Genomic DNA, 68,704 nt, shown 5'->3' on the forward strand with positions numbered 1-68,704 from the left:
GAGCTCAGAAAAAGTTCATCTCCCAACTGGAACACAATGGTGTCCTGGCACTCACACATGATGAAAAGGAACTAATGCTCTACATGTACTTTTCTAAAATTGTAACGCCCGTAAAATACACCCAGTTAAATCACCCGTTAAAAACACTTTCCAAAATTTTTCCGACCGACGAGCTCCGTCAAATCCTTTCCCTTCCGTCGGACCCGCCGTCCTGGCCCGGCCCGTCAATTCTCCATTTTTCCACTCCCCGTATTTTTCGCCGCGTACCCGTCAAATCCTTCATCGCGCGCAGACGAATCCCGCAATATCCGCCATCTTTTTCCCCTCCCTTCCCTCTCTTTCTCTTCCTTCTTTCTTTTTCCTCCCCTCTCTTTCCCTTCTCTTTTTCCTTCTCTTTCTTCCTCCTCTCCTTTTTTTTTCCTTTCTTCTCTCTCTTCTCTTAATTCCCTGGCACACCCACTTGCACCAGGCGCCAGGCTCTCCTCCCCACGCGGCACGCGCGCCGCCGCCCCGCCGCGCCACGCCGCGCCGCACCCGCACCGCGTCACGTCGCCCGTGCCACGCCCGCTCGCGCCTTGGCGTCTAGCGCTTGGCTCGGTGCGTCGCGTCGTGTCGCCGGTCACCGGTCGCCGCCCCTGTGGCCTCGTCGACCACGCCGCCACGCCGTCCACGAGCTTCACCACCCCGGCACGCCACCGGCCAAAGGTCCGGCCGCCATCATTGCCTCGGCCCTCGCCCGCCCGCGCGCCGCCTATAAAAGGAGGGAGCCGAGACTTCACCTCCACACCCTCACCACGAGCACCTTGCCTTCCTCCACTCCCACCACCAGAGCACCGACGACCACCTTCCTCTCAACCTCCTGTTGTCTTCAGGAAGAAGAAGGGGTAAATCCCTCTCCTCGCGATCCAACCCACTAGTTTCCCTGATTTGCGAACAAGTCCTCCCACCATTCCAAAAATAATTACGGATAGGCCCCTGTTCTCGCGGTTCAGTCCTAAACCCCGTTTTAAAGCCCCTAATACTCCTTTAACCCGTCATTTCATGCGCCAAATTTCCTCCAATCCTCCCCAAATTCGACCACAGCCTCCTCTCATATATTTCCGCCGAGGCATATCAAAATCCCACAAAATTACCCTTCCTACCTATTTTCCGTTCATGTTTCCTGTTCGGAGCTCATCGGGTAAAACCCTTTTTCCTTTTTATTTATTGTGTGCTCGTTTGTGTGTGCCGTAGCTCGCGGAGTACCCGAGGAGGAGCGCGAGGAGGAGTTCGACCGCGAGCCCGAGCCCGAGGACCAGTACCGCGAGCAGGAGCTCCCGGAAGGCTTTGAGAACGGCAAGTCCAATCTCACCCTTTGATGCATATTCAATACCCAGTTTTTCAGACACAACCTATTGGCCTGTTTTATAACATGCATATTGTTTTATCGCAAGACATGGTTGGATAGCCACCCCTTGATTGTTATGACTATTCCTTGTTGTCCCATATTTATCTCTAAATATGAGTTGCTCTGTTTAGATGATAAATACTGCTAGAATGCTTAGGAACTCATTATCCAAATTCAAACATGACTACACCTGTTTACTCGGAAATAAATGTGTGAGTATGTTTAACTGAGGAGTTGGGTTTTCGAGTGTAAAGAAAGGTGGTGGATGAGATGGATGGGTGTTTCTTGTGTGGAACGCCGGGTTGTTGAGCTCGTACCTCAGTGGTTGAGCAGAGTGGGAGATATCCATCTTGTCATAGCTAAGGACCGAGTTGATGTGTCATCCTGCCTAATTCCATCATCGTACAACCACTCGACCGTTGTATGGGCAACGGCTTAGCATAAATCCCACTAGCTAAACTGCTAGGCTTCAGGTGTGCTGGTGAGCAATGGGAGGCCTTGGAAAAGGACTAAGCTCTTGGTGACTTAGGTCCCGGTTACAGCCCCGTGGATGGGTTGCTAACCCCTTGAGCGCTCCTGTGTTGACTAGTCAGTGTTGGCTAAGGTGGGTAACGGCTTTGTTAGGATCCGTACCGACACTAAGGTGATCGCGATACGGTACCCTACTTGTGGGAAAAGTGTACAACCTCTGCAGAGTTAAAACCTATCCGGGTAGCCGTGTCCACGGCATTGGACGAGTTACGGCTCGGTCACACAACTAGCTTTTGGGGGTGACTGGTATTTTACTGCGTGTGTGGGTGTGTGAAGTTTTGGAAGTGTCCGGCAGGTGTGCCGTGTGCTACGGCGGACGGGGAGTCCGGTAGAGATAAAACTTGGATCCTTTGTGTAGGATCAACCCCACTTGATATACGGTTTGCTAAAATGTTTTCATGAAACTTCTTTGAAATGGAACCCTGCATGTGTCTAAAATTCAGCTTTACTGCAAATAAACCATAGCTTATTCCTTGATCATTCATATGCATATTCTTGTTGTATCCCCCTCCGTGGATGGGGTTGGGCTTGCCGAGTACTTTTGTACTCACCCTTGTGTTGTTACTTCAGAGGAGGATCCGGACTTCGTCGCCGAGGACTTCGAGTAGGAGGTTGCGTCTGCACCCAACGCTGCCTGCGGTGTTGGCCCTTTGCAGGATGCTTCCGCTGACGCTTAGCTCCGATTGCAGCCCGGAGTCCGACTGGACTGCAACTTGGATTTGTGTTGTTATCGCTTTAGTCTTGCTTTGGGTGTGGCTTGCCCGCCCGCTCCTTCGGGAGCTGTACGGTTTCTGAACTATCTGTTGAATAAATGTGTTATCAGCCTCCTGGGACTGATAATTTGGATCACATTTAGTCTCTACTTATGTGGGGACGCTTCAAAAATATTGGGTTCTCATGTGCAAAGAACAGACTTCGTCAACTTGCCTGCTCTGGGTTTCCTACCAGCAGACCTTCATCACCTAGCGGTTCCTTTCACTGAATCTTAAATCTGGAGCACAATTAGAATGATGCCTAATGAGAGAGCACCGGGGCCTGATAGGTTCATTTCAGAATTCTATAAGTCAGCTTGGCTGTGGTAAAGTCTGACGTTCTGGCTGCTTTCAAAGCACCAAGATGCTAGGAAACCAAGCGAGTACAGGCCTATAAGCCTCATACACAGCTTTGCTAAGCTGGTTGCTAAACTCCTAGCTAACAGACTAGCCCCTGAACTCAGTAAGCTGGTGGATGTTAACCAAACTGCTTTCATCAAGCAACGGTCTATTCACGATAATTTCAAATTTGTTGAGCAGGCTGCTAGAACTTTGCACAGGAAAAAGAAACCCTCCTTGTTGATCAAACTGGATATTTCAAAGACATTCGACACAGTAAGCTGGCCGTTCTTGCTGCAAGTGTTAGAATCCATGGGATTTGGGTTTAAGTGGAGGAATTGGATATCAGTCCTTATCTCATCAGCCTCAACAAGGGTACAGCTCAATGGAAGCCCAGGACCCATAATTCACAATGTTAGAGGTTTGAGGCAGGGTGACCCACTATCGCCAATGCTCTTTATTCTCACCATGGAAGTCCTGAACCGGCTACTGAAGAAAGCTGCCCACGATGGCGTCCTTGCCCCACCAGCTAACAATGCCATACATTACCAATATTCTATCTATGCTGACGATGTGATTCTCTTCGCAGCACCAAGTGTTCAGGATGTCACCACTATTCAGGAGGTGCTCAGGTTCTTTGGACGAGCGTCTGGACTTCATACTAACCTGGGCAAGAGCTTGATAGCCCCCATCTCATGTTCACAGGAACAGATCGATAGAATTCAGCCTATCCTGTTGATCCCCATCTCAGAATTCCCCATTCTTTATCTGGGGTTGCCTCTATCGGTCACCAAACTGAAGAAAAGACACTTTCAACCTTTGATTGACAAGGTTTCAGCAAGCATGCCCGCTTGGAAGGCGCCTTTAATGAATAAAGTCGGAAGGCTTACTACAATGAAGGCGGTAATGAGCTCGATCACAATCCATACCTTCATCTCTCTAAAAGTTCAAGAATGGGTATTGCAGGAAATCGACAAGAGGCGTCGGGGCTTCCTCTGGGCCGGCAAGCCTACAGCGCATGGTGGCCATTGCCTGGTGGCCTGGCCATATGTCTGCAGACCATTCACTTATGGAGGGCTGGGCATCCCCAACTTGTGCATTTCATCGCTAGCCTTGAGAATGAGGTGGCTATGGTTGAAGAAAATGGATCCCGGTCGCCCATGGAAACATATGCAGCTCGAATTCGAATAGGATAATGATCTGAGAAAACTGTTCCAAGCTTCGATTCAAGTACAAGTAGGGGATGGCAACTTAGTGTTGTTTTGGGTCGATAACTAGATGGCCAGGCCTCGCCGTGTACCTTGGCACCGGAATTGTGCAACTTGATCAGGCCACGAATCAAGAATCGACGGACAAGAATCGACGAACAATAGCGCAGGGGATGCACCAAAAACAATGGATTCATGATATTGTCGGACGCCTAACAGTTACTGCGTTAACTGAATACGTCGCCTTATGGCATTAGTTATAGCAAGTTCAGTTAACGCCCGGGGTGGAAGATTCGGTGATCTAGAAATGGGATATCTCTGGTTCTTACTCCGCTAAATTTGTATGCAAGTTCTTCTATAGCACCTCCGTCAAGTTCACCACAGCAGAACCAATTTGGAAGGCTCGAGCACCATCGAAAGTGAAACTATTCATGTGGTTAGCTATCAAGAATCGGCTCTGGACAGCTTCCAGGAGGCAGAGGCGAACATGCGCATTGTGGCCTGTAAGAGGTGCTCATTCTCTATGCAAGTGTGGCATCAAGTCCGTGAAGTACTAAACCTGCACAACGCCATCCCGACAAATTTATTCCGACTGTTAGACTGGTGGCTCAACAAGAGAAGCGGTGTTCATTCATGGCAAAGGAAAGGCTTCGACTCGGCGTTTATGCTTGTTTCATGGAAAATATGGAAGGAATGCAATGAAAGGGTGTTTGCAAGATCACCACCAAAAGATGCCTCACAGCTGCTGCACGAGATCATTCAAGAAGGGCAACTTTGGTGCGCCTCCGGTGCAAAACACCTAGCCGCTATAAGCTGGCCGGTGCCATCAGGTGTTTTAGATCAGCATTTCTGATCTTGGCCTTTCTGTGACATTTGTGTTGTTGTTGTGGTGGTATAATGTAAGCTAAAACATGCCTAAACCTGTGTGCGCGTGCGCCCGGATAGGCCCGTGATGTATGAAAACTTTTTTCTTCTTAATACAAAGATACGCAACTCTGCATATTCAAAAAAAAATTGCACTGTAATAAAATAAATCTAGTTCCTCGAGCAGTTAGTACGAAATGATTGGTATTCTATGATTCTATCTCATGATATTGACATATAAAAAACGACCATTACTTTATGTTTTCAAAATAAGTCAGTAACTCATGCACTAGTCGATGTCCATCCTTAGAAAACTTGTCAAAAAACTACAGCTAGTCAGTCACTCATCTATTATTCAATATCTATCCTTAGCAGTTGTAAAAAAAACTAAAGCCACCTGAAAAAAAAACTACAGCTAACATATACAAGCCCTTGTTACAACATAGATTTACCCCTATAATGAATGAATTAGTGCGGTGATTCATGACATGTCAGGAGCATCAACTCTCTTTCTAAGATGCGAGACAACTCAACAATTCTTCTCCCAAATATTGATTTTCAATAAAAGTTTTGTGCTCATGGAGGAAAATAGGTATGTAGTTACTTGACAAATGCTCTTTCACTGGGGCTTCCAAATACCACTCGTGGAAACAATGTGTATCTACATCAAAACAACATTACTGACGCTAAACAGATCAGAAAAAGGGCATGCCATCCTGCGATTATATACAACCACTACAGAATTATGGAAGATTAAGATATGACAGTACACATTTAAATATGTAATGCATCTTGGCCTGCTTTGTCTTCAATGTATATGACAACATAAGTTTAATCTTATCACAAGAAACATGTCCTCAGAGCTGACAGCAGAATGGCTACTTGGGATAGAAAATTCAGTTCCATAGATGAAGCTATTAAAAATGGATAGTCACAAGACATACATATTTCTAGAAAGCACAAGACCAGGAGACAAAGGCCAGTCTGAAAGAGCTGGGGAAAAGACTATAATAGAAGGAGATCTTAGCTTCACATGCATATCCACAAATAAGAAAGACACTCCGGTTCAGCTTCCCTTAGTGCACAATATTGGAATCCTCGTTTCAAAAAAAAATATTGGAATCCCAAATATTTCAAATGTTTATTTTTGCAAATCACACCTTTGATCCTGCTATGATGTGCGTACAGACTTAACACAAAAGGGATGGCCAGCATTTTACCACAGTACTGTCGACTCGACGTGCTTTCCATTTTCCTATCCATACTTTTATTTCTTTATTTCTTGTAACAGTTTTTCAATTGCATACAGAAATGTCTTCTATTTATTTTTCCTTCTGGAACAACATGAGTTTAAGGGTATCAGATTCGATTGGTCAAATTATGTCAACTATTGTTTACTTGAAAAAAGAATCACTAATACCAAAGCTAGCAGCAGTAATATTGGACTTGACATCAGTAGGTAATGTAGTTACCTGCCATGCACAGACAAAAAAAGGTGTGATGATCAAGGTAAACATGAGGTGATGAACCAAGAAAAGGGGCATCATGTGACATGTCCAGTTAAACAAGAGGCATAGCAATTGCTGACATGTTGATGCTAGAGCTCTATATAAAGGCAAACAAACTACATACTTTCAGTCACTCAGCAAGAGTTCCAAGCCTCTCAAGCTCTCACATAATCTTGGGAGGCAGCTAGCAAGAGAACAGAAATATGGTTGACACTAGACTACTGGTTTTGTTTGCCCTCTTGCAGATCATGTGCTTCCCCTTTCATGAGGTCTCTGCGGCAACCTGCCATGTCAGTGGCGTCATTCGTGGCAAGGGACGAAACTGCAACAGAGAGAATGGTTTGGATAGCTGCTGTATCGCAGGCAAGCATTACCCGCAGTTCAGATGCTCGCCTCCGGTGTCAGCCAAGACACCAGCTATCCTGACAGTCAATAGATTTGATAATGGAGCAGATCATGTAACCAGGATCACAAGTTGCGACATGCGCTTTCACAGAGACAAAGAACTGGTGGTCATATTGTCCTCTGGTTGGCTGAGACTTGACGGCACGAACCGCTGCAACAAGAAGATCCGTGTCCATGCAAATGGAAGGTCTGTCCTGGCCAAGGTCGTCGATGAATGTGACTCGGTTCACGGCTGCAAGGAGGAGAACGACTTTGAGCCCCCATGCCGCAACAACGTTTTGAACGCTTCACCAGCGGTGTGGAAGGCTCTCAGGCTCAACCAAACCATTGGAGAGTTGAAGGTCACATGGTCTGATGTCTGAGTTAGGCCATGGTGATGCCTGATGAGCATGTCATCACGAATTGCAGTTCGCCTGCTCGTACTGGCAGCTACTCCTTCCGTTCCAAATTGTAGGTCGTTTTGACTTTTCTAGGTTCATAGATATGTCTAGGTGTATAATAATATCTATGAACCTAAAAAGATAAAACGACCTACATTTGTAATGGAGGGAGTACTAAATAAGCCATGTCTTGGTACAGTATATGTCATTGTTGATTGTTCTTAAAATTATGCCTGATGGCCCTTGTCAACTGCTGTAAATTCATAAGCCCATAAGTGGAATATAGTCCTGGCTTATGATCTTGTGTTATAAGAAAAGCCATCTGCTTTAGCATTCTGAACAGCTCAAATAGTTGAACAAAGACACCAGAGCATACAATTATATCATCTCGTAAAATATACTAGTTCAAGTCTTCAAGAACAGTCTAGAACAACCTTCGGTGTGCCTCAGTTAGTACTCTTCTTAAAAAACGTGAAAGTTAAACAAAAGAAACTGCTGATGAGCCGAGGCAATTTTGCAGTGATAGCGATTGTCTTAATTATCATTGTCCCATTCATATCTGAAACTCCTAATTTGTTCTCCTTTTGTCCATATGAAAACAATAATGTACACATCGTTGGTTATACTTATATGTGCTTAGGTATTCATTTCATATGTAACAACTAATAAGAATTCAATCGCATGTCTCCTAGTTGGTCATGTCAGCAGATGAATACATATCCTCAAAGCCCCAAACAATTTTCTCTAAATGTTTCAAATCAAAAGAGCTCTAGAAGATTTGAAGAAATTCAAACAAATATGGTAAGCACAGCACAGATACTACCCCTATCTAATACCTTATTTTCCTTTTGGGTTCATGAGTTTATTCAAGGAAGGTACTGAAGGCTGAAACAATCTCTTCTCTCTAAGCAATCTTCAACACTACTATCGACTTTTATTGCATAAATAGGAAAATTAGGCAACGATGGCCTTATATCACAGGGGGACTCAAGGAAGCGCAGTCACAACTGGGTCACTGGAGCCGACGAACGGCGGCGATTCTGCCCGATCGTCAATCCGGCGAGGTAGCGCCGGGAGCCTGCGGGTTAGGTCTCGCATCTCCGGCTTCCATTCTCCGGCCGCGAGGGAACGAGGGACCGAAACGGCGAAGGCGTAAACGAGCTCGGTTCGTGGGCTCTGTGGGCTGGAATTGGGAAACTGGAGGGGTAACTGGGCTTGGAGGGAAATGGCCGATGCGGTTGCATGGGGGGCCAGCTCGGCTATAACATTGGACGGGCCCAACATCCTACGGGGACTGCCTGACCGCCGGCCTAAAGCTCACGTTTCCTACTCTACAGTCCTGCTCCCCCGCTCCGTGAAGTTCCGAGTCCAAATCTCAACAGACCAGAACAGATCGAGCGAACTAGCTGTTCACTAAAGTAAAGATAGAACTACCAATGAACAAACTACTTCAGGGCAGGCATCGTTCACCGAAGAACATGAGAAGTCTCGCATTTACATAACATGGTTACATGACAAATCGAACCAGCAAACTGTTCACTGAGGAAGAACCAGTGACACAGAGAGCTGTGGGTACTTGGGTTTTACTCTGCTGACCAAGTTCAGGGTACTGGCCAATGTGGCAATTCCTTTCTGCACTAGGGTAATAATATATATGTGTATGATAGGATCAACTGCACTGCAAGTCTGCAACTCCTTGCTGTCAACTTTCAAGTTCCAACATGCTTGATTCGCTATTCGCATGAAGCTGGCTGAAGTTAAAAGACACAACGTCAGGCAGCGCGTTATGCCGACGGTTAGATGAAACTCACGGGCAATGTCGATGCAAAGCAGCATGCCGCCTACTTCCATAATCCATGAGCACCACTGCGATCACATCAATGGCGTAGAAGATTCCTAAGCACCGCGGGCCTGGAGTGAGATCGACCAGAGGGACGCGCAGGTAGCAGGCGTAACCGACCACCACCACCACCGCGATGGGCGCGTCGTCGCCGTCGCCGTCGTCGTAGAAGGTAGAACCAGCCGCGGAACGCGTCCTCGCGGGCCGCGTGGACGCGTTGGAGTCCGCGTAGGAGAGGAAGCACAGCAGCCGGCGTCCAGACGCCTGCGCGGCGGCCGTGGCATCCGCCGGCGACGTCCTGGGCGGCGGCGGACAGGCACCCTAGGCATTCGCCTGGGGAGGGCCCGCGCGGCGCCGAGGCCGAAGCAGACGCCGCGCGCGAAGTCGCGGTCGCGGCCGGTCCCGGCGTACAGCGTGGCGGCGAGTCCCGTGGTAGCGGCGCGCGCGGCGACCGATGGGAGGGCGGCGAGGAGCGACAGCACGTTGGCGCGGAACGCGGTGTCGTCGTTCGGGGAGGGCGCCGCCGTGGCGCCAGGCGGGAGTGCCATGCCAGTGCCACGGTGGTGCTCTGCTTCCCATGGCAGGCGGGACCGCGGGAGCACTCGCTTGTGTGTCATCAGCCAACGCGATGCAGAATTCAGACGAAACTGAAAAATTTCTCATTTGCTTACTGAATCAGGCGCGTAACTATAAGCTAGAATTAACCAATATTTACATCACGATCATCCAGAGATTGCCGCCGGTCCCCTGGACGTGTTGATGACGAGGCTTGGGTTGAAGACGACGGTGGTGGCAGAATGGCAGGCCTGCAGGCTGCAGCGGTGCAGCTGGTGGCTCGCGCTGCCGAGCTTGATGATGGTTGATGGGGACGGGCACGGGAATGGATAGTACTAGCCCGTTCAGTACGATGAAGCAAATATCTAACCGTCAGGTTGGGACCATTTCTACAAAAGATAAGGGTTAAAAAACGGGAGAGAAACCGTTTCACAACACAAAAGGGGAACACTTCCAGTTCCAGGTTCCATCTAAAGCGACTTTGTACTGAGGTCTCAAAAAAAAGAAGAAGAAGAAGCGGACTTTGTACTAGGAAAATACCAGGGTTCGGAACACATACTGTACAAGTTCACACTCGACACAACATCATCTCTAACGTGCAACATAGTGCGAGACACAATAATCCAGGAGGCTCATACTCATGCTCCGCCTTCTGATCAACTTGCAGGATTCTACGTGAATATGGACCAGGTATGTGGCGCAACGCAGAAGTGCCTTGAACCATATAATGAAGGGTCCAGTGAGTCCATTAACTGAAGTCTGCCGCTCATCATCTTCGTCCGTGTATTTCTTCACCTTTTATTACTTCTGGAATTGAACGGAGTAGGAACCTGTGTTTGGATCTTTGACAGCTTTGAAATTGTCAACACTCATTCCGAAGTGACCCAGCACAGAATTCCCCAGATCCTTCAGCTTTCCTGCAACAGATAACATGGGACCATTAGTACCAAGGAACAAGGAAAATGATACATGGAAAGAAACATGTGCGCTACTTGATCACTATCACAACAGTAACATGGGATTATCAACATAAAATGGATAGGTTGGCGTAACCAAAGGAGGACATTTAGATCCATTTTGTTCAGTGGTAACTTTAATGAATAATGTAAAATCTTTGGCATTATCCATGCACATACTGCATCCTGATAAGTTAAGATTTCATCACTGAATGTTCTGGAAAGCAGATAGCACAACAACACTGGTTTGCATGAACTCCTTAAGCGTCACAAGAAAAACCATTTTACATAAAAGATGTCTACCAGCTTTCCACGACGAGATCATAAGAGCCGATAATGCTATTTGAGATACTTGAAAAAAAAGGGCAGCATATTACCTATCATTTCTTCCTTCATCTTTTCCCTTTTCTCAGCTGCCAGGGGCTCTAGTCGGAAAAGTGATATTGTGGCTTGTTGATTTGAAGGATCCAGTTCAATAACCTTTTTCATATCTATCAACATTAATACATTGACAGCAATCAGAACTAGTGAACTTCAGAAATGATGCATTTTTATGTGAAATGGACGCATCAAACACATTATGGAGGAAAAACATCTAACCAGCAATGGCTTCATCATAGTGTTCGAGCTTTTCATGTGCTTCTGCCCTCCGGAGCAAGGCTTTCAGGTATGATGGATTGAGCTCAAGTGCTTTAGTGCATTCTTTAATCGCTTTGTCATGTTTCCCCTAATAACACGAGAGTTAGCATTCGACTATTGGAGTTTGCTTGCAACGGACAAAAATTGAATTTATGAAATAGATGTGCTGGTCTGAGTAAATAACTAAGAGACTAAGGTCATAGTATAATACATTTGAAAACTAGACTAATCAAGGATGACATTTTAGCAAAATTAGAAGCAACGATCAAAGGTTTCAACTACTAAACACCAGATAAACATGCCCTAGTCTAGCAAGTTCAGGGCTTCAGGCAGCATATTCAAAACAGTGTTTGCTAGCAAATTTACACAAGAATGTAAGGACAAGGACAATGCAGATGAAAAAGAGTTAAAAGGAAGCATAGCAATAAGGGGATAACAGTAGTGACAGTAGAGGACTGGGCTTCATTAAAAACACATAACTACACAGCAGTAAGGAGAAATCATGGCACACAAATATGTATACTTTCCTCTGTCTAACAAAGTTATAGTGCAATCAGAAAAATAGCTTACCAATTTCAAGAAGCATACAGCACGATTTGAATGGCATGCGGAGCATATATCCTCAGCAGATTCCAACTCAGCAACAATTTGCAATGCCATTTCATACTGTGATAATGCTTCCTCATATTGTCCAGCACCAAAAAGCTTGTTTCCTTCTGCTTTTGCATCATTTGCTTGGCTTCTAGCTTTCTACAGTAAGTAGAATGAGTACTCATTTACCAGAGTGCAATAAATCTCCCCAGAAAGGATGTTAGAGTGAATTCTGAACCCAACCTAGCAAATATGTTAAACAACATAATGAGCTCCAAGCAATAGCCTCCAAAAGGTTGCAAGATGATAATGTATCGAATTTTTATCTATATCATGTTGCGGCAGTTACTGCCAGCCCAAATATATACCAAAACACATCATCTGGTTGTTTAGTCATTCCCACGTAGTTTTGCTACAAAACTTATGCACAGGTTACAGAGAAAATCTGGTTGATCATTATCTTGCAAAGGGAACAGTTGTATCAAATGTGGACCAGCAAGTGAAATTTCAAGAACATGTCCTTTAAATGTAGCAGTATCCACATCAGATTTGTATATCTCACATGCATATGAATAACTTTCTAGCAGATAGTTTGCCTGTATTGCATTAAGTTCGTACTTATTTATAACCAAACAATTGAGCAGTATCTCCTATAGGAACATGGTACTACCAAATCACAAAACAAACATAGCGACCACTTGCATTCTAAATGAACGTGATAGCAACTTCAGCTATTGTAATATCATATATGAACGAAGGCAGCGATATTTCTTCACAAGGACAACAAAAGGACCTACCAAATTAGAGAATTCTGAATTTCTGATCAATGGAAACCATGAGGATAACACCTAGTCAACCACACTAAGTACAATAAACATAGTAAATATCTTTCGGTTCATAGTAGCAAACAGGGGAAATTGGAATCTAGTGTAACCGACGAAAGTATGTACTACTGGAATACTCCGCTGCTCCACCTCTAAGCACGAATCAAGCAGCCAACCGGAGAGGGAGAATCAATAAGGATTCAGGGCGCTACCTCCCGCAGCTGCTCGTCGGTGAGCGCGTCCTCGAAGGCCTCCTCCTTCTCCTCCTCTTCCGCCTCCTGCTCCTCGGGCGAGGCGGGAGACGAGGGGCGGGCTGCCTCCCGCTCCTCCGCCGCCGTAGACGAGGGGCGCGTTGCCTCCTCGGGCTCCAGCTCGATCACCACCATGCCTTGCCCTCGATGGGAGGATTGGAATCGCGAATTCGCGGGACCTCTCGCCGCTCTCGGACTCGGAGACGAGAGCGTCGCGGAGGACTGGAGGAGAGTGGAGATTGGATCGGTCGAATAACGTTGTCTCGACCGGGCCCAGCAACCCAACACACAGGCCCACGACGAGGGACACATATCCTAGGCCCAACAAGAGATGAAAGCCAGATACTGTCCGGACACGGCCATGCCACGTTTTGCTCGGTGATGCAGGCAGATACTGTCTGGGACTCTGGTTTCATTTGCAATGTCTCATCTGCCATTTTTCTGGTGAAGTTCAGGTCGATCTCAGTTTCGAGTTCGAGAATTTCTGCGACCATTTAGTTATTTTTATTCCATACAAGCCATTGTGGTACATATTTTATCTGATTTTTATCTGACAGCCAATTCATACATATTGCCATTAGCAAACTAATGGAGATTACTTGGCTGTCGATCTGATCTCTTTTTTAAAAAAAATACTGTTAATCTGATATGTGTCCTTCACTACAATCATTTCCATTTAAGTGTCGAATCGATCATGACACATTCATTACCCTATTGAATGGAGATTCTTCTATGCCGTTCACATACAATCAATCAATAAACCATCGAGGGTCCACGAACGATTTGGCTCCTAAAAAGAACACGAGTACTCAAAAAAAAACAATTTAGCTGTTTACTACGTAAGTGTTAACACAGCGGAAGGCAAAATATACATCGAGATCATTGTCGTCCTTCGGTCCTTGTCGCGCTTCCGGTCTGCATTCCCTCCCTCGCCTTGTTGGCTTGTTTATTCAAGCACTGTCTCTGTCGTAGTTGTCTGTAGTTGCCACCGGCATCGTCTTCAGTCTTCAGCCGGCTCAGAGCTTTGCTTGCCTTACTTAATTTCTCTCTTCAGTCAGAGACGGCAATTGATATCCAAATACTGTAATCAAAATGATAATCCCCAAGTGACCAAACTATTGGACAGCAATCCCAGATCCAGTCGGCACGTTTAGAATCGATGGTTGCGTACTTGCATCGTCGGTCGGTTCCAATTGACCAGCGGACTGTCTGGATTATGTTCGCCGTGCCGTTCAACTAAACATTTCTTTTAGTTCCTGACAAGCTAAAATGTCCATCAAGTTAGAGATTTAAAAAAAAGAAGTTGCTCGTCGCGTACTACGGTACTAGCACGATTGAAACTGAAACTGAACGACCAAGCTGCTACTCCTACTGCATACAGATCTTGTGTAGATCGGAGAAGCTTCAGCGAGACTCGATTGACTAAACACACCGGTCACGTCCTTTTCTGCTCCTCGATCGCTTTGTTTACTCCGCAGCCGTGTATTATCGAGTGTCAAGCGTGTATCAGCATCGCTCAACCACCGTTCGAGAGACATGCGATGTTATCTTTCTCCTCCTTTCCTTGGTTCTCCTGTTTTCTTTTTTCCTCTCAATCAGTGTCTCTTTCTTAATGACATGCACCGGCGCGGCACAACCCCCACACGTCGTGGCGTGTGACGAGGAAAACGTGCTTGCACTTCAGCGAAGGGTGGATCATCCGTGCTTGCAGTTGCAGGAAAGACGTCTCCGTTACATCCTACCTCCCGGTTGGTCGTGTACTCAATCTATACCTTTAATATTCCGAACATCGTGGTTGTTTTGTAAACCCGATGTTCTGGGAGTTAAACAGTCATAGTTCTTGATGATTTGAAAAAAAAAATCTCACATTTTTTAATCAACCCGCCATCCTGATAGGAGCATGGACTTCTTGTTGCGGGCCAGTCAAACGGCCCAGCAGTTCCGATCCATCTCCTCTGTTTCCCAACCTCCCTACCGTGCCGCACCGGTGGCGCGACACGGAGCTTCGATCTCACCGTGCACGGGTGCTGTCGCCCACTGCTGCACCCGTGCGCGCCGCCCTAATCTAGCATTGGCTTTCTTGGAAGCAGTCCGCTGTGATCTCACATATAATCCACGCAGCAGCAAAGCATAAGTTGTTGTCGTAGCATTCTACCTAGCACAGACGCGAAGTGCGACATCTCCACCCTGCGGCCCGCTGTCGACGCTGACCACAGGTCATCACCGGTGCCTGGCATCCACCTAACATTACTGGTGCTGCTTGGAGTGCTCGTTGGTACTATGCGGCTCGGAGTATGCTCAAGATGCGGCTCGGAGTATGCTCAAGCTGGTTCGGTAATTACTAGATGAATTTGCATTCAGTGAAAGTTTTAAATTTAGAAGTGGTCCGACGATTCTAATCAAAGGTAAGCATTTATTTAGCTTTGCAGTTTCTTTTCTTTTTGTAGGTTGAAAGTTTTGTGGGCAATACGTTTGTAATAACATGTTAATGCATGAAAGCTTTCAATATATATTTAAACCTGATGTTGCATACATTATAAATTAAATAATGGCAAAACAACCTAGACAGCCTCAAGGCCTGCTCTACAATCTTGCTAGCTGAACCTCCTTAATTTAATCAGAATTGCTAATTTAAATTTTAACTTAGTGATTATACAGCCGGAGAACGAGCAGAGGATTTGCATGGGACTAAATACAAATTTCATGAAGCACTCTAATATTAAAATTGTTGGATGATCGGATCAACATACATTGTGATAATAAATTAATTGCAATTTCAATTATGCACACCAAAGTTACATTTTTTAGTGCCAAGATTTTAGGAAAATATGGCAGATAACTCAGGAATTAAAAAAGTGATGGATCACAACATCCAGTTACATTCAGAACCTTCGTATTCTTGTGATAGCACCTGGTATGAAATCCATAAACTTTTCTCCTTGTGATAGCTTATCTACTTCTTTAATTTTCCTTATGCAGAATTTCGGGAAGGAGAAGAAGAAAAATGATATAGCACCATGAAATATGAATCAGGAATAAGTAGATAATTATTTAAGAGATGGTAAAGATCCATGCATTGCACGGACACTTCTGCTAGTATTATGCTAATGTGGCATACAGATACATTGAGTATTACTATATTGCCCCCCTAAACAAAACACATAGTAGTAAAAAAAAGGAAATTCCTTATTTGACACTGGAAGATGAGTTAATTCCTTTCTTGATCCTGAATTTTTTCCTTCCTAATATGATACCAACTTCTAACTTTCATTCCTTATTTAACATTTCCATCACTCGTTTTAGTTAATTAAGGTGAAACGATCTCCAAATCACCTCAAAAAATTATGAACTTTTTGTAGTGATACAACAAATGAATATGAACTCATATTGGACACATACGCTTTTACGGGTTCAAAATTGAAATTCACCAACTTATGCTACCTTTATAAATTATTTGAATTTTTATGGCACCAAAATAATTTTAAAAATTATAAGAGAATAACTAATATTTCTCACCTAAGATGCTGGGACTTATTAAATTATTTCCAAGAAAAACTTACATAGCCATAAATTTGGGGAAATTTAAAAGAACCTTGTAATTATCTATGTAAGTTATGATAGAATTAATTTTATAAATGACTACAGCTCATGTAAAGAATATTAGTTGTTTTTCCATAATTTTTGGAAAGTATTTTGGTACCATAAAAATTCCAATATACTTCAAAAGTAGTCAGATTTGGTGAATTTTAATTTGAAAATGCCAAAGGTACATGTGCGTTTTTAAGCAAAATGGACTCATCTTCGTTTGTTCTATTATCAAAAAACGTTTCACGAATTTTTGAGGTGATTTGATGGCTGTTTTGTTCGACTTATGTGATAAAAGTGATGAAAATATCAAATAAGGAATAAAATATAAAACTTGGTGTCATCTAAGAGACGGAAAATTTTTCAAGGAAGAAATTTAGTCATCTCCCAGTGTCAAATAAGAAATTTTCTCAAACAAAAACAGCAGGCATAAGTGGCTGCGTAGTATGTCAGGATCTTAACAGATAGTGTTAAGCACTCAACCGGAAGATAAAAAAGATTACTAACTACTACTCCAACATGGTAAGCACTAACAGACTACCAGTCACCTTGAAAGAACTAGCACCGACCGGCGGAGGAACAGCTAAGAGCTACCATTGTCACGGCACGGCAGAAGCCTTCGACAGCGTAACGCGGAGCGGCAGCGTGAAGCCGCCGCATTGCGCGTGAGGCGTGAGCAGGCAGCCCTGCCGACTCGCCGCGTGCCGGTTTCCGTGTGCCTTCCGACACATCCTCCTCGCTCATCCCCTCCCCTCTGACGGCCCATTTCCGTGCGCCCCATGTGCAGCACTGCAGCATCAGGCGTCGAGCCCTCTGTCCAGTCCACACCCGGCCTCTTTGAAAAAGGGCCGCCGCGCCGCACCGCGCTGACGCGTCTCGGCAGCAGCCAGCTGCTCCGCCTCCGCTGTCCGCTCCCTCTTGGCCTCTTCCACGCGCCATCCCAACAACCGGGCGCGCTCCAAACCCAAGCAACCCCGCCGCGAGATTGCAGAAAAATAAGCGAAAAGCGCAGCCCCGGCGCGCACCCTTTCGACGACGCGCAGCGCAGGTGCCGTTGGGGGCAGGTGGAGACTTCACGTCCCCGCCTCCCCTCCCCCTCCCGTCTCCTTACCCCGACACGACACGCGCGCGCACACATAAAACCCCTCTCGCCCGCGGCCTTCACACACAAGCCTCCCCTCTCCCTCGCAAGTCAACCGCCTTTCCACCTCCTCGCCCTCGCCTTCGCCCCGTAGTGGCGTGACGCCTAGTACCGCGCCGCGCCTCGCCGCCTCCTATATAGAAAGAGAGCCGCGCGGGTCTCTGCGGCAAGGAACGGAGGTGGGAGCACACGCACGCGCGCACAGACCAGGCAGCAAGCAAAGGCTGGGCGAGTGGAGGTGGGGCTAGCGTGATCTTGCTTCCCCTTTGCTTCTGCCGCGGACAAGAGGCGGACGGTTTGGAGCTTGGCCATGGCGGATCACCAGAGGATCCACCCGGTCGACCTGGAGTCCGGCAACCGGCCGACGGCGCCGCTGGTGCCGGGGGGCTCCTTCCGGTCCGACAAGGGCGATCCGGCGCCGCGCGCCAACAACCCCCACCACTATCAACAGCAACAGCAGCGGGGCCACGGGCACGGCCCGCTGCCTCCGCCGCCGCGCCGCGTCGCACCACTGGCGCCGCTGCCGCCGCCGCAGAAGCGCCGGGGCCGGGGCTGCTGCTGCCGGTTCCTCTGCTGCGCCGCAGTCACCTTGGTCGTGCTGGCCGTCCTCGCCGCGGCGGCGGCGGGGGCGCTGTACCTTATCTTCAGGCCCAAGGCGCCGCGGTACTCGGTGGACCGCCTGGCCGTCTCCGCGTTCCAGGTGGACCCGTCGACGCTGACGGCGCGGGCGGCGTTCGACGTGAGCGTGACGGCGGCGAACCCGAACTCGCGCATCGGCATCTACTACGAGCGCGGGTCCAGCCTGAGCGTGTGGTACGAGTCGTACCGCCTGGCGCGGGGCGCGCTGCCGGCCTTCTACCAGGGCCACCGGAACACCACGGTGCTGGCGCTGGCCATGGCCGGGGAGGTGCAGCTGGGGAGCGCGGTGGTGTCGGGCCTGCGGGATGCGCAGCAGGCCGGGTCCGTGCCGCTCGTGTTCCGCGCCGACGTGCCCGTGCGCGTCGAGCTCGGCAGCTTCAAGCTCTGGAAGGTCACGTCCAGGGTGCGATGCGACCTCGTCGTCGACAGGCTCATGGACCTCAGCAGCCCCATCAAGATCAAGGCCAGCAACTGCAAGTTCAGCTTGAAGCTGTGATTTGTTCACTGCTACTGCTGCGCTCTAGATTTCTTTGGATCTATCTCCTGTTGGGAGAGAGAAGGATAGAGTTGTTGCGATTGGATTCTTTCGGCGGAGTGCTGGCCGTGTGGTTTTTGCACAGGTGCACAGTGCACTCCCGCCCACAGCGTCGTGTTCATCTTGTGTACAGATTGTAGCGTACTACTGTTAGAGAGGAATAATGATATGCACGACTAGATTTTCTACATTTTGCTTGAGAGTTAATTTCGCCATTTCCCACCTGTTCTGTGAGTCTGAACAACGTAACTGACAACGACCAAATGACTCCACCACTACTCCACAGGAGAGGAGAGACTTACAAGTACTAGTAGCTTGGTAATGTTAGGCCCAGGATCCAGAATTCCAGATGCGTCACTTGCAACAAACTACCTTTGGTCATGCGAGGTCCTGAACCTGACGCATGGTCATTTACAAATTACAAGTGCACCAAAGCTCAACTGCTCCACCTAAAAGCGATGGTGAAGTGAGGAAAGTAAAGTTAATTTCTGCCATTGTATGTGCTGCAAAGTCAACTAAGGTCCCGTTTGGTAGAACTTCGGCTCCTTCCAAAACGGTTTCGGTTCTAGCTTCTTTGGTGGAGTGGTTTCTCTAGTGGAGGTAAAGTCGTTTTGCAAAATGTTTGGTAAAACGGCTTCTCAATGACAATATGAGTAATTTTATGATCACTTTATACTTGAAGAGAGAGGAGAAGCCGGTGAAGCTATTTTTTTAGCTCCTCCTCTCTAGTGTAAGCTGTTTTGCGGCTTCTCCCCAGCTTCGGTGGTGAGCCGTTTTGATATTACCCCTTTGGTAGTCACCCAAAATTAGTAGAAAAACAATTTGAGAAGCCTAACAGGGCTAACACGGTTCACCTGCCTCCGAGTACCCTCCAACATAGCCACAGAACCGGAGGCATTAGCCGGAGCACGTATAATTGATCGAGATTGTACAGATGTACAATGTTTATGGATCCGTCCATTGTCGCTCTCTGAACTTCTGTCGAAGCCACCGGTCAGCATGCAGTTTACCTGCCGCAAATCCAAGTTCGCAGCACAAGACATCGAGAACAACAACTGCCCGCATAAACTAGCCACGATATGTGCCTGCAAAGAGACCTTGCGCAGGTCTATAATCACTAATCAGTGCGTTTTAATCGTTCTGGATCCTGTTACATGAACAGACAGTGCAGGTTTTAGATCCTAACATGATTCAAAACAAAACATTTGGCGCTTTATCAAATTCCTGGGTCACAATTAACCTTCTCTTTTAACTTTTAATCCAAGAAAACTTCTCCTGGTCACTTCTCAATTACTACGCCGTGTTGGAGAGTGTCAATCGGATCAATTTCTTGCGACTTCAGATGGATCGAAAGCCGTCCGTTACGCGAATCGGACGGCTTATATTAGACCTTTTGGGTTAATCTAGCTTGATCCTCCTACAGTCCGACGACAGCCCGGCCCAACTCCTATCCGAGGAGGTCTAAAAAAAAAACTCCTATCCGAGGAAGGCCAGCCAACCCGAAGAAATACTTGCGAAAGACGCCGCGACCGCAACCAGGCCCATAAACGCAGGCTGCAAACGGCGACCCGGATAGGCACTCCACGCAAGAAAAAGAAGAATTCCGCGAGGAAACCAGGCAGCCAGCAGGTGGACGAGAGCGGCGGCGGCGGCGGCGGCCGAGAGGAGGTGATGGCGAGGACCGATAGCTGCCTCGCGCGCGTGGGCGCTGGAGCCGTAATCGGCGGCGCGGTCGGCGGAGCCGTTGGTAACCCCCTGCCTTCCTTAAACCTTAAAAACCCTAGCCCTGTATCAATCCGCGCGAACTGGTCAGTTTTCGCCCATGGTTTTGCGGTTGGTTGAAGTGGAGTAGTGTGAGATTTAAGGGATCTTGGCGCGATAGCTGCTGATCCGTGGTTTGTCTTGTTAGTTGGGGCCTTGGGGGGCTCCGCAGCTTCGGGAGGTGGAAGTAATAGGTTGGTTCAAGTCTAGGGAGACTAGATCGATGCTCTAGTTGGGAGTTTCTTTGCCCAATCGCGTGTGCTGCAAGGGTTGTTGCGTTTGGTGAATTTGTCTGTAAGGGTTGTTAGGAGTTGGGATGAAAAATGTAAGATTTTCAATTTGACTTCTAGTGTCAAAAGCCGTTCAATGCCTCCGTGCCCGTGGAATGTACCAATTTGTATATTTGGATTTTGGTTTTGATAGCTGATTTGGACCTCATAAAGGAAAGATGACAGTGATTTGAGATTGTTTGTATGCCTACTTATTGGTATTTGCTGTTGAAAAGTTATAGTTCCACTTGGTGGTTTTGTGCTTTGCCCATGCAGAGAATACTAACCTCGGTTGAAAAGGGTTGGATGTGGTCGTTGTTGTATTAGGCTAACGCTAGTCTCTGGCAGTCTGACTTGTATAGTCATTGCTTTTGGGTAGGGTATTGTATATAAGGTAGAAAAGATGCTCTACTTTTACCGCGTGTGTTAGACAACCAGTGCTTCTACCATTGGTAGCTAACATGATTGGCTTCTTTGCTTCTTCTAGGCATCAACTCTTGTACAATTGTTGATCTCAAGATGTAGCTCTAACAGAAAGTTGCTTGTAACTAGTTCTCGAGCCTACGTGCTTCCTAGGATACTAACATCACGAAAATAAATGGCATATTGTTTAATTCTTTCTGCTTCCATAGGATATGAGTACCGAGTTAATAATTGGCTTGTTTTTCCTTCTTTCTGTGTAGGTGCTTGCTATGGAACTTTTGAGGCATTCAGATACAAGGTATGCATACATTATTTGCTTTCTTAGCTCAAATTTGCTTTGCGGTAGTGCTTTTATTTGATTTCCCTTTCAATATTTGGTTTTGTGGCATTCTTCATGAATTATTAGATATTCATTCATCAAAACAATAGAAAGGAAATAAATTGATTGCCCTATCTTTCAAGACGCAAAAGGTGCTACTTATCATGGCGCTACTGATGTTTTGACATTAAGCCTTGAAAGTCCATTCAATTAACCTTAGCGTATATTTACTTTATCAAATTCATGGCATAATGTAGCTTTTGTTGATTTAACTGACAAGATAAAGCATATCTAAATGCTACTTTATAGTTATTTCTATGGCTAATCAGTATGCTGTTCTGTTTCACAGATCCCTGGGTTGCTAAAGATCAGATACATTGGACAAACAACTGTTGGCAGCGCAGCAATTTTTGGGCTTTTCTTGGGGGCTGGCAGCTTGATTCACTGTGGAAAATCCTACTAGTTTGTGTCATCTTTTTTGAAAAATACTCGGTTGATGGGCTTCACTGGCTGCCTCAGAGGACCGTCTGTGAAAACATTTGTTCAATGCTTATGTACAATTTAACAGCTAATAGCTCAGGGTTGGAAACAACATCATGTTATTTGATATGCTGGTCCTAGTTTTGGTGTGGAAATAAAATCCATGTTCATCTGTACGATTGAATCACCAATTTCTGGACGCATCTAGTGTCTGATGTTCTAAGAATGCTTTACCTGCTAGAAGTATCAAAACTAGCTCCAAACGTCTCCACTGACCGCTCAATGCTATTGGTGGAATGGTAGGTTTGACGGAACGTAATTAGCTACTCTAAACTGAAGGATGCTTAATAGTCTAGATTGTTTTTTGTAAGCTGAAATTCTCTCTTACGAGTATGACTAGTTAATTTGTGTTTGCGTTCATCCACAAAGTTATGCTGAAGACTTGAAAACTTGTGCCACATGTTATGATCGTCACAACTCACAAGGATACTACGGAGTATAGAATAGTAAGAGTACGATAAATGAACACACCATTCTCACTCCAATAAACTTCAGTGGATCAGAACCATATACAGTTATGTACAAAGCAAGCAGGATTAGAGTAGACATCACTGCAACTGTGCACCACAGTTCCAAGAATAGCATAACTAAAATTAGGGAACTACAACTTCAGATAGATTCATGTTCAGGAGGGGCAGAATTGCAGCTCTTGGATCTGAAACACCCATACCCTAGTTTTTGCCAACCCGTCTGTCACAGTCTCACAGACCAATCAACGCCCTAGGTCTGTGCTCGATGGTTAGCAAAGGCATACCAGATTGTGAAACAGCCCTTACGAACCCCATGTTAGCAGTGAAAGTGGGAGCGCGCCAATGGTCACCTGTACCGAAAACAACTTTGTTCTTCATCGCGCGCTTCCTTGTGGTTGGAAGATCCATCATTCGTGCTGAAGGACTGTCTGGGACAATACTGCAGGCAAAATGCATTGGTCAGTATTCTGTAAGATACTGGTTGCGTGGTTGGAAAAGAATGAAATTAAGGCCATTTGCGAGCACCAATCACACCGGATATGATAAATAGTGACATACAGAAAATATTACAGTTCCTAGTCCAGCACGGGTCTAGTACTATTGGATATGATAGTATTTTTTATGGACATGAAAATAGTAGCTGAATAGGAGAACGAAATATTTGTGCAGATGAAGAGGGCAGGCCAAACAGCTAAGCTAGCAGCCGCTGCCTGTTTCATTCAAGGTTACTAGAAGCTAAAGCAGATTTCAACTATCTACAAATTTAGCAAATCCAGTGTCTCTACCTAATATTAAAGTGTGGTTGTTTCTTCCAACCGTCGTGATTATTTTGCAAAAAAGTTCCTCAACTTTTTCGTAATCAACCCGCAGTTCTTGGAATAGTTTTTGACGATTTTGCAAAAAGGTCCCCAAACTTTACTGCAATTGACCCGAGGTCCAGCCTTTGCTCCTGTTTCTTTTGTCCCACCCACACAGCGCGCTTGCCGACGGCGGCGCGGGAAGCGTGCCACCGCTCCGTCGCTCGTGTGGCCAACCCTCCCCGCGCTCACCATGCACTATTGCCGCTCACCCTTGCGGGCAGCTGCTCCCTCGAGCTGCACGCCCTACCCGCCACCTGGACCTAAGGGGTGAAGGAGAGAGGAGAAAGCGGAAGGAAACAACGAGCCGAGTGCCTCCTTGCAGCCAACCAAGTAGAGCCATGTGCCAGCGAGGGCATGGCGCCAGGGAGGGGGGCATCTAGCAATTGGGGGCTCGATTTTGCACTTGATTGGAATGATTTGGAGTGGATTATAGAAGGGAGGTGGATGGAAACGAGAAGAAGAGGAGGACGCACTCCTGCTCATGGCGGCCAGAGGCGCTGTGGCCTAGCGCTCGAAGCAGAAATGAGGCTAGGCCTGGGGAGGACGAGCACTTGCCTGGGCGACGGCGAGGATGGGGCAAGATGCGGGTGGCGCCGATGGACGAAGAGGCAGTGACTGGCTGGATGACAATGAGTACGGGGAAATCGAATGAATGGATAGAGCGGAGGTTAAGCGGTAATTTTTTTTATTTCCATGTGTGGGTCCCATGTAATAAATAGATGGCATCAAACCACCCACAAATGTCTTCTACTACTATACTTGCAAAGAGATGACTACTAGGGACAGCGCACTAACATATTGTGAAGCGAAGCCAACATATTAGGTACAAGCGAATAATAACATGAGAGCAAGTAAGGACCCGTAGCAACGCACGGGCATTTCTGCTAGTAACTACACAAATGGCATTACCAGTTCTACCAATTTATATTTAAGTCCTACTAGTTACTCCAGATTTTACTGGGCAGCCAGTAAAGGAGTACACGTCCACAAAATACAAGGTGAAACGACAAACCATCAAGTATTTTTACTACTAACAATCTTGTAGTACTACATATCAATCAGTGCATCTGCATATCACTCAATATGATGATCAGATGAACAAATAAAATCATCTGACAGCAACATTTGGGCACCACATGCACAACAAATGAAATCCACATAAAGATAGGAAAAGAGAGAACAAAAATCTGGCTCATAAACTTGATCCTGTGTCAGTTCTCGAAGGAAAACCTAATGATGTATTATGTCTTAAATGTTGTATGCAATATTGTGGTAACAGAAGAATTGCACTTAAAATTCAAGATTAGAGTTACTAGACCATGGCATAAAGTAGTGGATCTTGAACAACCAAACTAGGTATGTAACAGAACTTACGTGAGTTGTTTCAGTAAGTATCTTGCTCTGATTTTCTCCTCAGCCCCACCACACATTGAAACAATTTCTTTGAACTCCGAGTTGACAGTTTCGCATATGATACATTGCTTCCCCTCGACTACTTTCCCCAACTCTAGGAGTATTGGGAACTGCAGTTCGGATTGTGCCTGCAAAGCAAGCATGAAATAATTCAATACAAGACCCAATGCATAGGATGATAGGACTTTTTTTTTGTAAGTACAATTCTCTAATATAGCAATTCACTCTTTCTATTATCATTTATCAATTTGGACTGCAGAAACGTATTTCTGAAGATACAATTAACTAAGTGTGTGTTTGATGTGGGGTTAACAACTTATCAACAACATTTAGAATTGGGGTATGAAACACTAGCTTCCAGTATTGTAAAGCGAATGCTTCCAAATGACCTGATCCATGACGAACTTGTAGTTGCACTTGAACCTTGCCCTGGTCACTGCCTCTGGTGCAGCCATCAGCTTCCCCACCCCGCCGTTGCTGATCCCTGAAACCATAGCAACCAGCGCTGTGGTGTCCAAATTCACCAGCTCCCTCGATTCCCTCCACATCTTTCCTATGAAGGCACCAAATGCACCCTCAAAATCTAAGGGCACCACCTCATCAGTACTTTCCTTAGCCTCCGGTGGAAGAAAAACCTCGCCAGCACCCTCCACAACATCAATCTCGAACGCCCTGAAGCTCCTCATCTCCTCACTCGTGTTGAAGCTGACGGCAACCCACCCTTCCTCATCCTCGTCCTCGGAAACACCGACGAACTCCGCGAGCAAGTCGGTCTCCACGGCCCCTAATCCTTCCGCGAGTCCCAGCGCGATGTCCGCGCCGACGCCGCGGGAGAAGACGAGGAGCAGCTTCTCGGGTCGCGTAGCGGGCGTAGCACCGCGCGCGGCATCCAGCGCCGCCGCGACGCGAGCGCGGAGCCCCCCGCGCGGGGCCCAGGCGAGCCTGGCGGGGTTGCTCGCGGAGACGAGCGTCCACGCGGGCCGGCCGCGGAAGGCGCAGGCGAAGTCGACCCCCGGGAACGGCGAGAGCCGGTACGGGCTCCGCACGGCCGGGTGGGTGAGGAGGAGGTGGAGCGCGGCGAGGTGGGGCAGGTTGGAGGAGAGCGGCGCCGCGGGGTCCGGGCGGGCCGAGGCGAGGAACCCCAGCTCGGCGGTGACGAGGCGGAGGAGGGAGCGGAGCGCGGGCTGGCGTGGCAGGTCGGGCGAAGACGCGAGGCGGCCGCGCAGCGCGCCGCACCGCGCCCGCGCGAGCTCCAGCTCCGAGCCGGCGGCGCACGCTTGCGGTGCATCCATTTTCTCGCTGGTCGCTGCGATCCGGGTTCGGCCGAGGTGAGAGAAACGTGCAAGTGTTTCGTGGGCTGCAATGCGCCGGCCCAGATGCAGCAAAACGTGTGGGCTGAAAGCGGGAGGCACAAAATGGCCGCCAATGCGAGTCCTCGCTGACGCTGCGTATAAAGAGGCCACAAATATAGCCGTTGGGCTCGACTTGCGTTGCGTTCGCTTTCCCCGTCCGTCATTTTTGTTTGAAGCGCACCGTGCGGTGCGGCGTGCCTTGCCTCCTTGGCTTCCGCCGCTTCGCCTCGTCGCTTCCGCTCTCCACAACGGCACACTCCGCCGCCGCCGGGTGACTCCCGCGGTGATTTCTTCCCCCGAAGCGCTGGTATCCTCCGGATCTGGACGCCGAGCGCGCCGCGAGCTCTAACTGTAGGTGAGCCTCTGAGATCTGGTCGTATGCTTGCCTGTGCTTTTGCGAATTATGCTATGCTTTCATTTCGTCTCCCACTCGGATGCGCTGTTGGGTCTCTCCCAGGCGCTTGCCGGCGTGGTGTTAGTTTCGCCTCCGCAGTCGCATGACGTTTGGTTCGAGTGGCGCGGTGATTTGTCTAGTCAGTAGTTTGTTGTGCCCTGTCGTAGTGAAACGTCTAGGGTTTGGCGGAATTCTGAGCAGTTTTCACTCAATTTTTTAGTTACTAGGCTAAACTGTTTTGCAGACGTCTAGGATTTTGAAGATGGAGTTTCATATTTTCATTTAGCACACTTCATAGTAGTAGTAGATTGTAGATATCTCTGACCAGTATATTTTTTTTTCCTGAGGCTTACATTGCGATATTTGGAATTAAGATAGCTCGCATTCTGCAATGCAATATTCTTGTCACTGAATTCTGGTGGATGCAAAGCCCTGGATTTGTCTTCCACAGATTGGTCTATATTTCCATGAGTAGAGAATTTGCGATTTCTATCTTTTGTAGTAAATAGGTTTTACTGGAGTAATAGTGTTTAGATGGTTTTGGAATATCTTAGTGTTACTAGGGGATAGAGGGTATGGGTATGACCATACAAGTGGATGTTTGCTATTCTTGGATAATGTTGTATCATACTACTGTCTGCAGTTCGACCATGTCCTTCTATGCATCTTGCATTTGTGTTCGATTTAGTTTGGAGCATATAACTTACGATCCCATTATTGTAGCGATTGGATCTGAAAATGAGCGAGGGGAATACTACTCAGCTTGACCTTGAGGAAGGATCGCCTCAGATGTCTGCTGATAATGATTCTAGTAGTCCTGCAACAATACACAAGATAAATGCTGACACGCAAGACTCTGGAAGCAAAATTGAATCACCCACTCCAGAGAAGCTTGAATCTAGAAGCAAAGGGGTCGTTGTGAGTTCACTAGCAAGGAATTTGCTTGCAGAGAGGTACAAAGACAGATTTGCAAATCTGCTGGGGGAAGATGAGGATGACACGGATGATGAAGGCTATAATGACAGTGTTTCACCTGATGTTTGCCGATCTCTGATTTCAGGAAGCATTGAACTCCTTGAGAAGTGAGCCATTTTAATTTTTATCTCAGTATATCATGCATCTCATATCTCTAGCATCTGATTTTCCACCTTGTTTTTCTTATTCACAATGGCAGACACAAGGATTTGCTGAATCTTTTCAATAGAATGGAGAGCTCTATAAGGTTGCTACGCTTACGGAAGAAGATGACTACTTTTAATAATATTGCCACCCAGGTGGAAGTACTCACAAAGAGGTAGTAATGACAGTGAAACTATCTGTATGGATTATTACCAGTTTTTATTTGTTTGTTTGTTGCAGTTGGATGATAGTCTTTCTGCATTACAGGACGTTCTCATACAGTCACTTGGCCCAGATGAAGCATTTGTTTCCAGAAGCAATCCAGATAAAGAGGATACTCTTACATGATGAGAAAAGCCTATGCATGTATGCTGATATGGAGATCACACTTGTCATGGATGTTGTGGAATGCACAAGTCCTGATCAGTCTCCATCAATGGCAATCTGCGAGGCTTTTTACTCAAAGCTTTTGAGTTTTTTGGATGCTCATCATAAGGTACTAAACTTAATTTACTAGTCGTTGCTCAGGTAATTGTTAATTAATAGAGTTTCACTGTAGGATATTTCCTTTAATTTGCTCAGAGCACCTCAACTTAATTCTGTCTTTTCATCCCAAGTGAACTTATATGAGCCTTTTTTTAGGTGACACATATGCACTTATGATTACGTTAGTCTTCAGACCATGATAATTCACTGAGCATTCTAGTTGCAATTGTTATACATGCAGGGTACAGAGATTCCCGAGGCAACTCTACCAGGACCCTTTAATTCAAGGTCAAGGGAGAAGTTATATCTTGAGGCGCCTAATGGACATGCTACTGAGCCAGCTTTGCAGGGCACCACTGAGGATGGATTGTTATATGCTTCCCACTTCCCACAATCTTTTCAAAAACTCATGTCACAGAAAATCGTTGCTGATGGAACTGAAAAGACTCAGTTGCTATCTGATCCAGCAGAACTGAGCTCTGTCAGTGCTTATGTTACAGAAGGGATAAACAGAAGCCCTAAAAAGCAAGATACAAATGCTCCAGTTCCAGTGAACTACGAAATTTCTGCTACCCCCAATCGCCATTTGATCTCTTGTTGTCCAGAGAGCACGCCAAAACAAGGGACCTCAGAGTCACCATTTTTGGCTGGAACACCAGCAATGCAGACACCAAAAAGGCCGTTGCTGACTCCACTTGGGAAACTTGAGGCCACATGTGGACACATTTCTGGACCACGTTCAGCCGGTTCAGCCCGCAGATCACTGAAAACATCGTTGAAATTTGAAGGAGGAAGCCTGTCTTATGATGATGGTATGGAACATGAGGCTACAGCTAAAAGGAACATGTTCTCAGAAGATTCATCTAGTTCCAATAAGTCATTAGAGGTACTGATCTGATTTCTACCCATCACATAGAATTGTATTTTTTATATGGATTAGCACATAATAACTACATTCTGGGGATCACAAATGCCATAGTTGATAGCTTAAATTAGATAACAAATGGTTGTTCTTGGATTCTGATTTCTAGAAAAACCTAATGTGCAATGAAACTACTGTGGGCAGCTCTCTCTGCATTTAACTTTGTATTTTTTATCATAGGATTGGTAAACAGCTCTATTGTGGGTTGTGTCAAATAGACTTCTTAACTACCTTCATCTAATACAATAATCAGGAAATAGGTATAAGCGACTGTTCAATAATACCTAGAGTGTTGGCAGTGAATTAGCCATCAAATTACTAATAACCAGCAATGGAATTGTTATACCCTGAGGTGAAGGGATAGGTTAGTCAGACAGAATGACTGTTTCTTTTATTTACAAACTATTAAAAATAATGTACTCTTAAATTTCTAGGTTATAGCGTATGCTGTATAGTCAATAGATGTCTTGTTTCCTGCTCTTTTTATTTCTTTTGTTGAACAGTTGGAAAGACTTGAAGAATTTACCTATCAAATAAAGAAAGCCTTGAAGAATTCGAAGCTAATTCATTTGTTTGATGTGACTTTTTCCTTGCAGGAGAAGGAACCTGTCTCCTTTACTGATAAAGACAAAACCAATCAAGACCCAGTTGAAACCCAGGAAAAGATAGCTTCGCTCCGTACCACATTTGACATAGTCTGTGATATTTCACGATCTACCAAGAATTCCCTAATCACAAAACAAGAACTTTTCCACAATATTCTTGCCAATAATTTGGAGATAGAAGAGACTGGTAATGATTATCAGTGTAATAACTCCAAATTATAGTTAATATTAGCTGAGCTATGCTGACTATGTGTTATCTTATTTTCTCTTAACAGGGGAGATAGAAGAGCAGCTGCATATTTTAGAGGGTCTGGCTCCTGATTGGATATCTAAGAAGGTGATAAATGAAGGAGAAATACTTTACAGGCAAGTTGCATGAGCATCCCCCTTTTTGTTTGCATGTCCTTGAGCTATATTATTTCATATTACTAGCAAGCATCCTCTTTTCTTTTATGAGATTTTGAAGGGAATATTAACATATTACTTTATTTTCTTGGCAGCATTGAACCAATAACAGATCAGAATTCTGTTCGGGCGAGGCTTGTAGAACCCGTATGAGAATAGCTGCCATCGGTTCAAAGCTGAAGAGTGCACCTGATACTACTATGTATGTACCACTAAGAACCCATGAAGCAGCCGCATTAGCTAATTTACCATCATAGTCATAGAATCCTCTGGATTGCCCTTGCTCTTGTCTGATTCGACTTCAAATATTGAGTATAGCAACAGAAGCTGGTGGGGTTCCTCAGTGCAATCTGTGTCCTTGTTGACCTGCTCAATGCTAAAATTGTTATGAAACTTGAATTCAGACCTGGGTGTAATTTGGCGCTCAGATTTCATGCATCCCAATTGCCACGTACTGCTGTGTGAGCTTTCTGTGGTGCTAGAAGTCAACATTAGAATCTGCGCGGAATTCAATTGCCCTTTGGCATCTCTGATATTTGCTCAGGAAAATGCAGAAGTACTAGATTATGTTTGCTGCTCTGTCAGGTTCTTACTGGGCATGCACATGTTAACCTCTGTAATACTGGTGTCAAGCGCATGTGCTCACTATTTTTTTTTATACGAACCAGGAGAGCCTTCAATTATATTAAAAAGAAGAATAAGTTGACTGGTTGGATTGGGATATCAACCCACGCCGTACCACGTCAACGCACTACTCAAACTTTACTCAACCACACAACATCAGCTGGTTGGATTGGGACATCGATATGAGCCCTAGCGAAAACTCTGCTCGATCAGATTGGTACATCACCCGAGCCTCCACGAATTCTGTTCGGTCGGATTGGGATGTCCTCGATCAGATTGGTACATCACCCGAGCCTTCACGAATTCTGTTCGGTCGGATTGGGATGTCCGACATGAGCCACCACAAAACCAACGCCACCTCCTGGGTCTTCTTTTTTTTTTTAAAAAAAAGAAAGGAACGCTAGGACCCTTGTCGTTGGCCCCAGACGGGAGCCAAAGGTCCAAGCCAGAGATGCTTGAAGTCGCCTTCAAGAAGGGCATGATGCTAGTGGCGTCTTCCACGTCGTCCAAAGGAGGGATGGATTTTCACCCGCGTCACCGCGATGTAAATAGACAGCCCGCGCCACCAGCCCCACCACCATGGTACTGCTGGTGAGCCTCCGCGCGGCCGCAACCAACAACACCACCACAGCGACGCTGGCATACGCCTGAGCAAACCGTTGTCGGCCACGCCACCGCAGTGCCGCTGACACACCGCTGCACAGATTGAACAGACGCCGACACCTTGGAACCCGCCCGCCGCACCGGAATGTACGCTGGCACCTTGGAGCTCGCCCACTATTAGGGCAGGGCGCGACGCCACTGGAGGGCCTGGCCGCCGCAGTGCGCCCAGCCTCAGTGCGCCATGAAGCCGCTGGGTGATGCCACCGCCGGACCACACCAAGCGCCGCCCGTAGGCACTGCCGCAGTCAGTCAACGCGCTCCGGCCGCACGCGTCACCGTAGCCGGGCACCGCCGCTGCTGCCGGAAGAGCAGCCGCCGTGCGTCGGCCGCGGATGCCGTCGCAGCGGAGAAAATCGGCCGCCGCCGGCCATGGACACCGCAGTAGCCAAGCCACGTTGCATGCCGGCTGCGGTCGCCGCCCTTGCCGGGCAACGCCGCACGCCGGCGCCAGCTGCTAGTGCTGCCGTAGCCTGGCTCCGCTGCCGCCTCCGCAAGAAACAGCCACCGTCACGTGTCCCCGACGCACCGAGGCCCCAGGGTAGCAGATTCGGTAGCTGGGGGTGCTGGGCGGATTTGGTCGCGGACGGCCGAGCCAACCGCCGCCGTCATGGACGAGGCCAGCCACCAAAGAGAGCGCGAGGGGGAGGAAAGGAGAGGAGGGTGGTGGCCCCGCGGTTGCCTTCCTTGTGGCCGCGCAAGCTTTCGGTGGCCGCTCGGGCGATAGCGAGGAGGGGAGCGGCGCTCAAAGGGGCGGCGGCGCCGGGTGCTGGGGTTCCGCCCGGCGCCTCCCCGAGGAGGAGCGACGCGGGGCGTTCACTATTAGTGCTCACTATATGCTGTATGCACTATTTATTCCATATATGCAGTAATGACGTGGCATACAGTACGCTAATGCAGGCAATGAGCCCAAGACATGTATCCTCTACATACACAGCATGTGCCAAGTGACACCAGATAGAGCAGACACAACCCGATCACAGGCTCTCACTCCTCGGACCATGTGATGTCCACCATGCCGAGGCTCTGGTCGAGCCCCAGGGCGTCCCAGACCGCCGGCGATGCGTCGACGATGTTGTTGTCGCAGGGCGGCTCGAAGTTGTGCTCGTCGTCGCAGCCGTGGACGGAGTCGCACTCGTCCACCACCTTGGCGTACACGGAGTTGCCGTTGGCGGAGATCTTGATGCGGTGCCCGCAGCGCGCCATGTTGCTGAACCACCCCGTGGAGAGCGCCACCACCTTCTCCTCGTCGCTGTGGTACGCGTTGTCGCACTCCGACGGGCCGCCGCCGTCCTTGCCCTTCTCGAAGCTGTTGAGCGTCAGCACGGCCTTGGTGCTCGCCGTCACCGGCGGCGAGCAGCGGTACTGCGGGTACTTCTTGCCGTCCTCGCAGCAGTCCGGGTCGTTGCTCTTCTCGCAGTTGCCGGACCGACCGGGGAGGTAGCCGCTGGCGCGGCACACGCCGAGGCTGGCGCCGGGGCGGAGGGAGAACGCCATGTGGGAGGTGGAGAGAGCAACCAGGACGAAGATCGCCATGGCGGCTGCAGCTCTGGCAGAGACCATCTTTCCTTCCCTGGAAAAGGAAATGCTCAAGCTCACTCTGTTTTTCTTATTTCCTGTGCTCTGCTTTGCTTGATGCTTTGAGGTGATTGAGGTTAGTCGTGCATGGGATTATATAGTGGCCTTTCCGCTTGCTACAGTAGTATGAACTTGCACCAATGCCCATGACGTACCGAATGGTTTGATGGATGTGATTACCGGAGACGGCAATCCGGTCACCAACTAGTTGCTTTTCGCCGCGCCGTATGAAATGGTTTGAACTCGTTCGATGTGAACATGTCGAGAAGATTTGTTCTACACAACAACACGGGATCTACGTAGCTTAATTCATATCGGAAATTGGTAAAACTCTAAACAAAACTGTGAGTTCGGCCGTGACATTTTAGCCAACACGCTAACAAACTGCTCCTTTCCATGCTGCAGAGTGCAGACCAATTTCACTTTGTCATGAACTGAGTATATGCACTCAACTGATTTCCACCATAGGCAGATGCTATGGAGGACAACAAGCTATTCATTTACATAAGCCCATTTTACACTCAGTATAGGCCGGCTCTAGTTTTTAACCCTCAACCCACTACCTTTTCAACATTGGCTCAAATTTAGGGTGTTCGGTGACATGCTATTGACACAGCGACAGGACCAACGGCTAAAAAGTATTTGAATGTTTAAAATTTACTTGGCATAATAAATTTGAAATAAATCTTGCTTTTACCAAGGAGTATTTGCAGATGAAATTAAGTTTTCGTAAGTGAAATAAGGTATAACATTAAAAAACAGATATTGTATAAAACTAAAATAAACCCTTTTTTCATTATGTTGATCAAACGAAACTCTGTACTAATTTATTTAGGTTACTTATTAATCCCATGCACAATTTCTAAACAAAATTGAAGTCATCATAAATTTACAAAATTTGGAAAAGGTGCCTCAATTTGGAAATTTAGTATATTGCTTTAAACAACTAAGAGAAAAATCCAAATGCAGCTTTGTGCTCAGTTGAACTTTCTTGAGGGAAGTCCTAAGTTAAACTGGTATAGTTACGACAAAATTTATTAAAGCACGCACAAATATCTACACAATCAAACTAGTTTCATTAGATATAAAATGAAATAAACCTTGAAAGTTCATTTATTTGATATGATACATGCATGCTATTATATTTTTTTTATAAATTTAGTCCAAGTTAGACAAATTTGAATTAGGTCAAGGCTAAAACAACTTATATTCGAAACGAAGGGAGTATACAATAATTAAAATATCATTTGCCTCTCTTATGGAATGTAGAAGTCTAATTAGCACACAATAAATTGTTTTATTTAGTGTTTTTAAATAGATAATTAATAATTTACTTCGAATATATAAATATTTATGCCATAGATACTCCATAGCACTTAGCATGAAAAACCAAAAGTTTTAAATATTTTTAAAATAGGAAGAATTCATCCAATTATTGTGCGGGTTTGGTTTCGACCATTGAATACCAAAACCAGAAATCTTTTACCATTTAACTATCAAAACCGTTTATGTTCACCATCTGGTGGTTTTGATGGGCGGTTTTGCTGATGTGGCTGACGCATAGCAGTGAGCCCCACATGTCAACTTTTTTCCTCTTCTCTCTCCTCTTTCTCCCTTCCTTCCCCTTTATCCTCTCTCCTGCCCGCCGTCACCACTAGAGCGCTTGCTCGCGAGCTGTGCGGCCACGAACATCGTCACGCCCGACGTTCATCATCTTTCCCACCACCACCAGCCTCCTCCGCGCCCTCGCACAACATGGCGCGGCCCTCAGCGCAGCCCACCGCGGCCTCGAGGACCCGGAGCGCCTTCGCCGCTGGCGTCCACGGCAAAGAAACGAAACAAGCCGAGCCCCTTCCATCCGCCGCTCAAATCCACCGCCGTCTCCTCCTTTTTCTTGAATCGACTCGGCCGAAACCTCCTCCACCCCCCAAGCTTGTTCCTCGACCACTTCACACCAAGCACCAGCAGCCCCGTTGCCGAGAATCATGAGTTTTCCACCTGCCATTGCTGCCGCCGCTCCGAGCTCGTGCGCCGGCCAAATTCGCCGCATCCCGTCCCCGGAAGCTTGTCCACCTAATCGATGGATTCCCATCCTCCCGAGCCACCACCGCCAGGAGCTCCACCCACACGTCATGATGAGGCTGCGGAGGGTGAGGTTGGGGATGAGGTCGGTGGAGCAGAGTGGAAGCATTGTGGTTGGGCTCGAGCTACTCCCCACCATCGCCCAGCGCCACGCCGCCGTGCTGCTCCGATGGCCTGTGCCGCTAGGCCCTGCGGACCTACGCTGTTGCCAGCCACACTGCACCCCACCCAGGTGCGCGCGCCCCTGGCCGAGCGCAGGTTGTGGGAGAGGGGATCGGAGGGAGGGGTACGACAGAGGAGGAGAGGGAGAGACGTCGACAGAGGGGAAGGGGAAGAGGAGAGGGAAGAGAGAGAAGGGGAGGAATGGGATGAAGATAATGCTGACAAGTGGGTCCCAATGCCATGTGTCAGTCACATCAGCAAAACTACCCACCAAAATAGCCCGATGGCCAAATACGAATGGTTTTAATAGTTGGATGGTCAAAGATGTCTGATTTTGTTGTTTGATGGTTCAAACCAAACCAAGACGATAGTTGAATAGCCAAAAATGGACTTCTTCCTTTAAAATATAATAGCTATTTTAGCCCTCATCTCATATCACACGGCCACATCACCACCACATCACCAAACACTCTAAATTTTAGAGTAAGGTTGAAAGAATAAATAGTTGATGGTTGGAAAGAAATAATTTCATAGTTTAAACTTGATAACTTTACTCGACCCATAGTTGGGCTAAAAAGAGACTTCTTCCTTTAGGTCATCAGTACAACACATATGTTCATTTTAATAAGCAATTATAAATCATAATTTGCATGCGTTTGGGTGTCGATATTGGAGGACTTGGCATTGAATTAGGTTCAATACCAATTCATCCATTGTATTGAAAAGGGCCGCAATTCAAATTCTATTATTTGGATGGCTATTGTATTCCGTTTTTGGAATCGTAAGAAGATACACGTTTGGATGTGCAAAAGGAAGAAATAGCTCATCTATCCTCTCTCCAGCGTCCAACCCTCTGGGAGCTTCTGCCGCCGCCCATGGAGAAAAGGGAGTGGCATGGACATTGGAGGAAGGAGTGCCCGATTCGGTGGTGAGGGAAGCGGCGTGCCCCCAGCTCGGTGGTGAAGGGAGTGGTGCACTGCAGCTCAACAGCGAAGAAGAGGAGGGGAGCACCTGCTGCTGCCCAGGCATAGCCGCATGGGAGAGAGGTGGGAGACACAGGAGCCTCACCGCGGAGCTCCTCCTTGCTACTATTCATGCTCGAGTTTCCTGCCCCAGAGCTCCTCCAAGCGATCTAGATTCACCATCCGTGGAGCAGAGGGACGGCGTGTGTCGGTATTTTAGACTGGCAACCCGCCTAGGGGGTACCCTAGGTGGTCTTTTGTGTGGTGGGTGTAGTCAAGAATCAAGGAGTCGATGATGATGCAAGGGACACGATTTAGATGGGTTCGGGCTGCTAGATCGTGTAATACCCTACGTCCTGTGGGTTGGTTGTATTGAGTTGTACTTCGTTGTTTGAAGGGGGTCCCTGCCCGCCCTTATATACTTGGGGGAGCATGGTTACAGGGTGGAGTCCTAGTCGAACACAATTACAGAGTCCTACTCTAACTCGGTAGAGTAATCCCCTTCCTATCCGACTAGTCTTCTGGGAAACCATGAAGCCTACGCGCCCTGCAGAATAGTCTTCATGTCCGAGTAGGTTTCGGGTACGTCCCCTTTGAGAGGGTCCGTAGTCTTCTGGTGGGCCTAGGGGTGCCTAGCCGACAAGCCCCCGAGTACTTTGTAGTCGAGAGAAACAACTCCGAGTACTTGAGGACGTCGTCCGAGTTCCTCCTAGTGCTCCTTGAGTACTCCTTGATGCGGCCAACCCTCGAGTACTGGTGCTGTCGCATGACTGGAAGGTACTATTAGCACCCTGATGTTTGCTTCGAGTAATCTTTGCTTTAAAACTATATGGTAGTGCGATGACAATCACATTCCATATGGAGTAGCCCCCGAGCCTTAGGTTGAATCGAAGAATCGGGCTGAGAGTTAAACTTGTAATTTGGCTTCAACTTGATCTTTCAGAAAAAAACTTTATCCAATGGGTATGGTGTACGCAGCCCCCGAGCACTTGGGCGACTACTTGTAGTTGATGAAGGGGTCAATCGTCTAGTCGGGGTAACAGTTGGATATTGCTATGGTAAATCTGAGTCGTATCTGACTATTGCTTAATTACCTGGAGGAAATCCGAAGATATTGCTGATATAATACGGGGGCCTAGCGCTAATTACTGATACATTTGTTTGAGCAGATCTGTAATTTGCGCCCCCTTTCTTGTTTCTCTAGCTCCGTGGCTCCTGCTTGCTTCGCCGCCGCCATTGTTGCCCTTCCTGATCATTAGGAGAGAGATTTGCTGCGGCCTCTTCCTCCCCCCCTTTTCTTCGAGATCCATTGATGCGTGTGAAGAAGATGGGCAAAAAGCCCGAAAAGATTCAGGGGGAGCCCACGGCCACTAGCAAGTTAAGATCTAGATCCAAGAAAGGTCAGGAGCCTGAGTTGCCGGCGCCCAAATGTGGCCCGACAAATCAGACCGCGCCGCCGCCGCCTGGGATTACCTGGCAGCATTCTGTGATGAAGGCGTCGGCGGTACAGGCTTTGGTTGATGTGAAGCTTCTTCAACCAAGGCTTGTACTTGAGTGGAGGCCCGCATACGGGAATGCGTGGCAATTCAAAGAGCACCCTAAAGAGACGGTGATGCTTTCTCATTTTGTTGAGAGAGGACTGGCGGTGCCTACTTCTGACTTCTTTAGAGGTATCCTCAAGTACTATAATCTTCAGTTAGTCCACTTGAATCCAAATGGCATGCTGCACATGTCTATGTTTGTACACTTGTGCGAGGTGTACTTAGGTGTTTTGCCTAGTCTGGATCTGTTTAGGAAGTTGTTTCGCTATAAACTGCAACCCAGCGCGACTAGGACAGAAGTCTTTGGGGGGCTGGTTTTCAGTTGAGGAACTCGAGTGCAAATCTCGAGTATGACTTGCCAGATTCCCACGGTGATTGGAAGAAGATGTGGTTTTACATTGGCAATCATGATTCTGTCTTGCCTGTAGTCACTGGCCATGCTCCCAAACATGCTAATAACTGGGTAACTGAACCGGAGGATACTCCTGAGATCAGGAATTTGCTAACGTAGATTTCTGAGTTAAGATCTTTGGGGTTGACTGGGATTAATGTGGCCGCTAGTTTCCTTAAGCGCAGAGTCCAGCCTCTGCAGTGGCGTGCTCACTCAGGCTCTGAGTATACGGGTTTTAATGACCTGTCGCGTATGGCTCCTGAGGACATATCCGATGATGATGTGGAAGCATTGCTGGGTAAGTTGTTTAGGAACTATCAGGAGTACTAGTACTCCCGGAGTCCTCTGTCAGTTTGATAGTTGGTATTCACCAGCAGAGGTACTTTTGCTTCCCTTTGCATATTTTGAGTAGTCGAAGATATAGTAGTGCCTTCTGACTAATGGTGTTGTTCCACATATTAAGCCGTGGTTGCTGCTAACGATTCTCCTTCTGCTCCTCCGGCTAAGAAACGCTGAGTAGTGTGGAAGAAACCCGCTACTCAGCAGGCTGCAACTTCTTCGAGCTTGACCCTTGAGGGGTCACAGGGTACCAAGGTGCATAGTTGCATGTTGCAATCAAGTACTCTTGAGTTTCTTGTTAACAATTTTATTACTTTGCAGAATACTGATGATATTAGTCTCTGTGTTGAAAAGACCATGGACTTAACTTTTGGTGATGATGAGGCTACTTCTGTTGAAGTAGTCGCGATTGCCAAAGACGCAGTTGTCAGTGTCACGGCTGTTGAAGAGCTGCCTGTGGGGGTGCCACTTTTGAACTCGGAAACAGCAGCCTCCGAGCAGGTAGCGTCGGCGTCGGCAGCGCCCAAGTCGGTAGCCCCCGTTTAGGCAGCGTCTGTGCCAGTAGCCCCCGAGTTGGTAGCCCCCGAGCAGGTTATTGAGTCATCAGTTGATAAGGTTACGTCTTCTGAGCTGGCAGATGCCGTGAAGACACCGGTGGTGGCTGCTGGTGCCTTGTTGTCTGATGTTATCGCCAGTGGTGAGTACTCGATCTATTCTGGTAGTCGTGCGTATGTAGTCTCAACCTTGGTTCTTTCAGGACTCGGCGAAGAAGTGGAGGTCGTTCCTCCCACGGCCCCTGTAGTGCGGAGTATCCAACCGGTGGTAGCCGAGAAGAAATGTGTTCAATTGCTGCCACAATCATCCCGGTGAGTTTTTATGTAATCTTTCCTTTTGATTGTTTTTGAATTCTGAAAACAGATGATGATCTCGTGTTTTGATCTAGGGATGTTGAAGATACTATTCCCGTGGAGACAGGGGTGGAGGCTGGTCTACCGACTACGCTCTCTGACCCATTAGTCGATTTGTCAATGGATGATGCACCTGATGTTGAAGACTCAAATCGTCTTGCTGCCACTATATCCATGATGCAAGAGGTCATCCTCTCAGTGGAGGGCCCATCGGTTCCCTTGAGTTCTGGAGGTGTGCCGTCTTCAATGACTGCTGGTGGCACCTTAGCTTTGGTTGATGCGACTGAAGTGGGTGAAGTCGGCGCATTAGGTATGTTGCTGGAGTATGAACGCTTTTGAAGGGGAATTTCTTTGTATCCAATAACTACCCATGAGTTTTGTTGTCAGGAGTTGTTGTGGGTGAAAATCCGGAGCCTCAAGTTGCTAAGAGTACTAGGGGTCCAGTACTTGAGCTGCCATCAGAGTTGGAATTTCGAAGAGCTATCCAAAGCTTTCAGGTGTGTATGACTTCTTTTCTTTGACTAATTGTGTTTTGACAAGTCTTGATGACTTGTTTTGTGTTGCTTGCAGGACCTGTATGATAGAGCCTAAAGAAATACTCGGGCTCTCCAGGAGCGCAGTGAAACCGTGCAACGGGTGGCGCAACTAGAGCAAGAATGTAGCTGCCTTACAGAGTCCTTGAGAGTTCATGAGGAAGCTGCAAAGTCTTTTGCAGTTGAGCGGAATGATCATGAAGTCCTCCAGGAGCGATTGGAGAATCGCTATAAATCTTTGAACAAGAGATATCAGGGTGAGTACTCATGATCTTTTGAGTATGTTTCATTGTAGTCGTAGGTTCTGATCTATGATGCTTGGCGCAGAGCTCAAGAGAAAAGAGGCTGTTGCAAGTAGTCAACTGCTTGATTGGAGGAACGCTCATGACAGGGTAGCTGATGAGGCTACCCATCTCAGGGCGTCACTGGCTGAGGCTCAGGCTGCCTATGAGCATGAGAGGAGCAGGAAGAATCAGAATGGAGTAATGCTTGCTATGGCAATGGTGGCGTGTAGGGATCACGGTATAACTATAGGGAGACTTCGAGGTGAGCTCTAAGAGTTGACTAGTGCCGCCCAGGATGCAGTAAACACCCTTGCTCCACTCGAAGGCGATGCTGAGCCACACACGTTAGTCGAGAGACTAAGATCTATCCCGTGTAGAATTGCTGGACTTTGTAAGATTGTCTACAAGCAAGTCCTTGCAGTAATCAAATTATATTACCCGAGGGCAGACTTGTCGGCGGCTGGTGACGGGGTTGCCCGGAACTGCACGGAAGATGCTTATGCGCAGTATCTTGAGGTGGCTGAACCTATGGCTGCAAAGATGACCGAGTTCGTATCTTTAGAAGAACCCTAGTTTTGTTGAACTCGAGTTGTAATTTGTCGAGTACTCGTGGGAGTACTCAAACAATTCTCTATAAATTTTATTTATTAAAGTCTGAATTGTGATTGATGATCTCTTATCTGGCTGATCTTTGTAGTCGAAAAGAACAAGTCGAAGTAATTGAGTAGTTGTAGTATCTGTTGTGATCATGAATTATTGGTGTTGCTGTTGTAACTACTGTTGTTGCCTTGAACTCTGAGAAAGTTCACGGGTGAATTGTGTACTTTTGTTCGTTGTGCTTCAGTAGTTTCACGTGGGTGGAGTCAAAGGCATCTGTCTGACCCTTATCAGTGTTTCAGGCTGTGTCACGAGCAAGCAATAATTTTGAGTGGTTGGCAGTTGCAGCCCTTCGGCTTATAAATAGACTCCTGGGTACTCGACCAAGGTCATGCCCTTCAGTATAGCGATGGCTTGCTTCAGATTGTTGTTGTTTGATAGTAGAGAGTTTTCAATGAGTGCCCCGGTGCTAGAAGATTCCTCGTAGATGAGAGCCACCTTCCCTCCACAGACTCTAGCGCTCGTAGGGATAGCCGCGATGCTAGAAGAATCCTCGTAGGAGGATTTGCCGCGTGCTCTGTCCTGCAAGTCGCGATCCAGCTAGGTACGCGCTGGAACTCACGGGTGAGGGGTGATGAGTGCCGCGGTCTTTATCCGGCTCCCTGATCAGAGGTGGAGGTGTGGTGTACGATGAGGATCTGTGCACTGAAACTGTCTAGGGAGCAGCTCGGGTAGTGCGCTTCGTCTTCCTGGTACTTTTCGTCCTGATACTGCGTCGGGGATTCATCGTTGCTGCCATCGAGGGAGCATTGGTGAAGGAGTACGTGGTGTTATCAGGGGAAAAGGACCAGGGTAAGCCTGCATATTGCGCAGCTTCCTCATGTGCAGGTCTTGCCTTTTGACACTACTTGCACTGTGGTAGTCAGACATTTGCCAGGCTTGTGTATCCTTGTGATATAGTAAAAGCCTGTGACTTCTGTTCTAATTGCCAGTAGGTAGTTGCTTGTAGTCGTTGTTGTGCAACTGTGTTGTATTTTGTATACCCTGATTTCATTGGGTAGTCAAATGTAACTCTCTGGAGTTTCGTTAATGCAAAGGATGTGATTAAGCTTTAGTACTTGTCCGATAATTGCAAGTCTTGTGCTTTTTAAATAAAAATGACTAATGATGTGGTCGTGGCTTTGTGAAGCCGCTTTAGTCTTGTGGAGACGAGTTGAAAACTCTAGAAGTGGAGCTTCAGTGGCTATGGGCAGCTAACGAGTTGTGATAACTCGGAGAGACTTGATGAAGTCAAGTCGAGAGCGGAGAGCGGAGCACGGGGGCTCGCAAAGCTGGAGAGCTCGAGTGGCTGTGAATAGCCGACGAGTTGTGATAACTCAGAGAGACTTGATGAAATCAATTTGAGAGTGAAGAGCGGAGCACTGGGGCTCGCAGAGCTGGAGAGCTCGAGTGGCTGTGAATAGCTGACGAGTTGTGATAACTCAGAGAGACTTGATGAAATCAAGTCAAGAGCGGAGAGCGGAGCACGGGGGCTCGCAGAGCTGGAGAGCTCGAGTGGCTATGAATAGCCGACGAGTTGTGATAACTCGGAGAGACTTGTTGAAATCAAGTCAAGAGTGGAGAGTGGAGCACTGTGGCTCGTTGAGCTAGAGAGCTCGAGTGGCTATGAATAGCTGATGAGTTGTGATAACTTGGAGAGACTTGATGAAATCAAGTCGAGAGCGGAGAGCGGAGCATTGGGGCTCGTAGAGCTGGAGAGCTCGAGTGGCTGTGAATAGCCAAATAGAGGCAGTGTTTGCCAAAGGACTTGTTTGAAATAGACTGGGGGTGAAGACTCGAGTACATGTCCTGTAGTCTGCTATGGGTAGTAGTGGCACAGATGCTCTATATTCTAGGAATTTGGTATTCCTTCGCCTGAGAGTTCTTATAGTCAGTATGATCCGGGTCCTATGACCTTGGATATGACGTAGGGACCTTCCCATGGCGAGTTGAGTTTGTGCAGCCCTGATGTGTCTTGGATGCGTTTAAGGACCATGTCTCCTACGTTGATGGAGCGCTCTTTGACATTGCGGTCATCATAGCGTCGTAGTCCATCAAGGTATCTAGCTGAATGAACCAATGCTGCACATCTTGTTTCTTCTAGACTATCGAGGTCTAGACGTCGTGTTACCTCTGATACTCCTTCGTCATACTACGGGAGACTACCACATGACGTCAGCAGGGAGGATAGCCTATGACCCATATATGAGGAAGTAGGGAGAGTACCAGTAGGTTTGCCTGGTTGAGTGCATAGTCCCCAAAGAACATTGGGTAGTTCTTTGAGCTATTTGTCTCCTTTTGTGTTGCCAATGTCGTGCAACCTTTTCTTAAGAGCATCGAGTAACATGCCGTTGGCACGCTCGACTTGGCCGTTGGCCCTTGGGTGAGCTACGGAGACGTATCGTACGTCAATACCGCTGTTCTTGCAATATTCCCAGAAGTCGTGATTGTTGAAGTTGGATTCCAAATCAGTGATGATCCTGTTGGGAAAACCATAACGGTGTACGATCTCATCCAGAAAGTCGAGAACTCGGTCAGCCTTGGAGCAAGTGATGGGTTTGACTTTGATCCACTTGGTGAATTTGTCAATAGCTACGAGTACTTGATTGAACCCTCCTGGCGCAGTTGGGAGTGATCCGATCATGTCAAGCCCCCAGCATGCAAATGGCCATGTGGGAGGTATTGTGATGAGCTTGTAGGCGGGCATGTTGTTGTTTGGCGAAGAATTGGTAGCTTTGACATCTGCGGACTAGTTGTTTCGCGTCAGCAAGTGACATGGGCCAGTAGAAACTTGCTCTGAAAGCTTTGCCTACAATCGTTCGTGAGGAAGCATGATTACTAGAAATTCCTTTGTGTATTTCTTCCAAGATTTCTTGGCCTTCTTCTCGGGTGACACATTTCATGAGTACCCCTGAAGATGCACTCCTTCTGTAGAGCTTGTCTCTGACTAGAACATAGCTTTTTCCTCATCGTAAAATTTGTTCAGCTTGATTTTTGTTAGATGGTAACTTTGTTCTTTGATGTAGTCGATGAATGGTGATCTCCAGTCAACTTCGATCATCATGATCTCTCGGTTGGGTTCTGGAGTTTTGGTAGTTGCTGGAGTGACTTGTTCTGGTATGGATGGCTTGTGGAGCTCGTGTACAAAAATTCCTGCTAGAAATTCTGCACGAGTTGAGCCTATTTTTGTCAATACATCAGTAGCTACATTATTGTCGTGGACGACATGATGAAATTCCAAGCCTGAGAACTTGTTTTCTAGCTTGCAGACTTCCTTACAGTAGGCGTCCATGTTTTCCTTGTTGCAATCCCAATCATCATTGACTTGGTTAATAACGACCAGCGAGTCACCATATACCAATAGTCGTTTGATTCCGAGCGAGATTGCGAGATGAAGACCATGTAGTAGTGCTTCGTACTCGGTTTCATTGTTTGAGACTTCCCAAAAGATTTGGAGAACATATTTGAGTTGTTCACCTTTTGGGGAAATCAAGAGTACTCCTGCGCCGGCTCCTTCAAGCCTGAGGGAACCGTCGAAATACATGACCCGGTGTTCTGGCCTTTCGACTGGTGTTGGTACTTGATTTTCGCTCCATTCAGCCATGGAGTCGACCAGAGCTTGGGATTTGATAGCTGTTCTTGGTTTGAAGTCTAGAGATAGAGCTCCGAGTTCTCTGCCCACTTGGAGATTGTACCCGTTGCATCCCTGTTGTGAAGGATTTCACCGAGCGGGAAGTCGGTGATGACGGATACGCTGTGTTCTTGAAAGTAGTGTCGCAGCTTCCGTGAAGTAAGCAGGATTGCATAGAGTAGCTTCTGTACTGGTGGGTACCGAGTTTTAGAGTCCGAGAGTATTTCACTGATGAAGTATATATGTCTCTGGACTTTGTAAATGTGGCCTGGTTCAGACCGTTCGACTACTACTGCGGTACTGACAACATGAGTAGCAGCAGCTATGTATAGGAGCAAGTCTTCGTTTGGAGATGGAGCTGTGATGATTGTGGTTTTGACAGGAAATCCTTGAGTTGTGTCAAGACTTTGTCTGCCTCCTCTGTCCATTGAAACTTGTCCTGACATTTGAGTAGCTTGAAGAAGGGTAGTCCACATTCTTCAAGTCTTGAGATGAATCGATTGAGGGCTGCCATACAGACTGTGAGCTTCTGCACATCCTTGATGCTAGCTGGAGCTTGCATATTTGTGATGGCAGATATTTTCTTCAGGATGGCCTTAATGCCACGATGGCTAATGATGAACCCAAGTAATTTTCCGGAAGGTACACCAAAAACGCATTTTGTAGGGTTAAGTTTCCACCGGAATGCTTGTAGACTTGCGATGGTTTCTTCTAAATCTGCGACTAGATCATCTGGATTTCTTGTTTTGATGACTACTTCGTCCACATAAGCTTCTACGTTACGGTGTAGTTGCTTCTCAAAGCACATCTAGATGGCACGCTGATAGGTCGCACCCGCGTTTTATTAGCCCAAATGACATTGTTTTGTAGCAAAATGCTCCAAACGGGGTGATGAAAGCTATTTTGGCTTGATCTTCTTCTTTGAGGCTTATTTGATGATAGCCTGAGTAGCAGTCGAGGAAACAGAGCAACGCACACCCAAATGTGGAGTCGACCACTTGGTCGATCCTGGGTAGTCCAAAGGGGTCCTTTGGGCAATGTTTGTTGAGATCTGTGTAGTCGACGCACATTCTCCATTCGTTATTTTTCTTGCGAATGAGTACAGGGTTGGCTAACCAATTAGGGTGAAAAACATCTTTGATGAACCCTGTTGTGAGTAGTTTGGCTAGCTCTTTTTTGATTGCATCTCTTCTGTCTTGGGCAAACCTTCATAGTCGTTGTCTTTTTGGGGTGGCTTTGAATGTTCAATCAGTTCCTTGGGCACACCAAGCATGTCAGCTGGCTTCCAAGCAAAGATACCGTGGTTAGCCTGAAGAAAACTGACGAGCGCGCTTTCCCATTTGGGGTCTAGCCCTGTTCTAATTAGAGCTGTCTTGGATGGGTCACCAGTCTGGAGATCAACGGTTTTGAAGTCTTTCTCGCTTGCTGGTTTCACTTTTGTTGGTCCCGACTTGTTTTCTGGGATGTCGAGTTCTGTGGGGCTGAGTTTCTTGGAAGTCGTAAAGACCTGTTGCATGGGGTTGGGTGCTTGCGAAGTCGCTGTGATTTCCACAGGTTTTGTGTCGCACTCGTAAGATCGCCTTAAGTCTCCACGTAAATTTAACTCTCCCTTGGGTCCTGGCATCTTGAGTACCAAGTAGATGTAATGTGGTATAGCCATAAACTTGGCCAGGGCAGGCCTCCCGAGTATGGCGTGGTAAGAAGTTTCAAAGTCGGCGACCTCAAACCTGATGTACTCGGTTCGATAGTGTTCCTTGGTGCTGAAAGTGACTGGTAGGATGACTTGTCCATTGATCATTTCTGCTGAAAGTTATGGGTACCTTAGACCATTTGAGTGGTGTGGGAGCTGCTAGCTCGATAGCCATGATCTCTTTGAGTACTAGCTTATTGGACCGCTTGGACGCGGTACCCGGGATTTCGCCAAAAATGACGTTAACTATCTTGGAGGTGGTTTGGAACTCGCCTTCGCCTTCGTTGTCTTTATCGATTTTGTCTTTACCCTTGTCCTTGTTCTTACTGAAGTCTTCAGGAGGGAGTGGTGCTGGTAATTCTTGCATTACTCGATGCATGCTGTAGCAATCTATCACTGAGTGTTTGCTGTTTGGATGCCATGAGCATTGTTTCTTGAGCAACTCAGTGAAGGAGAGCCCTTCATTGCATTTGTTTGACCCTTTCTTGCCTGAGTTGGTCATAGCTGTGACAGTGTTGTCTAGCTTGCACTTGCGATTTTGATTACCTGAGTAGTTGTTTCGAGTATCATTGTTTTGGTTTCTGTCTTGGTCGTGATTGTTGTTGTCACGACTTCGGTTGTGATGAGAGTCGAATCTCTCAAGTTCTTAATCTTCTTTGTCTGCCCATTGTTGCACCATGATTTTGAGGTCCTTGACGGTGGCTGGATGACGTTTGCCAAAGTCTTGGTAAGTTCGACGGTCATAGAGGCCATTTTGAAAGCACTCGATGATGTTTGTTTTTGAAATGTCAACTATTATGACCTTCTTTTTGAAGAAACGACATAGGTAGCCGTGGAGTGTCTCACCGTGCTTCTACTTGACTTAGCTTAGATCAACTTTGTTGCCTGGGCGAGACATGGAGCCTGCGTAATTATTGGTAAAAGCCTTTGTCAAATCCTCCCAGGAGTCGATGGATCTGGGTTTGAGTGACTCAAGCCATGTTAACGGTGCGGGTTCCATGCATATGGGGAAGTGAATGACCTTTGTGTCATCGTTGCCGCCGGCTGCTTGAACTGCTAGCGAGTAGCACCGTAGCCATTGAACTGGATCTTGCTTGCCATTGTATTTGGTGATCCCTGTTGGCTTAAATTTCTTAGGCAATCTAGTTTTCATTACTCATTCGGTGAAGGTGGGGAAATGGTTATAGTCGTCGACTTCGCGTTCGTGTTCGCGGCGACGGTTGCTATTGATTATCTCTCTTAGGTCGCTGAAGATTGAAGCTTCATGGTTGGTTCTGTGTTGGCCAGGGCTCTTTGCTGAGTTGGTGTAGCTGACTTCTCCTGCATCCCTGTTTTGCCTTGGGGCCTTGCGTTCATCTCTGTTGTGCTTCTGGCTATATTGCCTCGGCTGGTTGATTACTTCGTTACTGTTTCTTGGAGCCTCATGGTTGCCACCGTGGACTGCAACGTCCTTGCTGCCTTCCTGGTTGACTGAGTTGCAAGGGATGGATGGGATTGGCGATTCCTTGTCGAGTAGTTTATAAGCTTGTTTTGCGAGTTGCGCTATTAACTCGTTGCCCCTTGCCACGAGTTGTGCTGTTAACTCATTGTCTTTATCAATGAGAGTTGATATGAGATTGATTGAAGCAATTGCTGCGAGTGGAGTGTTGTGCTCTCGAGCTTGTACTGCATCGAATGCCCTTTCAAGGTTCACAATGGGAATGTTTGTAGCTAGTAGTCGACGACGTTTAGCCCGAGTAGTATTGCGTGCCCTTCTTTGATTTCTCTGTTCAGAGGTTTCGTCCTGCGGGGCGTTAGCTGATGACTCGTCTTCTGAAACATCATTGAGTTGTGCTACCCGTCGAGGAATTCTCTATTGGTTGGTGCCCACATTATCATTTGGTGTTGTGATGACAAAAATTTCCCTGTCTGGGTAGTAGCTTCTAGAGCTTGATGTTGCAATCTCTGTAGTGCTTTCTTCGCGGTTTGAAATAAGCGGGATGCCTTCTTGATATGGGAGGTTGTCTATGTGAGCAACAAGGCGTGACTCGTAATCTTGGGCAAGGAAAGATGGCTTCATCCCAGGCCAATAAACGAATCTGCCTTGCGAAGTTGAAGTAACTACCAAACCTTGAGCTGGGCCTGATAAAGGAATTTCTTGGACGTAGTCCGAGTCATAGTCGCAGTCCTTGACTAACCCAAATTTAGATTGGGTTCGAGTGAGAAAATCTTGGTGGACCACGGCTGCGTTGCGGAGTTTGTACGGGAATCGACTTCAAGTTGAAGTTGACTTGCGGGATGACTTGGGTGTTAGCCCGCGCGGGCTAGTCCGAGTTGAGGTCGAGTCCGAGCCGTAGTGGAACTCATTGTTGTTGACGTTGAAATCTTGGTTTTTTTCAGCGAAATTTTCCATTTCTTACTGAAAAAAGCTTTTGTCGAGATGCTCCTTCTCCCGGTCGTGGCGCTGAAATGATCCAGCGCCATCGGCGATGCAAAGCCAGGATCCGAAGACAAAGGTGAAAGCAGGCTTGATGATGACTGGTGCCATCGATCTCGCGCGTAGAAACTCGGCAACTTCCCCTACCTGGCGGGCCAGCTGTGTTTTAGACCAGCAACCCGCCTAGGGGTACCCTAGGTGGTCTTTTGTGTGGTGGGTGTCGTCGAGAATCAAGGAGTCGATGGTGACGCAAGGGACACGATTTAGACAGGTTCGGGCCGCTAGATCGCGTAATACCCTACATCCTATAGGTTGGTTGTATTGAGTTGTACTTCGTTGTTTGGAGGGGATCCCTGCCCGTCCTTATATACTCGGAGGAGCAGAGTTACAGGGTGGAGTTCTAGTCGAACACGATTACAAAGTCCTACTCTAACTTGGCAGAGTAATCCCCTTCCTATCCGACTAGTCTTTGGGGAAACCATGAAGCCTACGCGTCTTGCAGAGTAGTCTTCATGTCCGAGTAGATTTCGGGTACGTCCCCTTGAGAGGGTCCGTAGTCTTCTGGTGGGCCCAGGGGTGCCTAGCCGACAACGTGGGCTGTTGACAGAGGGAGGGAGGAGGAGGGCGGCGCGGCTCGCCTGCGGAGGGAGGAGAGGGCAGCATGACTCATCAGTGAAGGGGGGAGGGGAGGGTGACGGCGCCGCTCACATTGGAGGAAGGGGTGCGAGAGAGACGCAAGGGATGGGCAGAAGATAATATTGGCGAACGCAGAGTGGTTTGGCTCAGCATTGAGGGTGTTGGGATGATGGTAGGAGGAATACCTGTTGGTACTAGGCTTGATTTCCAATTCCGAATTTCAGTACATCCAAACAGCCGACACTTGGATCTGCCAATACCAATTCCGAATTCCGAGCCTGAATATCTCTGCATCCAAACGCATGACGAACGAATAATTCCACAACATGCATGCAGGCAACATGGTTGTTCCGGTAGATTAATTTCTTAATGAAATGGACGGCAGAAATGCGCCTAGTAGAAAAGATGCGCCATACCTTTTATTCCATATATGCAGAATATCACGGCATACAGGACAGGGAAATGAGCCCGCGACTACCAATATCTCTATCAATAGTTCAATACACAGCATGCACCATCACTATACAGAGAACAGACAATCATCAACTACTCACTCCTCGGACCATGTGCTGTCCACCATGCCGAGGCTCTGGTCGAGCCCCAGGGCGTCCCAGACCGCCGGCGATGCGTCGACGATGTTGTTGTCGCAGGGCGGCTCGAAGTTGTGCTCGTCGTCGCAGCCGTGGACGGAGTCGCACTCGTCCACCACCTTGGCGTACACGGAGTTGCCGTTGGCGGAAATCTTGATGCGGTGCCCGCAGCGCGCCATGTTGCTGAACCACCCCGTGGAGAGCGCCACCACCTTCTCCTCGTCGCTGTGGTACGCGTTGTCGCACTCCGACGGGCCGCCGCCGTCCTTGCCCTTCTCGAAGCTGTTGAGCGTCAGCACGGCCTTGGTGCTCGCCGTCACCGGTGGCGAGCAGCGGTACTGCGGGTACTTCTTGCCGTCCTCGCAGCAGTCCGGGTCGTTGCTCTTCTCGCAGTTGCCGGACCGGCCGGGGAGGTAGCCGCTGGCGCGGCACACGCCGAGGCCGGCGCCGGGGCGGAGGGAGAACGCCATGTGGGAGGTGGAGAGAGCAACCAGGACGAAGATCGCCATGGCGGCTGCAGCTCTGGCAGAGACCATCTTTCCTTCCCTGAAAAAGGAAATGCTTAAGCTCACTCTGTTTTTCTTATTTCCTGTGCTCTGCTTTGCTAGATGCTTTGAGGTGATTGAGGTTAGTCGTGCATGGGATTATATAGTGGCCTTTCCGCTTGCTACAGTAGTATGAACTTGCACCAATGCCCATGACGTAACGAATGGTTTGATGGATGTGATTACCGGAGACGGCAATCCGGTCACCAACTAGTTGCTTTTCGCCGCGCCGTATGAAATGGTTTAAACTCTTTCGATGTGAACATGTGGAGAAGATTTGTTCTACACAACAACACGGGATCTACGTAGCTTAAATCATATCGGAAATTAGTAAAACTCTAAAAAAAACTGTGAGTTCGGTTTTAGCCAACACGCTAACAAACCGCTCCTTTCCATGCTAATTTCACTTTGTCATGAACTGAGTATACGCACTCAACTGATTTCCACCATAGGTAGATGCAATGTCTGCTTCTCCAGCAGCTATGGAGGACAATAAGCTATTCATTTACATAAGCCCATTTTACACTCAGTATAGGCCGGCTCTAGTTTTTAACCCTCAACCTTTTCAACATTGGCTCAAATTTAGGGTGTTCGGTGACATGGTATTGGCACAGCGACATGAACAAAGGCTCAAAAGTATTTGAATGTTTAAAATTTACTTGGCATAATAAATTTGAAATAAATCTTGTTTTTAGCAAGGAGTATTTGCAGATGAAATTAAGTTTTCGTAAGTGAAATAAGGTATAACATTAAAAAACAGATATTGTATAAAATAAAATAAACCCTTTTTTCATTACGTTGATCAAACGAAAGTCCGTACTCATTTATTTAGGTTACTTATTAATCCCATGCACAATTTCTAAACAAAATTGAAGTCATCATAAATTAACAAAATTTGGAAACGGTGCCTCAATTTGGAAATTTAGTATATTGCTTTAAACAACTAAGAGAAAAATCCAAATGCAGCTTTTTGCTCAGTTGAACTATCTTGAGGGAAGTCCTAAGTTAAACTGATATAGTTACGACCAAATTTATTAAAACACGCACAAATATCTACATCATCAAACTAGTTTCATTAGATATAAAATGAAATAAACCTTGAAAGTTCATTTATTTGATATGATACATGCATGCTATTATATTTTTTTATAAACTTAGTCAAAGTTAGACAAATTTTAAATAAACCTTGAAAGTTCATTTATTTGATATGAATGGTTTTAATAGTTGGATGGTCAAAGATGTCTGGTTTTGCAGTTTGATGGTCCAAACCAAACCAAGATGATAGTTGGATGGTCAAAAATGGACTTCTTCCTTTAAAATATAATAGCTATTTTAGCCCTCATCTCATGTCGTCACACGGCCACATCAAGACCACATCACCGAGCACTCTAAATTTTAGAGTAAGGTTGAAAAAATAAATAGTTGATGGTTGGAAGGAAATAATTTCATAGTTTAAACTTGATAACTTTACTCAACCTATAGTTGGGCTAAAAGGAGACTTCTTCCTTTAGGTCATCAGTACAACACATATGTTCATTTTAATAAGCAATTAGAAATCATAATTTCCCTGCGTTTGGGTGTCGATATTGGAGGACTTGGCATTGAATTAGGTTCAATACCAATTCATCCATGGTATTGAAAAGGTCCACAATTCAAATTCTATTGTTTGGATGGCTATTCTATTCCCTTTTGGAATCCTAAGAAGATACATGTTTGGATGTGCAAAAGGAATGATGAGGACATCGCCATGCTGGACACGCACGAGTCATGGTCTTCCCCAAGTTACAATTCATCACCAACTCGGTCATCGCGTTCGTTTCGGATTCAGCCGACACTCCTGCACGGTTTCGGCCATATCTCCCTCATACGACATCGAAATGAGGCGTTCTTTGATGCGTTGGAACGGGGACGATGAAGCCGTTCTTTTGGTTCTGGTCCTAGCTCCAAAAGGTTCGTGGATCATTTTATGTGACCAGGATAAGGTGCTGCATCACCAGTTTTGGGCCAACTTGGCCTTGTATCGTGTCCTGCCTTAAGCCCAAGTTGTGGGCGCCCCCCTTCCTAGTCGCCCCCAACCTTAGTTTGTCCGTTTTGATATAAACTTAGTAGCCGTGCCTTAGAAACTTAGGTTTTGTTTAGTTCTAGTTTTCTTTTGAGAAATTGAGATTGATTCGTTGTAACTGTGGCGACAAGTCCTTTGACAGTGATCCAGGATCCCTGTTCTTGTTCTCCTCGATTGTGTCGATTAGTCCTTTCGAATTGAGAGCTTGAACCCTTCTTACTTCATTCATATCTGCAATATCGGATTTCGTGTTTACACTTTCTTGTTTGTGTCTTTCGATTCGCTTGCAGGGAAAGCCTTCTCGGTGAGGTCAATCAAGTTGTGCTTGGTTGATCACCAACGGAGCAGCGGTGTAGCAGTTGCAGGGATTCGAATCGTGTCTGATTAGAAGCTCGGATCGTCAACGTCGAGTCTCCACCAATCGAATTTATCATTACCTTTCGGAAGATCAGGCCAGTGCTACATCAAGTGATAAAGTGGTATCAGGATTCTACGTTACCCGTGAGGTATACTATCGTGTTTCCCCTTTAGATTCAGTTAGTCCACAAAAAGCGCAAAAATATTTACACTTTTTGCTGTCCTATCGCCTTTTTAGCCTTTGCAATTTCCATTTCAGATTTGCTTTGTTGAGTTTGTGTCCATAGTCGAGTCTTGTTGCTGGTTTAGTGTGTTCGTGGTCGTAGTTTCAACTGCCCGTTGCTGTTTGATTGTTTCCACCGCTGTCCCATCCACCTTTACCCAAACAACAAGTTGATCCCCCACATTACTTGACTTGCCCCGCTAGCCATCTTGTGTGAACTCTCGTTGTGCAATCCCCAGATATGTTGCAAGCCGCATTGTGTCGCCTTTGCATTGCAGCCCTTCTTGATTCATTTGGCGAATACCTACTTGCTACATACCAGGGACGTTGGTGCCCCTATATTGCTTGCTGAGAAGCTTTGCTTAGCCATGATTAGCGTTGGATGGATAGGGATGCTTTGCCCTAGTCGCTGCCGCCTTACCAGTCGCGTTGTGCCTTTCCGAATCCCTGATTCGGGCGACCTTCCTTAAAATAGGCATAACTTTTTGCTCGGAACTCCGATTGAGGTGAATTTTTTTTTAAATTTTGAGAACGAAAAGTTACACATATGATTCAGCCCGTTCGGCATTTTTGCGATTCTCAGCTCTCCCAAAAAAAAATCTGGAAGTGGGAGTTTTCAAGCCTCTAAGTTGTTGCACAGTTTTCAGCAAACGTGCCTGTTTTTCTGTAGACCACGTCACACCTCTGTTTAAGGTGAAAATTTTTGTGGTTCCATCTTGTGTGACCCCTGTTCAAAGAAAAAATATAACAAAAATATTTGGGAAAATTAAAAAAGTGGATTCCTACTAGTCCTGGAGGGAAAATCAGGGAAAAGAATAAAAACAATTGCATGAGTTGCTGGTTGCTTGTTCTTTGAGTTCTATCCACTGTCGCTCATTCTATCTTATTGTGCTACGTCTAGGGATATGTCTTAGCCAGCAACTGTGACTTGTACTTTGGATACTTATTGAACTTTGCTAATCTGCTTCGGCTATTGTTTTTCCTTGCTACCATATTGTGCCTGCCCAAAGCTCCACATATACTCCTGTCAGTACAGGTTCACCTTGCAACTGTTACACCCAAGCTTGACAACAGATTGTACTACCCTATTGGCATTGGTAAGAACACTTTCAAGATGGTAGTAAGTCGTTTGAGATATTGCTTTCCATTTTCACCACCACCCATTAGTTGCTAGTTGCTAGTTGATAGGGATAATACTTTTGTGTTGTCTTTTGCTATCTTCTAACCATTTCAGGGAATGGGAAAGGAGTGGAGTCCCCTTCGGACTTCAATGAGTGTGTGTCCAAGGATGAGCTTACGAAGTTTCTTGCTGACCAGTGCACCTATATCGACGGGAAGTTTGATGACTTGATGCGCAACATTAACATTCTGGTTACCCAGATTGAACATGTTGAGCAACGACCTACCCCAGTGCCGCCACGCCAACCCACCCCTCATGATGATGGTATGGAGAATGATGATGACGCTGATCTTGATAATGATGCACGTGACATGGACCGTCTTCAGCTTAATCATCGTGGTATGGGAGGTAATAATCATCACCATGGTAATAATGATCCTTTTGCTAAAATTAAATTTACCATGATTCCTTTTGTTGGTAATGCTAATCCTGAGGCTTATTTAGATTGGGAACTTGCTGTTGAACAAAAAATTAATTCTCATTTAGTTCCTGCTGAGCATAGAGTTAGGCTTGCTACTAGTGAGTTTACTGGTTTTACTCTCTTTTGGTGGAATGATCTTTGCAATAATAATAATAATGCCAATGCTGTACCTCAGACTTGGAATGTTTTAAAACAATGTATGGAATCTCATTTTGTTCCTCCTTATTACCAACGTGATTTGCGTATGAAACTGCAAACTTTAAAACAAGGTGAAAAAGGAGTAGAAGAATATTATCAGGAATTGCTCATTGGTCTAGCACGTTGTGATATACATGAGGATGATGAAGATACTTGTGCTAGATTCTTTGGTGGTTTGAATCGTGATATATAGGATATTCTTGATTATAAAGGTTGGAACAGGTTCAACCAATTATATCATCTTACTCTTAAAGCTGAAAGAGAAGTACAGGGACATCGTCAACAACACACTTTTAGGTCGAACCCTGGACGATCTTTTCTGCAGCAATGTTCCGACGTCGACAAGCCCAAGGCTTCTGTTGCCCAGCCCCCAGCGACACCGTCTGCTACTACACATGCTTCCGAGGTGAGCAATTTGTCTCCTGTGCAGTTCCAACCGCAGAAGAAAGCTATGGCCCCTGGTGCGTCATCGAACAGCTCCAACAAAATTGTGTGCCACCGCTGCAAGGGCATTGGACATGTCATGAAGGATTGCCCAAATCTTCATGCTTACATAGCCACCACTGATGGCACAGGATATGTAAGTGCTAGTGATATTGAAGATGAATTGGTCTTGCTACTAACATTGTTGCAGATGAAGCGAATAACGAGGAGGAGGTTGCCATTGATTCTCTGGCTGCCTCGGCGGGTTATGAGAGCCTTCTTGTGCAGCAAGTGTTGACTTTCCAACTGGGACATGAGGAAGAGAAGCTCCAACATCATAATTTGTTCCACATGTTTCTCATCGTCAAGGATCGCCGTGTTCTCACCATTATTGATAGTAGGAGTTGCAACAATTTGGTGAGTTCAGATCTGGTCGAGAAACTTGGTTTGACCACACGTGCACACCCGCATCTGTGCCACCTACAATGGTTCAACAATAGTGGTAAGATAAAGGTAACTAGATCAGCGCATGTGCATTTTTCTATTGGCTCATATAATGACTATGCTGATTTTGATGTTGTACCTATGCAAGCATGCTCTCTTTTGTTAGGTTGTCCATGGGAATTTGATGTTGATGCTTTACACCATGGTAGAACTAATAAATATCCTTTTATGCATCAAAACAGAAATATTACTTTCCTTCCTTTATCTCCTTCGGATATTAGGAAACATCATAACGAGCTTGCTGAAATTGTTAAGAATGATCATGCATTAGTTCCATCTCATGCTACACATCATGGGATTAAGTTAGAAGAGGGTGTTTATCTTGCCACCTACTGCTGCCTTATGTGATAATCATGATGCACCTTGCTATACTATGCTTTGTCGAGATGTTTGTGTTACCGATAATCCTATATCTCGTACTTTGCATCCTACTATGTCTAACCTTTTGCAGGAGATTGATGATGGGATGGAGTCGACGATGACTCCAATTCAAGAAGGGGAGGATGATGAGGACATCGCCATAGTAGACACACACGAGTCATGGTCTTCCCCAAGTTACAGTTCGTCACCAACTCGGTCGTCGCGTTCGTTTCGGATTCAGCCAACACCCCTGCACGGTTTAAGTCATATCTCCCTCATAAGACATCAAAACGAGGCGTTCTTTGATGCGTTGAAATGGGGACGACGACACCGTTCTTTTGGTTCTAGTCCTAGCTCTAGAACGTTTGTGGACCATCCTGTAAGACCACAACAAGGTGCTGCATCACCAGTTTTGGGCCAACTTGGCCTTGTATCGTGTCGGGCCTTAAGCCCAAGTTGTGGGCGCTCCCCTTCCTAGTCGCCCCCAACCTTAGTTCACCCCTTTTGATATAAACTTAGTAGCCGCAGCCTTAGAAACTCGGGTATTATTTAGTTCTAGTTTTCCTTTGAGAAACTGAGATTGATTCGTTGTAACCGTGGCGACAAGTTCTTTTACAGTGATCCAGGGCCCCTATTCTTGTTCTCCTAGACTGTGTCAATTAGTCCTTTCGAATTGAGAGCTTGAACCCTTCTTACTTCATTCATATCTACAATATCAGATAGCATGTTTACACTTTCTTGCTTGTATCTTTCGATTCGCTTGGAGGGAAAGCCTTCTCGGTAAGGTCAATCAAGTTGTGCTTGGTTGATACCCAATGGAGCAGCAGTGTAGCGGTTGTAGGGATTCGAATCGTGTCTGATTAGAAGCCCGGATCATCAACGTCGAGTCTCCACCAATCGAATTTATCATTACTTTTCAGAAGATCAGGCCAGTGCTACATTAAGGAAAAATAGCTCATCTATCCTCTCTCCACCGTCCAACCCTCTGCTTGGTCGCGGAGCTTCTGCCACCACCCATGGAGAAAAGGGAGCGGTGTGGACGTTGGAGGAAGGGGCGCCCGGTCCGGTGGCGAGGGATGTGGCGCGGCCCCCAGCTCGATGGTGAAGGGAGCAGTGCACTGCAGCTCAACAACAGAGAAGACGAGGGGAGCACCTGCTGCTGCCCAGGTATGGTCGCATGGGAGAGAGGTGGGAGACAGAGGAGCCTCAATGCGGAGCTCCTCCTTGCTACTATCATGCTCGAGTTTCCTACCCTAGAGCTCCTCCATGCCAGCTAGATTTGCCGTCCATGGAGCAGAGGGATGGCGTGGGCGGTTAATAGAGGGAGGGAGGAGGAGGGTGGCGCGGCTCGCCTGGGGAGGGAGGAGAGGGCAGCGTGACTCATTGGTGAAGGGGGAGGGGAGGGTGGTGGCGCAGCTCACATAGGAGGAAGGGGTGCAAGAGAGATGCGAGGGACGGGAAGAAGACAATACCGGCGAATACAAAGGGGTTTGGCTCAGCATCGAGGGTGTTGGGATGATGGTAGGATGAATATCGGTTGGTGCTGGGCTTAATTTTTAATTCCGAATTTCAGTACATCCAAACAGCCGTACATGGAGCTGCCTATGCCAATTTCGAATTTTGAGCCTGAATATCTGCATCCAAGCGCATGACCAACGAATAATTCCGCAACATGCGTGCAGGCAACATGGTTGTTCCGGTAGATTAATTTCTTGATGAAATGGACGGCAGAAATGCGCCTCGTAGAAAAGATGCGCCATACCTTTTTATTCCATATATGCAGAATATCACGGCATACAGGACAGGGAAATGAGCCCGCGACTACCAATACCTCTATCAATAGTTCAATACACAGCATGCACCATCACTATACAGAGAACAGACAATCTTCAACTACTCACTCCTCGGACCATGTGATGTCCACCATGCCGAGGCTCTGGTCGAGCCCCAGAGCGTCCCAGACCGCCGGCGATGCGTCGACGATGTTGTTGTCGCAGGGCGGCTCGAAGTTGTGCTCGTCGTCGCAGCCGTGGACGGAGTCGCACTCGTCCACCACCTTGGCGTACACGGAGTTGCCGTTGGCGGAGATCTTGATGCGGTGCCCGCAGCGCGCCATGTTGCTGAACCACCCCGTGGAGAGCGCCACCACCTTCTCCTCGTCGCTGTGGTACGCGTTGTCGCACTCCGACGGGCCGCCGCCGTCCTTGCCCTTCTCGAAGCTGTTGAGCGTCAGCACGGCCTTGGTGCTCGCCGTCACCGGCGGCGAGCAGCGGTACTGCGGGTACTTCTTGCCGTCCTCGCAGCAGTCCGGGTCGTTGCTCTTCTCGCAGTTGCCGGACCGGCCGGGGAGGTAGCCGCTGGCGCGGCACACGCCGAGGCCGGCGCCGGGGCGGAGGGAGAACGCCATGTGGGAGGTGGAGAGAGCAACCAGGACGAAGATCGCCATGGCGGCTGCAGCTCTGGCAGAGACCATCTTTCCTTCCCTGAAAAAGGAAATGCTCAAGCTCACTCTGTTTTTCTTATTTCCTGTGCTCTGCTTTGCTTGATGCTTTGAGGTGATTGAGGTTAGTCGTGCATGGGATTATATAGTGGCCTTTCCGCTTGCTACAGTAGTATGAACTTGCACCAATGCCCATGACGTAACGAATGGTTTGATGGATGTGATTACCGGAGACGGCAATCCGGTCACCAACTAGTTGCTTTTCGCCGCGCCGTATGAAATGGTTTGAACTCGTTCGATGTGAACATGTCGAGAAGATTTGTTCTACAGAACAACACGGGGATCTACGTAGCTTAATTCATATCGGAAATTAGTAAAACTCTAAACAAAACTGTGGGTTTCGGCCGTGACATTTTAGCCAACACGCTAACAAACCGCTCCTTTCCATGCTACAGAGTGCAGACGAATTTCACTTTGTCATGAACTGAGTATACGCACTCAACTGATTTCCACCATAGGCAGATGGTATGGAGGACAACAAGCTATTCATTTACATAAGCCTATTTTACACTCAGTATAGGCCGACTCTAGTTTTTAACCCTCAACCCACTACCTTTTCAACATTGGCTCAAGTTTATGGTGTTCGGTGACATGGTATCAACACAGCGACATGACGAACGGCTAAAAAGTATTTGAATGTTTAAAATTTACTTGGCATTATAAATTTGAAATAAATCTTGCTTTTAGCAAGGAGTATTTGCAGATGAAATTAAGTTTTCGTAAGTGAAATAAGGTATAACATTCAAAAACAGATATTGTATAAAACTAAAATAAACCCTTTTTTCATTACGTTGATCAAACGAAAGTCCGTACTCATTTATTTAGGTTACTTATTAATCCCATGCACAATTTCTAAACCAAAGTCATCATAAATTAACAAAATTTGGAAACGGTGCCTCAATTTGGAAATTTAGTATATTCCTTTAAACAACTAAGAGAAAAATCTAAATGCAGCTTTTTGCTCAGTTGAACTTTCTTGAGGGAAGTCCTAACTTAAACTGATATAGCTACGACCAAATTTATTAAAACTCGCACAAATATCTACATCATCAAACTAGTTTCATTAGATATAAAATGAAATAAATCTTGAAAGTTCATTTATTTGATATGATACATGCATTCTATTATTTTTTTTATAAACTTAGTCAAAGTTAGACAAATTTGAATTAGGTCAAGGCTAAAACGACTTATAATTCGAAAAAAGTTAGTATACAATAATTAAAATATCATTTGCCTCTCTTATGGAATGTAGAAGTCTAATTAGCACACAATAAATTGTTTTATTTAGTGTTTTTAAATAGATAATGAATAATTTACTTCGAATATATAAATATTTATGCCATAGATACTCCATAGCACTTAGCATGAAAAACCAAAAGTTTTAAAGATATTTTTAAAATAGGAAGAATTCTATTTTTGACCATCCAGTTATCGTGCGGGTTTGGTTTCGACCATTGAACACCACAACTAGAAATCTTTTACCATTCAACTATCAAAACCGTTTACATTTACCATTCGGTGTATTTGATGGGCGGTTTTGCTGACGTGGCTGACACATACCAGTAGGCCCCACATGTGAACTTTCTTTCCTCTTCTTTCTCCTTTTCTCCCTTCCTTCCCCTTTCTCCTCTCTCCTGCCCGCCATCGCCGCTAGAGCGCCCGCTTGCGAGCTGTGCAGCCACGGACATCGTCGTGCCCGACGGTCATCATCTTCCCTACCACACCGGGACAGCCTCCTCCGCACACTCGCACAGCGTGGCACGGCCCTCAGCAGCCCACCGCGAACTCAAGGACCCGGAGCACCTTCGCTGCCGGCGTCCACGGCAAAGAAACGAAAAAGGCCGAGCCTCTTCCATCCACTGCTCAAATCCACTACCGTCTCCTCCTTTTCTCGAATCGACTTGGCTGGAACCTCCTCCACCTCCCAAGGTTGTTCCTCGACCACTACACGCCAAGCACCGGTAGCCCCGCCACTGGGAATCATGAGTTTTCCATCTGCCATTGCCATCGCCGCTCCGAGCTCGTGCGCCGGCAAAATTCGCCCCATCCCCTCCCCCGAAGCTTGTCCACCTAATCGACGAATTCCCATCCTCCCGAGCCACCACTGCCTGGAGCTCCACCCGCAGGTCACAATGAGGCTGCGGGGGGTGAGGTTGGGGATGAGGTCGGTTGAGGGGAGTGGAAGCATTGTGGTTGGGCTCGGGCTACTGCCCGCCATCGCCCAGCGCCACGTCGTTGTGCTGCTCCAACGGCCTGTGCCGCGAGGCCCCGCGCACCTACGCCGTCGCCAGCCACGCTGCACCCCACCCTGGCGCATGCACCCCTGGGCGAGCACAGGTTGCGGGAGAGGGGATGGGAGGGAGGGGTACGACAGAGGATCGGGGAGAGGGAGAGACGTCGGCAGAGGGGAAGAGGAGAAGGAAGAGAGAGAAGGGGAGGAATGGGACAAAGATAATGCTGACAAGTAGGCCCTAAAGCCATATGTCAGCCACATCAGTAAAACCACCCACCAAAACAGCCCAATGGCCAAATATGAATGGTTTTAATAGTTGGATGGTCAAAGATGCCTGGTTTTGCAGTTTGATGGTCCAAATCAAACCAAGATGATAGTTGGATGGCCAAAAATGGACTTCTTCCTTTAAAATATACTAGCTATTTTAGCCCTCATCTCATGTATTCACACGGTCACATCAAGACCACATCACCAAGCACTCTAAATTTTAGAGTAAGGTTGAAAAAATAAATAAATTTTAGAGTAAGGTTGGAAAGAAATAATTTATAGTTTAAACTTGATAACTTTACTCGACCTATAGTTGGGCTAAAAAGAGACTTCTTTCTTTAGGTCATTAGTACAACACATATGTTCATTTTAATAAGCAATTAGAAATCATAATTTCCCTGCATTTGGGTGTCGGAGGACTTGGCATTGAATTAGGTTCAATACCAATTCATCCATGGTATTGAAAAGGTCCACAATTCAAATTCTATTGTTTGCATGGCCATTGTATTCCCTTTTGGAATTGTAAGAAGATACAAGTTTGGATGTGCAAAAGGAAGAAATAGCTCATCTATCCTCTCTCCACCGTCCAACTCTCTGCTTGGTCGTGGAGCTTCTGCCGCCGCCCATGGAGAAAAGGGAGCAGCGTGGACGTTGGAGGAAGGGGTGCCCGATCCGGTGGCGAGGGAAGCAGCGCGGCCCTCAGCTCGATGGCGAAGGGAGCGGTGCACTGCAGCTCAACAGCGGAGAAGAGGAGGGGAGCACCTGCTGCTGCCCAGGCATGGCCGCATGGGAGAGAGGTGGGAGACCGAGGAGCCTCAATGCGGAGCTCCTCCTTGCTACGATCATGCTCGAGTTTCCTACCCCAGAGCTCCTCCAAGCATCTAGATTCGCCACTATCATGCTCGAGTTTCCTACCCCAGAGCTCCTCCAAGCATCTAGATTCGCTGTCCATGGAGTAGAGGGGCGGCGTGGGCTGTTGATAGAGGGAGGGAGGAGGAGGGCGGCACGGCTCGCCTGGGGAGAGAGGAGAGGGCAGCATGACTCATCGGTGAAGGGGGGAGGGGAGGGTGGTGGCGCAGCTCACATAGGAGGAAGGGGTGCGAGAGAGATGCGAGGGACGGGAAGAAGACAATACCGGCGAATACAAAGGGGTTTGGCTCAGCATTGAGGGTGTTGGGATGATGGTAGGATAAATACCGGTTGGTACTGGGCTTGATTTTCAATTCCGAATTTCAGGACATCCAAACAGCCGGCACTTGGAGCTGCCAATGCCAATTTCGAAATTCCGAGCCTGAATATCTGCATCCAAACGCATGACCAACGAATAATTCCACAACATGCGTGCAGGCAACATGGTTGTTCCGGTAGATTAATTTCTTGATGAAATGGACGGCAGAAATGCGCCTCGTAGAAAAGATGCGCCATACCTTTTTATTCCATATATGCAGAATATCACGGCATACAGGACAGGGAAATGAGCCCGCGACTACCAATACCTCTATCAATAGTTCAATACACAGCATGCACCATCACTATACAGAGAACAGACAATCTTCAACTACTCACTCCTCGGACCATGTGATGTCCACCATGCCGAGGCTCTGGTCGAGCCCCAGAGCGTCCCAGACCGCCGGCGATGCGTCGACGATGTTGTTGTCGCAGGGCGGCTCGAAGTTGTGCTCGTCGTCGCAGCCGTGGACGGAGTCGCACTCGTCCACCACCTTGGCGTACACGGAGTTGCCGTTGGCGGAGATCTTGATGCGGTGCCCGCAGCGCGCCATGTTGCTGAACCACCCCGTGGAGAGCGCCACCACCTTCTCCTCGTCGCTGTGGTACGCGTTGTCGCACTCCGACGGGCCGCCGCCGTCCTTGCCCTTCTCGAAGCTGTTGAGCGTCAGCACGGCCTTGGTGCTCGCCGTCACCGGCGGCGAGCAGCGGTACTGCGGGTACTTCTTGCCGTCCTCGCAGCAGTCCGGGTCGTTGCTCTTCTCGCAGTTGCCGGACCGGCCGGGGAGGTAGCCGCTGGCGCGGCACACGCCGAGGCCGGCGCCGGGGCGGAGGGAGAACGCCATGTGGGAGGTGGAGAGAGCAACCAGGACGAAGATCGCCATGGCGGCTGCAGCTCTGGCAGAGACCATCTTTCCTTCCCTGAAAAAGGAAATGCTCAAGCTCACTCTGTTTTTCTTATTTCCTGTGCTCTGCTTTGCTTGATGCTTTGAGGTGATTGAGGTTAGTCGTGCATGGGATTATATAGTGGCCTTTCCGCTTGCTACAGTAGTATGAACTTGCACCAATGCCCATGACGTAACGAATGGTTTGATGGATGTGATTACCGGAGACGGCAATCCGGTCACCAACTAGTTGCTTTTCGCCGCGCCGTATGAAATGGTTTGAACTCGTTCGATGTGAACATGTCGAGAAGATTTGTTCTACAGAACAACACGGGGATCTACGTAGCTTAATTCATATCGGAAATTAGTAAAACTCTAAACAAAACTGTGGGTTTCGGCCGTGACATTTTAGCCAACACGCTAACAAACCGCTCCTTTCCATGCTACAGAGTGCAGACGAATTTCACTTTGTCATGAACTGAGTATACGCACTCAACTGATTTCCACCATAGGCAGATGGTATGGAGGACAACAAGCTATTCATTTACATAAGCCTATTTTACACTCAGTATAGGCCGACTCTAGTTTTTAACCCTCAACCCACTACCTTTTCAACATTGGCTCAAGTTTATGGTGTTCGGTGACATGGTATCAACACAGCGACATGACGAACGGCTAAAAAGTATTTGAATGTTTAAAATTTACTTGGCATTATAAATTTGAAATAAATCTTGCTTTTACTAGGGAGTATTTGCAGATGAACACTAAGTAGAGAAACGGCTTTCCAGCCAGCTACATGTCTTGGTCGTTTTTGGACTCGGGACTAGAAGAGTTTTAGTCCTGGATCAAACGGCCACCACCGATGGCCACTTTCGACGGGAGCGTTAGTCCTGGTTAGTAATATCAATCGGGACTAAAGAGCCCCTTTAGTCCCGGTTGTAACAGCTAGAAGCGGCTAGAAATGACGAGGGAATCTGGTGGGGCATTTAGTCCCGGTTAGTAACACCAACCGAGACTAAACGGCCACGCTATAAAAATCCCCTTCTTCCTCGCCGAGCCCGAGCCACTCATCAGACCGAGAGCTCAGGCTCCTTCTTCATGGTGAGGCTTTAAGTTTAGGGAGGTGTTGCCTGATTTTTTTCCTCAATTTCATGAGGATTTCACTCATCCAAAGTATTGTAAAGGTTAGTAATTTTATCCTCCCTTTATTTATTGTTATTATGCTTTGTTTTCTGCTTTAGAGGTAGAGAAAATTGAGTTTTTTAGAATGAGCTAGGCAGAATGGAGATATTTTTTATTCATATATGTTTTTGTGCCATAATTTTATGGATAGCTTGCTTCTTATATATTTTTCATATTAGATAAAGAACTTGCAATATTAGGTATGGGAAAACATAAAGTAAATATGTTTATAATATTTATTACTTGCAATAAAATGAGGTAAATAAAATGTAGGTCAAAGAAATAGAATTTGTTCCTTGCTACAATTTTTGGATAGTTTGAATGTTAAATTCAAGTGATATGAAAATTACACCAGTCAACCTTCATAGTCGATAAAAAGAAAATGCTAGAATTCTGGAACAAGACAACAAAAGATACACTAAAGACTACAGACGATCCATAGTGGACTTTAGAGAGTCAAGAATCCTAAAATAATGGTAGAACAGGAGAACTTGGAGTCCACAAACTCTGGCTGAATATCATAAAAGAATCTTGAAATAATTTTCCAAAAGCCTTTTGAACCACATTTTCATAATAGAAGTATGGTGGCACAATAGCCTGTTCAGGCAGATATTTGTTCACTGACCTTGACCCTTCGACTTTTGGTTGGTCTTGGATTGCCAAAATGAGCCATGCTCGGTGAACAGATTTTTTGCCTAGACAAGCTATTGGGCTACCATACTTCTATTATGAAAAAGTGACACTTGCTCCAAAAGACATTTGGATAATTATTTCAAGAAGAGTATACAAACTTGAAGATCTTCTGTTGCACCATTATTTTAGAATTTTTGATTTCGTGAAGGCCACTATGGAGCGTCTTGAGTCTTTAGTGTATATTTATTGTCTTGTTATAGAATTCTGGCATTTTTATTTTTGTCGAACTAGTGAATGATACGAAGGTTGGCTGGTGCAATTTTCACGTCACTCTAATTTAACAATAATTCTATTTCTTTGACCAATAATTTATTTATCTCATGTTTATTGCAAGGGCTAAATATTATAAACACATTTACTCTATTTTCCCCTACCTAATATTGATCAAGTTATTTATCTAATACGAAGACTTATGTTCATTTTTCATGTAATACGATGCAGATGGACCGGTAATGGATGTACAACGCAGACAGATGGACCAAGGAGTTTGTTGATAGCTTTCATTATTTTCTCAAAGTGGCCAGAAAGCCAATAAGCCAGAGAAGGGATTCAAATGTTGTCCAAGCTTCCAATGCAGAAACAAGAAGGACTACTCTTCCTGGGGAACTCTTCACAGCCACTTGTTTAGATACGGTTTCATGCCTAACTATTTGGTTTGAACCAAGCACGGCGAAAGAGAGGTTATAATGGAAGATGGTGAAGAAGAGGAGGATGATAACAACATATAATGGGTGAGGCTGATGAAGAAGAGTTTGCAAAATACGATCCTACTGATGATCTTGGTTAGGTGCTACGGGATGTACAGAAAGATTGCAAAACTGAGAAGGAATCAGAAAAGTTGTAGCATATGATAGATGATCACAAAAAATTATTGTACCCAGATTGCAAGCAAAGGCATAAAAAGCTGGGTACCACACTGGAAAGGCTGCAATGGAAGGCAAAAAATGGTGTGTCCAATAATGCATTTCAAGGGATATTGAAAATTGTGAAGAACATGCTTCCTGAGAATAATGAATTGTCATCCACAGCATATGAAGCTACAGCATATGAAGCTAAACATGTTGTTTGCCTTCTAGGATTAGAGGTTCAGAAGATACACACATACCCTAATGACTGTATTCTCTATCAAGGTGATGAATACGAGAAATTGAATGCTGGTCCTGTGTGCGGAGCGCTGCAGTATAAGATTAGACGAGATGATCCTAGTGATGTTGTGGGGCAACCTTCCAAGAAGAAAGTTCCCACGAAGGTGATGTGGTATTTTCCTATAATACCACATTTGAAGTGTTTGTTCAGAAATAAGACGAATGCTAAGTTGATGCGATGACACAAAGAAGAACGTAAGGAAGATGACATGCTGAGACACCCCGTTGAGGGGGGCCAGTGGAGATCAATTGATAGAGCATTCCTAGGCTTTGAAAGGGATGCAAGGAACATAAGGTTTAGTTTAAGTACTGATGGATTCAATCCATTCAATGAGTTGAGTAGTGGTCATAGTACTTGGCCTGTGACCCTATGTATGTTCAATCTTGCTCTTGGCTGTGCATGAAGCGGAAGTTGATTATGATGCCGGTGCTTATCCAAGGTCCAAAAAACCTGGCAACAACATTGACGTGTATCTAAGACCGTTGGTTGATGAACTTTTAGTGCTCTGGAAGGAAGAAAGTGTATGTATGTGGGATAAGCATAAACAAGAGAGCTTTGACCTATGAGCATTGTTGTTCATAACCATCAATGATTGGCCTACACTGAGTAACCTTTAAGGATAGACAAAAAAGGGATATCGAGGCTGCATCCACAGTCTAGATGACACATACAGCATGTATTTGAAACACTATTTTGAAGGTCGTCTATATAGATGGCCAAACGGGTGGCCCGGCCCGGCCTGGCACGAGCATGAATAGGCCCGGCCTGTTTAGGCCCGCACAGTAACCGTGCTAGGCTGGGCCGGCCCACGTGCCGAAGGAGCAGCCCAGGCCCAGCCTGCTGCCCTCTTAGGCAGGCCGTGCTTGCCCGCTGGCCTGGCGGGCCTTAGTGGGCTGGCCATGCTCGTGCTGGCCCGCATCACCACTCCGTGCGTCATATAATACCCCCTATCGTCGGCTGCCGTCTACACATTCTCCCTCGGCCTCGCCTCCCACCCATCAACGCCTCTACCCTGAAGCTCCTCCTTATCGCGCTGGTCCACTCCTCCTCACCGTGCTGGTCACTGGTCCTGGCAGCGCTGGTGCCAGCCGAATCGCGCGCGGCCTGGTGGGGGGAAGCGGTGAAGCCGCGGAGGGTGTGGCCGCGCGGCGGAGGGTCGAGATGCGGCGGGAGCCGGCCAGCCGGGAGGGCCGGGAGGCGGCGGTGAAAGGGTGCGGCCGTGCGGGAGCTGGGAGGAGGCAGAGGGTCAGGAGGAGGCGGGGGAGGTGAAGGAGAAGGGTCGAGAGGAGGTGGCTGGAACCTGGTAGAAGAGGAGCGCGCCGCTAGAACAGGCCGTTTGGGCTGGAGAGTTCATATGGGCCGGCCTCTTAGCCGGGCCAAAATAGGCCTATTAGGCCTAAACAGGCCGTGCTGGCCCATGGGCCAAATGGACCTGGCCATTTTGGGCTAGCCCACGGGCTGAGGAAGCGGCCCAGGCCCAGCCCGTGGTGTAGGCCGGGCTGGCCCTGTTGGAGGTATGCCCTAGAGGCAATCATAGAGATGATGATATTCCATTTGTATCCATGATTTGTATGTTGTGTTCATTGAATATCCATTGAAGGCTACTTGAATTGATTTGCAATTATGTGAATTGTATGTGAAACTCTTTACTTGTATGGTTATTCTAAAGTTGTCCCTAGTCGGAGTTCATGTGAGGACACACATGAATATTAGACTAGCATATGTATTAGTTGATGACTATGTTTCACAAGTCATGGACATGGAGATGTTGAACTAATAATGTGGACACATGTGGAGACATGTGCTAGGACTGACCCAACACGAGAAGTAGTTCTCTCTTTAAACAACATATACGCTTTGTCCTTAGACCTGAGATTGTCGCATGTATTCTAGATGTGGATCGACCTACTTAGGGGCTATCAAACGCTATGCCGTAACAGGGTAGTTATAAAGGTAGCTTTCGGGTTTGTCAAGAAGCATGCTATGAGACATGGTCAATCAAGATGGGTTTTGCCCCTCTCTGATTGAGAGTGATATCTCTGGGCCCCTCGAGTGATCGGATCCGAAAATGCATGGCCATGCTACGTACGGTTAAGAGTTAACCTACAAAGGGATTCCGAATCACAGGATCGAGAAAGAGCGGTCGGCTTGAAGCTAGACCAAATATCGTGAGGCAAAGGGAATAGCATGTATATTATGTTGTGATGGTTCGTCTGATATGATCTTCGTGTGCGTATAGGAGTTGGCACGTCTTGCTAGAGGCCGCTACCGACTATTGGGCCGAGTAGGAGTACTCGGGCCATGTCTATACGTATCCGAACCCATAGGGTCACACACTTAAGGGGCTGGAAGCCCAATTCGGATCAGA

At 46.9% G+C, this 68,704-nt stretch overlaps 9 protein-coding genes across 11 annotated transcripts; 4 read left to right on the top strand and 5 right to left on the bottom strand.

Annotated features, from left to right (window-relative positions):
* Positions 1–6,783: 6,783 nt before the first annotated feature.
* LOC117840583 (putative ripening-related protein 4) lies at positions 6,784–7,356 on the top strand. The gene has a single exon (XM_034721103.2). The coding sequence runs from the start codon at positions 6,793–6,795 to the stop codon at positions 7,354–7,356; it is 564 nt and encodes a 187-aa protein (XP_034576994.1). The 5' UTR covers positions 6,784–6,792.
* Positions 7,357–10,174: 2,818 nt separating this feature from the next.
* Positions 10,175–13,270, bottom strand: LOC117836102 (uncharacterized). The gene is made up of 5 exons (XM_034715474.2): positions 12,992–13,270; positions 11,935–12,114; positions 11,326–11,452; positions 11,103–11,216; positions 10,175–10,686 (listed from the first exon to the last, which is right to left on the bottom strand). The coding sequence occupies exons 1-5, from the start codon at positions 13,163–13,165 to the stop codon at positions 10,571–10,573; spliced, it is 711 nt and encodes a 236-aa protein (XP_034571365.1). The 5' UTR covers positions 13,166–13,270; the 3' UTR covers positions 10,175–10,570.
* A 4,271-nt stretch (positions 13,271–17,541) lies between these two features.
* Positions 17,542–19,120, top strand: LOC117836815 (NDR1/HIN1-like protein 6). Its single transcript, XM_034716324.2, has one exon. It carries the CDS (start codon positions 18,067–18,069, stop codon positions 18,889–18,891), a length of 825 nt encoding a protein of 274 aa, XP_034572215.1. The 5' UTR covers positions 17,542–18,066; the 3' UTR covers positions 18,892–19,120.
* Positions 19,121–20,471: 1,351 nt separating this feature from the next.
* Positions 20,472–22,358, top strand: LOC117837670 (uncharacterized). The gene is made up of 3 exons (XM_034717403.2): positions 20,472–20,677; positions 21,644–21,681; positions 22,052–22,358. The coding sequence occupies exons 1-3, from the start codon at positions 20,602–20,604 to the stop codon at positions 22,163–22,165; spliced, it is 228 nt and encodes a 75-aa protein (XP_034573294.1). The 5' UTR covers positions 20,472–20,601; the 3' UTR covers positions 22,166–22,358.
* Positions 22,359–22,700: 342 nt separating this feature from the next.
* LOC117837669 (uncharacterized) lies at positions 22,701–26,292 on the bottom strand. Its single transcript, XM_034717402.2, has 3 exons — positions 25,375–26,292; positions 24,947–25,113; positions 22,701–23,151 (listed from the first exon to the last, which is right to left on the bottom strand). The coding sequence occupies exons 1-3, from the start codon at positions 26,275–26,277 to the stop codon at positions 22,944–22,946; spliced, it is 1,278 nt and encodes a 425-aa protein (XP_034573293.1). The 5' UTR covers positions 26,278–26,292; the 3' UTR covers positions 22,701–22,943.
* Positions 26,293–26,464: 172 nt separating this feature from the next.
* Positions 26,465–30,706, top strand: LOC117837668 (CDT1-like protein b). 3 transcript variants are annotated; one of them, XM_034717399.2, is made up of 8 exons: positions 26,465–26,692; positions 27,455–27,813; positions 27,906–28,025; positions 28,118–28,346; positions 28,557–29,222; positions 29,855–30,050; positions 30,139–30,229; positions 30,364–30,706. In XM_034717399.2, the coding sequence occupies exons 2-8, from the start codon at positions 27,470–27,472 to the stop codon at positions 30,419–30,421; spliced, it is 1,704 nt and encodes a 567-aa protein (XP_034573290.1). In that variant the 5' UTR covers positions 26,465–26,692; positions 27,455–27,469; the 3' UTR covers positions 30,422–30,706. The 3 variants fall into 3 exon arrangements, with proteins under 3 accessions (XP_034573290.1, XP_034573291.1, XP_034573292.1); XM_034717400.2 differs by having other exon boundaries at positions 26,465–26,688; XM_034717401.2 differs by having other exon boundaries at positions 26,466–26,692; positions 28,578–29,222.
* Positions 30,707–32,403: 1,697 nt separating this feature from the next.
* On the bottom strand, positions 32,404–33,356 carry LOC117840174 (putative ripening-related protein 5). Its single transcript, XM_034720634.2, has one exon. It carries the CDS (start codon positions 33,113–33,115, stop codon positions 32,540–32,542), a length of 576 nt encoding a protein of 191 aa, XP_034576525.1. The 5' UTR covers positions 33,116–33,356; the 3' UTR covers positions 32,404–32,539.
* Positions 33,357–49,682: 16,326 nt separating this feature from the next.
* Positions 49,683–50,532, bottom strand: LOC117840173 (putative ripening-related protein 5). The gene has a single exon (XM_034720633.2). The coding sequence runs from the start codon at positions 50,465–50,467 to the stop codon at positions 49,892–49,894; it is 576 nt and encodes a 191-aa protein (XP_034576524.1). The 5' UTR covers positions 50,468–50,532; the 3' UTR covers positions 49,683–49,891.
* A 7,415-nt stretch (positions 50,533–57,947) lies between these two features.
* On the bottom strand, positions 57,948–63,726 carry LOC117840061 (uncharacterized). The gene is made up of 2 exons (XM_034720513.2): positions 62,774–63,726; positions 57,948–58,576 (listed from the first exon to the last, which is right to left on the bottom strand). Exons 1-2 carry the CDS (start codon positions 63,340–63,342, stop codon positions 58,102–58,104), a joined length of 1,044 nt encoding a protein of 347 aa, XP_034576404.1. The 5' UTR covers positions 63,343–63,726; the 3' UTR covers positions 57,948–58,101.
* Positions 63,727–68,704: the final 4,978 nt, after the last annotated feature.

This window comes from Setaria viridis, chromosome 9 (genome assembly GCF_005286985.2).
Source record: "Setaria viridis chromosome 9, Setaria_viridis_v4.0, whole genome shotgun sequence".
Classification (NCBI taxonomy): Eukaryota; Viridiplantae; Streptophyta; class Magnoliopsida; order Poales; family Poaceae; genus Setaria; species Setaria viridis.

Bases quoted from the DNA above. Each gene is read 5' to 3' on its own strand.
- LOC117840583 (XM_034721103.2), top strand. From the start codon at position 6,793: ATGGTTGACACTAGACTACTGGTTTTGTTTGCCCTCTTGCAGATCATG.
- LOC117836102 (XM_034715474.2), bottom strand. From the start codon at position 13,165: ATGGTGGTGATCGAGCTGGAGCCCGAGGAGGCAACGCGCCCCTCGTCT. The intron at 11,453-11,934 runs GTAAGCTATTTT...TCGTGTTATTAG, and splicing joins CTGTATGCTTCTTGAAATTG to GGGAAACATGACAAAGCGAT. The intron at 10,687-11,102 runs GTAATATGCTGC...TATCTGTTGCAG, and splicing joins GATGAAGGAAGAAATGATAG to GAAAGCTGAAGGATCTGGGG.
- LOC117836815 (XM_034716324.2), top strand. From the start codon at position 18,067: ATGGCGGATCACCAGAGGATCCACCCGGTCGACCTGGAGTCCGGCAAC.
- LOC117837670 (XM_034717403.2), top strand. From the start codon at position 20,602: ATGGCGAGGACCGATAGCTGCCTCGCGCGCGTGGGCGCTGGAGCCGTA. The intron at 20,678-21,643 runs GTAACCCCCTGC...CTTTCTGTGTAG, and splicing joins CGCGGTCGGCGGAGCCGTTG to GTGCTTGCTATGGAACTTTT. The intron at 21,682-22,051 runs GTATGCATACAT...TCTGTTTCACAG, and splicing joins TTGAGGCATTCAGATACAAG to ATCCCTGGGTTGCTAAAGAT.
- LOC117837669 (XM_034717402.2), bottom strand. From the start codon at position 26,277: ATGGATGCACCGCAAGCGTGCGCCGCCGGCTCGGAGCTGGAGCTCGCG. The intron at 25,114-25,374 runs GTCATTTGGAAG...CTTGCTTTGCAG, and splicing joins ACAAGTTCGTCATGGATCAG to GCACAATCCGAACTGCAGTT. The intron at 23,152-24,946 runs GTAAGTTCTGTT...TTTTGCCTGCAG, and splicing joins TACTTACTGAAACAACTCAC to TATTGTCCCAGACAGTCCTT.
- LOC117837668 (XM_034717399.2), top strand. From the start codon at position 27,470: ATGAGCGAGGGGAATACTACTCAGCTTGACCTTGAGGAAGGATCGCCT. The intron at 30,051-30,138 runs GTAATGATTATC...TTCTCTTAACAG, and splicing joins TTTGGAGATAGAAGAGACTG to GGGAGATAGAAGAGCAGCTG. The intron at 30,230-30,363 runs GCAAGTTGCATG...TTTTCTTGGCAG, and splicing joins GAAGGAGAAATACTTTACAG to CATTGAACCAATAACAGATC.
- LOC117840174 (XM_034720634.2), bottom strand. From the start codon at position 33,115: ATGGTCTCTGCCAGAGCTGCAGCCGCCATGGCGATCTTCGTCCTGGTT.
- LOC117840173 (XM_034720633.2), bottom strand. From the start codon at position 50,467: ATGGTCTCTGCCAGAGCTGCAGCCGCCATGGCGATCTTCGTCCTGGTT.
- LOC117840061 (XM_034720513.2), bottom strand. From the start codon at position 63,342: ATGGTCTCTGCCAGAGCTGCAGCCGCCATGGCGATCTTCGTCCTGGTT. The intron at 58,577-62,773 runs GGAGTGAGTAGT...CGCCGGCCTCGG, and splicing joins GTGGACATCACATGGTCCGA to CGTGTGCCGCGCCAGCGGCT.